This window comes from Hyla sarda, chromosome 1 (genome assembly GCF_029499605.1).
Source record: "Hyla sarda isolate aHylSar1 chromosome 1, aHylSar1.hap1, whole genome shotgun sequence".
In the NCBI taxonomy this organism is placed as follows: Eukaryota; Metazoa; Chordata; class Amphibia; order Anura; family Hylidae; genus Hyla; species Hyla sarda.
Window position 1 is genome coordinate 518,302,230 of NC_079189.1, and position 72,089 is coordinate 518,374,318.

Here is a 72,089-nt window from a genome sequence, read left to right on the forward strand (position 1 = left end):
AGAGGGACACGTCGGCTTCATTTATTAATTCACCGCCACCGGTTCCCAACATGTCCCACTGCTGCCCTGCTCCAAGAAGATGAGGAGCAGGCAGCAGAGGGGGAATAAGCACACTGGGGACAATGAATTATTATAAACACGCTGGGGCCAATGAATTATTATAAACACACTGGGACCAATTAATTATTATAAATATGCATGGTGGCATAAATTTGGGGGACAAAGTAGTAGTTTACAAACCCCACCGGGAGCCCTGAATGGCTGCTCGGTGCTGGCCATACTGGGTTCCCGGCGGGGGATTTCAAAATGAAAGTTTACACAGTAGTATATACATTGTGGGGGAGCAGAGCTTGCTGCTTGCTCCCCTGCTTTATAACTGCTGATCGCATCAGGTCTCAAAAGTGGAAGCCGGAGCGACCAATCCCTATCCCCTATACTACTACCCCCAACATGGAACAAACTTTGTTTCATGATGGGGGCAGTTGTCAACACACTAATCTAGCCTCCCCAGCCGCTGGCAGACTCCCGCAACCAGGGAACTACTACTTCCGCCTCCACACTCACAGGCCATTGGTCCTGTGACAGTGTGTGACTCCGCCTCCTCATCCTCCACCGTGTCCTCAGCCTTCACTGCACGGAGAGGTCTCAGTGCCCCTCCAGCATACCATGTGTGCAGGGCACGGCAGTGTCACAATGTTCTTCACATGATTTGCCTTGGGAAACAGAGTCACATGGCTTACGCCACGAAAACTGGAAATGGGAACCATGGTGACTGTCAATGGAAAGAACATCTTGTCTGTGCTGCGACATAGAAGCCTGAGCCCTGCTCCCTACATGGCACACGTGTTCAATCTGGTTGTCAAGCAGTTCCTGAAGTGTTCCCCCCATCTGCAAGAAATCCTAACAATGGGAAGGAAACTTTGCATGCACTTCAGCCACTCGAACACCGCAAAGCACACCCTTCTTGAGCTGCAGCGTTAGAACGGCATTCCCCAACATAGTCTGATTTGCAATGTTTTCACACATTGGAATTCCCCCCTCCATGTTTTGGACTGACTATACGAACAGAGAAAAGCCATCACCGATTCCTTGATGACCCAAGCAGATAGGGGGACTCCCCTGTGTAACTTCAATGTCATCCAGTTGAAGCTCATACGTGACACATGACGTTTGCTCGGGCCCTTTGAGGAAGCCACATTATTAGTCAGTTGCCAGGATTACAGGATAAATTTCGTCATTGCACTACTTCATTTCCTACAACACGTGTTGGAAACAATGTCTTTCCAGGGCACTGGAGACGTGGCACCTACATCTCACAGCCACATGAGCCCTGTGGGGGCTGAACTGGAAGAGGAGGAGGAGGGGGTAGGGGTATAGTGGAGTACAGTTTAGGTTTTGCGAAATGGGTGATTTTTATAGTCATCTTACAGGAAAGGAGGAGCAAGAGCAGCCAGAGGAGATAGAGGGTTATGAGGAAGGAGAGACAGCGGACCCAGACACACTGTGGCAGCTTGCAGTGGAGATGGAGGCAGGGAGTCCCTCCGAGTTACTTGCACAAATGGCATGATGCATGCTCACTTGCTTGCGTTGTTACCACCAAATTGTCACCATTCAGCAGTGGGATGACTTCTGGCTCTCCACCTTATTGGACCCTCACTACCGGCCCAAAATGGGGGCCTTTTTTACACCCATTGAGAGGGAGGACAAACTGACCTACTACAGAGACATCCTACGTATTCAGTTGGCCGATGCATATCTGCACCATCGTCCATCCTCTTGCAGGTCTGAATCAGGGGCCCACTATGCTCACCTTCCACTGCCATGGTTGCTGGGGATGGGTGGGGTGACAGGAACAGTACCAGCTCCATCAGCAGCAGCCTGAGTCTACAGTCGCTGATGAGTTGCTTTCTTCACCCGCATAGTGAAGCAACTCATCAGCAGCAGGGAGACCTGGAGCCGGACCTGAACCAGCAGGTGGTGGCATACCTTGACATGACCATGTCAATACAGCTTGAAGATCCGCTGGACTTCTGGGCAGCCAAACTTGATTTGTGGCCGCAACTAGCAGAGTTTGCCCTGGAAAAGCTATCCTGCCCGGCCAGCAGTGTGCCATCAGAGCGGGTGTTTAGTGCGGCAGGGTCCAAAGTAACCCCAAGGAGAACTTGTCTGTCCACAAAAAATGTGGAGAGACTGACCATTGTGAAGAGGAATCAGGCATGGATCTGCTAGGATTTACACGCACCAATGCCTGATGCATCAGAGTAGATTGACCATGGTGCCACACCAACACTTCACAAATATGGATAGTGCAAAACATATTTAAGGTGTTGCTCCCCATTTACAGAAATTCCTCCGCATCAGACCACAAGTAAGTATTGAGGATATGCATTATCTAAAACGTAACTTTTCTTAGGATAAAATATATGGACCCCAATTTTTTTTTTATATCTAAGAAAAGGAGGTGCAAAAAACACCATGTGCCACCTACACCACCAAGTATTAATGTGATGCAAAGACCTCTAAAAGAAGGAAGGGAGCAACGTATGGTCCATTGTAAATGGTGGGGTAAAAACTTCCCCTGTAAGGCCCCACTCTTGCACTATTAATTCCCTTAATTCCAAGGCCAAGAAGGGAATTAATAGGGCTAGAGTAGGGCCTTACAGGGGAAGTTTTAACCCCCACCTGCTGTGTAATTCAGTCACTATATGGTCTCCTCATGCTGCTGCCAACTCCAGGCTGTGTCATTCAGCCACTATATGGTCTCCTCCTGTTTCCGCCACCTTCAGGCTGTGTAATTCAGTCAATATATGGTCTCATCCTGCTGCCGCACCTCCAGGCTACTTCATTCAGCCACTATATGGTCTCTTCATGCTGCCCCCACCTCCACGCTGTGTCACTCAGCCACAATATGGTCTTTTTGTAGCTGCCGCCAACTCCAGGCATTGTCATTTAGCCACTATATGGTCTCCTCATGCTGCTGCCACCTCCAGACTTTGTCATTCAGCCACTATATGGTCTCCTCATGCTTCTGCCACCTCCAGGCATTGTCATTCAGCCACTGCATGGACTCCTCATGCTTCCTCCACCTCCAGACTGTGTCATCCAGCCACTATATGGTCTCATTTTTGCTGCCCCCCATCTCCACGCTTTGTCATTCAGCCACTACTGTATACACTCTCCTCTTGCTGCCGCCAACTCCAGGCTGTGTCATTAAACCACTATATGGTCTCCTCTTGCTGCCGCCAACTCCAGTATGTGTCATTCTGCCAGATTATGGTCTCCTCATGCTGCATTCACCTCCAGGCTGTGTCAATGTACTGCCATGTGGTCTCCTCATACTGCTGGCACATTAAATAAAACTTTTTAGGTTCATCTATTTGAAATCTTCAATTTAAATGTTAAAAAATATCTTTAATCTTTTCAATTGTGAGGCCATATGGTCTCGTTAGGCTGTTGCCACCTCAAGGTTCAGTTATTCATCCACTATATGGTCTCCTCATTCTTCCGCCACCATATTGTCTCCTCATACTGATGCCACCTCCAGGCTCAGTCATTGTGCCGCTCTGCGACAGTGATTCTAATAGAAATGCCTGTAATTTGCATGTCATACTTAATAACAGGATAACATTAGTGTAGGGCGCGAATATTCGCATTTCAAATTTTTATTGCGAATATCTCAAATTCACAAATTTGTGAATATTGCGAATATATTCGCTATATATTCGAAATTTTGAATATTCGCTTTTTTCCTGCATATTCGCATATTTGCATATGTGAATATTCGCATATGCACATAAATTCCAGAGGAGCAGCACAACTTTCAAAGCAAAAATGTTAAGCGGTCCATGCTGGTAGTAGACCTTGGTAAATGGCTCACCACTTCTTACCCATGCACAAGAGATCCATGCTCCCATTGGCTGCACATTAGCTGGGAATCATTCGCCCGATTGGGAGACTCCGCGCAGTTGCGCACTGATTCAGTACCCACGCTCCGTACAGTGACATGTGAAATCAGGTGCTCTGTTGGGTGCAGTACTGTATATATGAATTGTAAATGCATAAGAAGTTTAATCAAGCACATCAGCACTATGATTTATCCTCAAAGAAGTAGAAGCGGCACTCCAAAGTCACATCAAATAGTGTTTTATTCACTCATCTGTGAAAGCGACGTTTCGGCTTATCAATAAAGCCTTTCTCAAGCATGCTTGAGAAAGGCTTTATTGATAAGCCGAAACATCGCTTTCACAGATGAGTGAATAAACCACTATTTGATGTGACTTTGTAGTGCCGCTTCTACTTCTTTGAGGATATTTCATTGGGGGTCGGTCTGCCCCTGAAGCTGAGCACCCAGACGGATCTGGAATCCTGCATCACGGGGCTTCTTCCTTCTTTTTCTTAGCACTATGATTTATATGCACTGGCACTGGAAAACACAAATGTGAATCACCGCAATATTACGGCATATCACTATGAAGTATGAACACACGAAGCAGAAATGCTTTATGATTCTGTGAATATTTTTTATTGTTTTCATTGTATACTATTATTTTTACACTGCATACTAATTATATAATTAAGCAATTTTGTAATTTACTGAGCACATTTAAGGCTGCCCTGTGGGTCAGTCAGTTGAGCTTGAAAATGGCGACGAGAGGTCGCAGAAATGTCGCTTCTATGCACACTGGTATGATGTAATAAACCTTCACCAATTTTTGCACTAAGGCCTGTGTGCTGCTGGTTTCTTGTCGGGACATATATTCACACTAAGATGGGCCATAAATTGTCCTGCTATAACAAAACATTTTGCAGTATCTTGTAATACCTTTTTTATTGGACTAACAGAATTTTGTAGAGACAAGCTTTTGAAATTCCTCCCTTTATCAATATTCTGTATTCTGCTTGTGAGCTTAGATTTGCTTTGGACTTGATAAAGGGAGGAATCCCGAAAGCTTCTCTACAAAATTCTGTTAGTCCAATAAAAAAGGTATTACAAGATACTGCAAAATTTTTTGTTATAGCAGGACAATTTATGGCCCATCTTATATATATATATATATATATATATATATATATATATATATATATATATATATACTTTTTTTCCAGTGTTTTGTCACTTTTTATGCATACTAAATAAAATAATATTTCTTAATACTCATCTGCTGCATGTAGGTCTTTTGTAGAATATATAAAGATGTGATGGAGCCTGGAAGGTTTGAAATACTAGCGTAAATGAGTCTTCATAATCGTTTTTGGTGAGTAGAACAGCAAAAGATCTTATTTATGAGTGCTTAGATATATTTCCACTCTTCCAACGGTATGACAATTTTATTTTCCTTATGATATTGGGACCAAAAAGAGTGGGTTATTAAGGGAGGAATTGTTAAATTTTTTGTCCAAAATAAACTTTTATTTTTCACAAAAGGCAAAAAAGTTGTAATTACAGAGGAAGTATGCATAACTGTGCTAGGCATATCAGCAGAAGAAAAAAACAAGAGCAAGCATAGTTCCAAGGGCAAGGGCAGGGGAAGCAATCCTCTATAGGAAAAAAATGGGGAGGGGGAAAAAAGGTGGGGGGGGGGGGGGTGGAAAATTGGGAAAAAGACACCAAGGATATAAATGAATTGTTACATTTTTTTGGGATACTTTTGTTTTTTTGTAAAGGAGTTCTGTGGTGAAAAATAAATAACCGCGATCTCCTGAACGGAGTCCTGGCAGTCTGCTGGAAGGAGGCGTGCCAACCCCTGCATGAAGCGCCAGCCAACATGCCCCCTCTATGTATCCTATAAGGATACATGTAGGGGGTGTGTCAGCCGCAGGGATCGGAATGGCTGCTTACGGCAGAAAGCCAGAGCCCTATTCAGGAGATCACAGGGTTCCTAGTTGTTCGGACCCCCCCCCCCCCCCCCATCTATAACTTATCCCCTATCCTTTTGATAGGGGATACGTTATTTTTCACTGCCCTAGTCCTTTAAAGGGAAAAAAAAAAAACAGGATGGTTCCTTGTGACTTTCCCTGCTCTATGAGCCTTGATTGATACTTTTCCCTATACTGAAACAGGGAGAGATCTATCAAGCCAGGCTAGGAGAGTAGGAAGAAGCCACTGACTTATGCTTTCCATAGCATGCATTTCAATTCCATAGGATTTGTAAAGGCTTTATGAGATCATTGGTTCTTGCTCTATGCTCTCTCTCAGCTTTCTCTCTCCAAAATGGCAGCTGCAATGCAGTGCATGGGACTCTATTAGCCTCTCAAACTCCCTTCTTCTGCGTCCCCTGAGGAAGGCAACGAAACAGCAGCTCCAGGGTAGTGGAGTGAAGCGGTTCCTAGTTAACATGGGTGAGGATAATCTTGGCACTTTATATGCATATGCACTTTTTTGTTATGCAGTACTGTAGCAGGGTGCTATAATAGATTGAGACTTTCAGGTGTGAGTCCTGATATTGCAGGTATAGCCACAGAGCACTAACTGCATTAAATGGTCAAATTGCATATGGCACTTTTTGGGAAACATTTTTGAGAAATAATATTACCTATATAAAATGTTTTGTGTTATAATAGTACTGAATCGCACACTCCAACTATATTATATTGGTGAATCCTGTCTGTAAGAGCTTGATGTTATTTGAATATATGCTTAATAAAATTGGATTTTATTCACTTATCTAAGTGTAAGCTCTACATTTCTTTAGTTTATAATGTGTCCACATTTTGCCTAGGAGCTGTATGATACATAAATGCAAGCAATGATTAGATAGCCTGGGGTCATGTGATCTTGCTGATAGCTGAAAGGTATGCTGGGCAATCCTTATGTCATCTTAGTTTTCCTATCTAGCTGATCAGTGGGGATCTGAACTAGTTGACTTAAGGGGTACCAAGGGGTATTTCCAACTCAGCATGTTCACAGGATAGGGCATAACTTAATAATCAGTGGTGGCCCTGTTTCATAGAATAGGACAAAAAAACATGTGCATTATTGATACATGCACCATGTAAATTTCTGAGCTACATTATCTGTTGTAAATTTTTATGTTTCCCACCCACTAATGATTGTACTTTATGTGCCTCTATTCCACATTGCTTATATTGATGTTTGCACAAAATGGATACCCATGGCAATGCCACAGGGTTGTGCCACAGGGTAGTAGGTACCCTCATAATTGAAAAAAATGTGCCCACATTTACTATGCCTGGTGCACCAAACATTTGGCTCGTATGCACTTTTTATTTTTATTTTTTTTTACAGTGACTCATTTGACTTTTTTTTTTTATTTAACCAAATATTGCATGGCATTTTTTGTATACCATCTTTGCACAATGTCCACTTTTTGAGTTAGGTGAAAAGGTCTCTAAAAGGCAAGATAAATATGTCTAAACTTAACTGCACCAATATACATCACATTTTGCACAAAAGTTAATGAGTTACATCTATTGTTACGCCGAGCACTCCGGGTCCCCGTTCCTCCCCGGAGCGCTCGCCTCATCCTCGTTGCTGCAGCGCCCCGGTCAGATCTCCTGACCGGGTGCGCTGCGGTACCGCCTCCAGCCGGGATGCGATTCGCGATGCGGGTGGCGCCCGCTCGCGATGCGCACCCCGGCTCCCGTACCTGACTCGCTCTCCGTCGGTCCTGTCCCGGCGCGCGCGGCCCCGCTCCCTAGGGCGCGCGCGCGCCGGGTCTCTGCGATTTAAAGGGCCAGTGCACCAATGATGGTGCCTGGTCCAATCTTCCCAATTACCTTGATTAGTGTGTTCACCTGTGCACTCCCTATTTATACCTCACTTCCCCTTCACTCCCTCGCCGGATCTTGTTGCCCTTGTGCCTAGTGAAAGCGTTCCCTTGTTTGTTCCTAGCCCGTGTTCCTGACCTCCTGCCGTTGCCCCTGACTACGATCCTTGCTGCCTGCCCCGACCTTCTGCTACGTCCGACCTTGCTTCTGTCTACTCCCTTGTACCGCGTCTATCTTCAGCAGTCAGAGAGGTTGAGCCGTTGCTAGTGGATACGACCTGGTCACTACCGCCGCAGCAAGACCATCCCGCTTTGCGGCGGGCTCTGGTGAAAACCAGTAGTGACTTAGAACCGATCCACTAGCACGGTCCACGCCAATCCCTCTCTGGCACAGAGGATCCACTACCTGCCAGCCGGCATCGTGACAGTAGATCCGGCCATGGATTCCGCTGAAGTTCCTCTGCCAGTTGTCGCCGACCTTCCCACACTGGTCGCCCAGCAAGCCCGACAGATCACCCAGCAAGCCCAACAGATTGCCCAGCAAGCCCAACAGATTGCCCAGCAAGCCCAACAGATTGCCCAACAAGACCACCAGCTGTCGTACTTGACCACCATGACTCAGCAACTCCAGTCGCAGCAACAGCAGATTCAGTCTCAGCTACAGCAGCAGCAACCATCTCCTCCGCCGGCTCCTGCAACTCCTCCGCAGCAACCGGCCGCTCCTAACCCCTGCTTGTCCCTGCCAGACAAATTTGATGAGGACTCTAGACTCTGCCGTGGTCTCCTTTCTGGAAAGGCCTTGTCTGGGGCCACACCACTCTGGGACCGCAATGATCCTGCCACAGCCACAGTCCAGTCCTTCTTCGCTGAGGTCCGTGGTGTCTTCGAGGAGCCTGCCCGAGCTTCTTCTGCCGAGACTGCCCTGCTGAACCTGGCCCAGGGTGTTTCTTCCGTTGGCGAATACGCCATTCAGTTCCGTGCTCTTGCTTCCGAGTTGTCCTGGAATAGTGAGGCTCTCTGCGCGACCTTTAAAAAAGGCCTATCCAGCAACATTAAAGATGTTCTGGCCGCACGAGAAACTCCTGCTAACCTACATGAACTCATTCATCTTGCCACTCGCATTGACATGCGTTTTTCCGGATGGCGTCTGGAGCTCCGCCTGGATATGGACTTTGTTCGCACGAGGCGTTTTTTCTCCCCGGCTCCTCTCTCCTCTGGTCCTCTGCAAACCGTTCCTGTGCCTCCCGCCGTGGAGGCTATGCAAGTTGACCGGTCTCGCTTGACACCTCAAGAGAGGTCACGACGCCGCATGGAGAATCTTTGCCTGTACTATGCCGGTACCGAACACTTCCTGAAGGATTGTCCTATCCGTCCTCCCCGCCTGGAAAGACGTACGCTGACTCTGCACAAAGGTGATACAGTTCTTGATGTCAACTCTGCTTCTCCACGCCTTACTGTGCCTGTGCGGATATCTGCCTCTACCTTCTCCTTCTCTACTATGGCCTTCTTGGATTCCGGATCTGCAGGAAATTTTTTTTTGGCCTCTCTTATCAACAGGTTCAACGTCCCTGTGACCAGTCTCGCCAGACCCCTCTACAGCAATTGTGTTTACAATGGAAGTTTGGACTGTGCCGTGCGTTACCGCACGGAACCCCTCCTAATGTGCATCGGACCTCTTCACGAAAGAATTGAGTTTTTGTTCCTCAGGTTCTTTGGACCCAAGAAGAGGGGGAGACCCAAGGGGGGGGGTACTGTTACGCCGAGCACTCCGGGTCCCCGTTCCTCCCCGGAGCGCTCGCCTCATCCTCGTTGCTGCAGCGACCCGGTCAGATCTCCTGACCGGGTGCGCTGCGGTACCGCCTCCAGCCGGGATGCGATTCGCGATGCGGGTGGCGCCCGCTCGCGATGCGCACCCCGGCTCCCGTACCTGACTCGCTCTCCGTCGGTCCTGTCCCGGCGCGCGCGGCCCCGCTCCCTAGGGCGCGCGCGCGCCGGGTCTCTGCGATTTAAAGGGCCAGTGCACCAATGATGGTGCCTGGTCCAATCTTCCCAATTACCTTGATTAGTGTGTTCACCTGTGCACTCCCTATTTATACCTCACTTCCCCTTCACTCCCTCGCCGGATCTTGTTGCCCTTGTGCCTAGTGAAAGCGTTCCCTTGTTTGTTCCTAGCCCGTGTTCCTGACCTCCTGCCGTTGCCCCTGACTACGATCCTTGCTGCCTGCCCCGACCTTCTGCTACGTCCGACCTTGCTTCTGTCTACTCCCTTGTACCGCGTCTATCTTCAGCAGTCAGAGAGGTTGAGCCGTTGCTAGTGGATACGACCTGGTCACTACCGCCGCAGCAAGACCATCCCGCTTTGCGGCGGGCTCTGGTGAAAACCAGTAGTGACTTAGAACCGATCCACTAGCACGGTCCACGCCAATCCCTCTCTGGCACAGAGGATCCACTACCTGCCAGCCGGCATCGTGACATCTATGATGCATATCTGTTCCTATACACACTTACAGTCAGATCTGCTGCAGTCTGCATGCTTAATCATGGGCTCCAAAATAGTCAACCACCAAAATAAATTATACTTGAAGGCTCTCTCTTTACAACTAATGCTGCACAGAATGATTTTGTGGAAACTGTTTATGTATCGGATTTCTATAAGAAAAAAAATATTTACTTAAATATTGAAGAGTAATTCTAACAATTATACACTGCAGGTTAACTACTTCAGTTTCTTACAATTCTAGACTAATAAAAGGAGTTCAAGCTCTGATAAAACAGATATTATAATTTACAGAATGTTACCACTTATGATAGAACTTTCATCATTCACATACATTGCTCTCTCTATGCAGCAGTGCACAAAATATAACCAGACAACTTGCTAATGAAATATTTAACAATAGAAAATCACAAACAGCTAAAAGGCTTTTTACAAATATTGACCTAGAACTGGATGACTCAATCTCTTCGATGACTGAGGTCTTTCAGACAGATAGCAGATAAGACATACAGAGATCCACTTAATTCACTCGTACAGCCCCTCAAAGGAAAACAACAGTAACCATGTGTGACGTTTACTTAAAAATACTCAATGGTTTATTAGTTTAAACCTTCAAATAAAAACAAAAGCAATAGTGAGCTAAGAGCAAACGAATTTGTTTCTAAAGTGCAATATGAATTATGCAGAATTATCAGAGGTTTCTCTGATACAAATGAGAAAGATTGGAGTATACGTAATATAGGAAGCTAAGGAGGCTTGAAATGATTATTTGAAATTGTAGAACACAATGTTCCAAAGTACTTTAAAGGGGACCTTTTATCACTTTTTATTAAGTCTTTGGGGTGATCCCTGGTAGGTTGAACTCAGACAGTGATCATCTGTCACCTGTAATGCTGTGTCCAGTTGGTGCACTACAAATTCCAGGAACAGTGGACAAGCTCATAAAAGCTATCCCATTACAATACCTAGCAAACAAAGCAAAACAGTGGGCTGACCCGATTTTAATGCATAATAATGCATCAGTGGGTAAGAAACATAAAATTTATAATATATATTGTAGCCCTGTGTCAATGACACTCATGAGAGTTCTTCCTATTCAATGAAATGGTGGAGGTCCAAGTGGTTGGGCAACCATTGATCATTAAGTTATTCCCTATCCTGTGGACATGTGAGTTGATCCCCCTCAAGTCAGCTAGGTTAGACCCCCCAGTGATCAGCTAGATATCATTTCTTTTTCTTATTTTTTTTTGGTTGTTTGTTTACAGCTTCCAAAGGGGAGGACAACATTGGACTGATAGATTTTTATTTATTAATTTTATATAAAATGGTCAATTGGGATTGCAGAGTGTTTTTATTTCAGTATTGTTTTCTAGTGTTGTGTGCTCTTTTTACTTATTAATGGCTTCAGAAATAAGCAAAACAAATAGTAAAAAGAAGAAAAACATACACACACAACAATAAAAAAAATAATAAAAAGTGTAATGAAACAAAAACACCAACATCACTCATTGACAATTTCATAAAAAAATCCTAAGTGGACTTCCAATCAAGCATAGCCCACGACAATACCTAGTATTTGTAAGGAAAAAGAAAAAAATCTTATTAAAAGGGTAAACAAAAGAAACATGATTTGCATCTTTTTTGAAAAAGCAATAGCTCTGTTTTCTGCTACAGGATTCTGTTGGAAAAAGCAGAAGGCACTATTTTGGTGCACTATTCCCATGGAGCCGGGTCATGGGCCAAAATTTGGTGCTTTTTCTGATTTTTGTTGTGGCATAAGGCAGATATAGGTACCAATCAAGCACTATAAAAGCCACCGCTGTCTTACAGAGTAAGGCAGCATAGATTCCATGCGTCAGGTGCTATGTGTCTGGCCCACATTTATACTGTAGGTACAGTACAGTATGTAGCTCTATTCAAACTGCACACACATGTGTACTGCAGTCAGCATTCAAGATTTTTCACTAGTACACTGTGGCACCAAGATGTCTTGACAGCGTGACTTATTTAACTCTGGCTTAATCTGTATAGCAATGATCTGTTGATAATTTGGGGTGGTGATGCGGGGAGTTTGGACACTTTTGTGAGTTACATTAACACAAATGATTGGTTACTTAGCTTTATGAGAAACATGTCTGACTTTGAAATTTAGTATCTAGATTTTATACTATCACATGCTGGTGAAAGAATTATCACTAGGACCTTCTTCAAATCTTGTCATCAATCAGCTTATCAACTTTTCAGGAGAGTAAGGAAAGGCAGATAAGAAGCCTGTTACAAAACAATTTTCTGGTGGACTTCACATGAGGCCCATTGGACATTGTAAAACAGCATTCTGAAAAAAGAAAAGAAAAAAGACCTATGAATATAGTGTTTTTTTTTTCATACCATAGAAAGTAAAAAGCAAGAATAAAAAAAATCAATTGTGTCCAACATGTGATATGTCAACGTATTTAAATGTGACAGGGACTCTAAATCTCATCACGATAGTGTGCCAGTCTATATAGTCTATTGTCTATATACTCATTATATACTGTTTCCAGCAGAGACTTTCCTACTCTATGTCCTTCAAATTATAAAATATTAACAATGCAATTTATTTACATTTAAGTAAGATGAGGACAAATGGTGATGACTCTGTTCTTGTCAATGTCCCTACACATCCTAACACTCTCCAATCAGTGCTGCTGATATCAGAATAGGTAGGGACATGTCCCATTGACAAAGGGAATGGTAATGCCCATAATTCATACATTTCCAAGAGGCATAACAGAGGAATGGTAGAGAGCAAAGAGTTACCAGGAAAGATGACAGAAAAGCTGTTAGGTCCTCTTTAAATGGGCCAAATCTGGCCAAAAGTGGAGATTTTATTGTAGTAAATTACAATAAAATATAACGTAGAAATAAACATTGGTGGTAAACACTTTCAGAACTGTAAAAACATTTCATAGGAAGGAAAACCGGAAATATTTAGCATTAACCTTTTAATGCTCTAACTATAAGTTTTTGCCGGGCCAACAACACTGAAACACATTGCATTTTGACTGAACTTGGTTAACTTACATGTACTGTCCTTTTTACGATGTACTTTTAAATAATTACTAGCTGAGTACCCGGCGTTGCCCGGTTTTTCCTTCCTAATCCTTGTTGGGAAGGAAAATAAACAAAGGAGGAAGCTTTTGACTTCATATCCCGTCCTCATATATTGTTGTCATGTCCCAACCAACTATCCCGACCTCCTATCCCGTCCTCCTATCCCGTCCTCCTATCTCGACCTCCTATCTCGTCCTCCTATCTCGTCCTATCCCGTCCTCCTATCTCGTCCTCCTATCTCAACCTCCTATCCCGACCTCCTATCCCGTCCTCCTCTCCCGTCCTCCTGTCCCGTCCTCCTATCCCGACCTCCTATCCCGTCCTCCTATCCCGTCCTCCTATCTCGACCTCCTATCTCGTCCTCCTATCCCGTCCTATCCCGTCCTCCTATCTCGCCCTCCTATCTCAACCTCCTATCCCGACCTCCTATCCCGTCCTCCTATCCCGTCCTTCTATCTCAACCTCCTATCCTGATCTCCTATCCCGTCCTCCTTTCACGTCCTTCTATTTTGACCTCCTATCTCGACCTCCTATCCCGACCTCCTATCCCATCCTCCTATTCCGTCCTCCTATCTCGACCTCCTATCCCGACCTTCTATCCCGACTCCTATCCCGTCCTCCTATCCTGTCCTCCTATCTCGACCTCCTATCTCAACATCCTATACCTACCTCCTATCCCGTCCTCCTATCCTTATCTTGACCTCCTATCTCGACCTTCTATCTCGACCTCCTATCCCGACCTCCTATCCCATCCTCCCATCCCATCCTCCTATCTCAACCTCCTATCCCGACCTCCTAGTCTGACCTCCTATCCCGTCCTCCTATCCTGTCCTCCTATCTCGACCTCCTATCTCAACATCCTATACCTACCTCCTATCCCGTCCTCCTATCCTTATCTTGACCTCCTATCTCGACCTCCTATCCCGACCTCCTATCCCGACCTCCTATCTCGACCTCGTATCCAGACCTCCTATCCAGACCTCCTCTCCCGACCTCCAATCCCGACCTCCAATCCATACCTCCTATCCCGTCCTCCTATCCAATCCATCTATCCCAACCTCCTATCTCGACCTCCTATCCTGACCTCCTATCCCATCCTCATATCCCCTGCTCCTATCTCGACCTCCTATCTCGACCCCCTATCCTGACCTCCTATCCCAATCTCCTATTCCGTCCTCCTATCCAGTCCATCTATCCCGACCTCCTATCCCGACCTCCTATCATGACCTTCTATCCCGACCTCCTATCACGACCTCCTATCCCGACCTCCTATCCTGACCTCCTATCCCGTCCTCCTATCCCATCCTCCTATCCCGACCTCCTATCTTGACCTCCTATCCCGACCCGTAATATGTGTACCAGGTATTGACATATCTCCAGCTGTACGGAAGTTATGTGGGAACATAATTTCCGATTGATTTGCATGGGACTTTAAACAAAAGCCCTGACCCTCAAAAATGGAGGTAGTTAAGGGTTAAATTAACTATCCTATATTTTAAGTGAACATATAAGTAACATGTGACCAAGTATTATGGAAATATCTCCAGCTGTTTGGAAGTAGTGCAGTAACATATATTTCCCATTGACTTGTATGGCACTTTAAACATAACATAAACCCCGCCCCTGGCAAATCGGAGTGGGTAAGGGTTAAATCACCTATCCTATGTTTGTTGTTGACATATAAGTAACATGTGTGCCACGTTTCATGTTAATATCTTTAGCCGTTTGGACGTGATGCACGTTGAGTTTTATATATATATAGATTGTTCCTCAAGCGATTTATTCATGGCATTTATTTCTATTATGTGACTTCTCACACTCTAGCTTTACATATTTAATCATGTAGATTATACATTGCTGCTATTCCAATTATTAGAATTCCTCTGTAACAAAGACCTTATTTTCATCCGCTCTTGGAAACACAATAAATAAAAATGTTGTTACATTTTCTTTTGAAACACGAATTGGGCTGTCAAGATTTCTTCCCTACAATAGTAAATATATTTTTTTATGCATTTGAAGTACATTTTACAGTATATAATGTAGCATTTCAATCAATCAATGTGTTACTTGATATTAAAGTTTGTATTAGCAGGCTTAAAATGACATATTTTGAGAAAATAGGCAATTATACATTTTACTGTGGTTTTTCATGATAATGCACCCATTGGTTGGTTGGAAAATCCAATATTAATGTATAAATAATGGGGAGACATAATTTTAAGAAATTACTGGTTTAATATAAACATTCCAAATGACTCACCTGGATAAATTATATATTTGAGAAATGTTTTTGTATGTAAGCGGTCTACCAAACCATGAAGCAACACAGATTATATTGCCATAAATAAGTATAAGCAAATATGATAACACTATGTTCTTCTTTCATAACTAAACTAAACATATTATGATCTTCAAGATGTCCAAGTAAATGACTAAAGATTTCCAGGAAATCTGGAAAAGAGTAAGATAATTTTTAATCCAGCATCATGACGTATAATAAAATGTAAAAAAAATAAAAAATGTCTGTTTGTATAGTAACAATTTCACAATTTGAGCAATGGTACCTTAAAATATAAAATACATTTGTTTTACAGAAATCTTTATATTTATAATTTATAACATTTTTAAAAGTTGCATTTGTTTTGATATTATTTTGTTCAACATGAACACCATTTTAGCGGAACACGAAAGGGAACCTGTTATTAACTGGACCCTAAAATAGACCCTGGGCTGGGAGCTAAACTCACCTAGTCCTGCCTGCTGCACTGTAATCATGCCCCTTTAGCGTGATTGTCAGTCCTTGTCACCGCTCTGCTCCCTAAGCAGACAGAGAAGAGCGATGAAGCAGGCCGTATCCAGGCTGTTAATCACCCCAAGAGGGTGTGATTACAGTGTAGCAGACAGGGCTAGGTGAATATAGCTCTCCGCCCAGGGGCCTACTTATGGGGCAGACGAGGGGCACGTTAGGGCCTACTTATGGGGCAGGCGAGGGGGAACGTTAAGGACCCAGGGCATACAGGTACACCCTGACGTCCTGGGACTTATGGACCCAGGGCGTACCTGTATGCCAGGGGGAATTCCGGTCCCCACCGCACACCGGGCGGGGATGCCTGTTGAAATCATTCAGCACGCTCCCCGTGCAAACCCCTGGGGAGGTCCTGAGTCAATTCAGATCGGCGGTTTGTGGCAATTCCGGGCTGATTGGGTACAGGGTATACTCAAATGGGCGGGTGTTTACAGCGAGTTTCTCACTGCAAGTTTGAGATGCAGTAAATTTTCAGCTGCAGCTGAAAATCCCAGTGGAAAACTCGATGTGAACCCCCCCCCCCCCCCCCTGTGCGAATGTACCCTAAAAGCACTGCACTACACTACACCTACACAAAATAAAAAGTAAAGCACTACAGATACATATACACCTACAGTGGGGATCAAAAGTTTGGGCACCCCAGGTAAAAATTTGTATTAATGTGCATAAAGAAGCCAAGGAAAGATGAAAAAATCTCCATAAGGCATCAAATTACAGATTAGACATTCTTATAATATTTCAACAAAAGTAAGATTTTATTTCCATCATTTACACTTTCAAAATAAAAGAAAAGAAAAAAAATGGTGTCTGCTAAAATTTGGGCACCCTGCTGAATTTATAGCATGCACTGCCCCCTTTGCAAAACTGAGACCTGCCAGTGTCATGGATTGTTCTCAATCATCATCTGGGAAGACCAGGTGATATCAATCTCAAAGGTTTTAAATGCCCAGACTCCTCTGACCTTACCCCAACAATCAGCACCATGGGTTCTTCTAAGCATTTGTCTAGAAATCTGAAACTGAAAATAGTTGACGCTCACAAAGCTGTATAAGGATATAGGAAGATAGCAAAACGTTTTCAGATGTCAATATCCTCTGTTCAGAATGTAATTAAGAAATGGCAGTCATCAGGAACAGTGGAAGTTAAAGCAAGATCTGGAAGACAAAAAAAAATATCAGACAGAACAGCTCGCAGGATTGTGAGAAAAAACTATTCAAAAACCCCCGTTTGACTTCACAATCCCTCCAGAAAGATCTGGCAGACTCTGAAGTTGTGGTACACTATTCCACTATGAAGAGATACTTGTACAAATATGGTCTTCATGGAAGAGTCATCAGAAGAAAAACTCTTCTTCGTCCCCATCACAAAAATCAGCGTTTGAACTTTGCAAATGAACATATAGACAAGCCATGTATTTTGGAAACAAGTTCTGTGGACCGATGAGGTTAAAATTGAACTTTTTGGCCGCAATGAGCAAAGGTATGTTTGGAGAATAAGGGGAATAGAATTTTATGAAAATAACCTCTGTCCATCTGTTAAGCATGGGGGTGGATCAATCATGCTTTGGGGTTGTATTGCAGTCAGTGGCACGGGGAATATCTCACGAGTAGAAGGAAAAATTGATTCAATAAAATGTCAGCAAATTTTGGATGCTAACTTAATGCCTTCTGTGAAAAAGCTGAAGTTAAAGAGAGGATGGTTTCTTAAAATGGATAATCCTAAACACACCTTGAAATCCACGGGGGATTACATCAAGAGGCATACACTGAAGGTTTTGCCATGGCCTTCCCAATCTCCTGACCTCAACATAATTGAAAATCTATGGATAGACCTTAAAAGAGCAGTGTGTGACAGACAGCGCAGCAATCTCAAAGAACTGGAAGACTTTTGTAAGGAAGAATGGGCAAAGATACCTCAAACAAGAATTGAAAGACTCTTGGCTGGCTACAAAAAGCCAGGTGTCTGACAGATTTTTGGAACAGTGGTCCATTAAAATGAAAAATGTAATGGTCCCCGACTTCCATTCCAAACAAGTTCTCTCTCCAAAAGCCCAATGGTGCTCCTTCTCTTCTGAGCATTGTAGTTCGCCCACAGAGCACTTTACATCCACACATAGGGTATTTCCCTATTCAGAAGAAATGGGGTTAAACATTTTGGGAGGCTTTTCCTCCTATTACCCCTTGTAAAAATGAAAAATTTGGGGAACACCAGCATTTGGTGAAAAATATAACATTTTTCATTTTCACGTCCAGCTTTAGCGGAAATTTGTCAAACACCCGTGGGGTGTAAAGGCTCACTGTACCCCTTGTTACGTTCATTGAGGGGTGTTGTTTTCCAAATAATGTGCCATATGGTTTTATTTTTTTACTGTTCTGGCACCATAGAGGCTTCCCAAATGTGATATGCCCCCCAAAAACCATTTCAGCAAAATTTGCTTTCAAAAAGCCAAATGTGGCTCCTTCTCTTCTGAGCATTGTAGTGCACCAGCAGAGCATTTTATGTCCACACAAGGGATATTTATATACTCAGAACTAATGGTGTTACAACTTTTGGTGGCATTTTCTCCTTTTACCGCTTGTAAAAATGGTACATTTTGGGGAAAACATGCATTTAAGTGAAAAATTTTTTTTTACATATCTGACCCTCTCCAAAATCCCACTGTCGCTCCTTTGCTTCTGAGCCCTCTAGTGCACCCACAGAGCACTTTATGTACACATATGAGGTATTTCCTTACTCAAGAGAAATTGGGTTACACATTTTGGGGGGCTTTGACCCCTTGTAAAATTCAAAAACTGGGTCTACAACAAAATGAAGATTTTGAATTGTCTCACTTCACTTTGCTGCTATTTCTGTGAAACACCTAAAGGGTTAACAAACTTTCGGAATGTAATTTTGCATACTTTGAGGGGTGTAGTTTTTATAATGGAGTCATTTATGGGGTATTTCTAATATTAAGGCTCCTCAAATCCACTTCAAAACTGAACTTGTCCTGAAAAATTCTGATTTTGGAAATTGTCTGAAAAATTGGAACATTGCCCTCTGATGTCTTCCAAAAGTAAAAACATGTCAACTTTATGATGCAAACATATAGTAAACATATTGTACATTTGAATCAATACATAATTTATTTGAAATATCCATTTTCCTTATAAGCAGAGAGTTTCAAAGTTTTCATCAAATTTTGGAATTTTTCACCAAGAAATTATGCAAGTATTGACAAAAATGTACCGCTAATATAAATTACAATATGTCACGAAAAAACTATCTCGGAATCAGAATGAAACGTAAAAGCATCCCAGAGTTAATAATGCTTAAAGTGACAGTGGTCAGGTGTGCAAAAAAAATGCTTGAGTCCTTAAGGTGAAAATTGGCTGGGTCCTTAAGGTTAAAGGGGTTATCCAGAAATTGAAAAAAAAATGGATAATTTCTTTCAAAGACTGCTCCCTGTCTGTCTCCAGGTTGGGTGTGGTTCTGCAGCTTTGTTCATTTAAGTGAATGGAGCAAAGTTGTAATTCCACACCCAAAGTGAAGACAGACAGGAAGCGGTCTTTAAAAGAAATTAGGTCTGTTTTTGATACCTGGATAACCCTTTCAAGAAAGCAGATTTTCTGGGTGGAAAGTCTACCTCGAAAAATCTGCAGTGTGCACTGTGCAGTGGAATCCCATTGCCAGCAATGAGAAAAGCCTGCACCAAAATGTCCCAGCGGAATTTTAAATGGAATTCCACTCAGGAAATTCCCTAGAGTGAACCTGGCCTTACAGTCAGAAATTTGACACGTGGGTTCACCAATTGTTTTTATGCATAATGTATGCATAAATGTATGTTTAAATGTATTAAAAGAGTTTTTAAGATGAGCAAAGTTCATCAACATCTTCAAGTAAAATACAATAATGTTGGAGAGTCATGCTTCATAACAAATCCATACAAAACATACAGATCCTACTAGTTCTGGGTTCATTTGGAGGCCTAACAAAAGGGAGGAATTTATTAAAGGTGGTGTGGTTTAGGTGAACAATTTTTCTACACCTTTAATTCGTGTGGTGGTAACAGGTACGTGCGCCAAATTTCTTAAATGAATGCATGGCATGTGATAAATATGGTGCTAGTACACATAAAAAAAAAAAAAACTACACTTCAACACACTACTCTGTATGGTTTCCTCCACTGTGACTTTTTCTGCAACTATTTAACCCATTTCATCAATAACTTTTTAGAATTACTTTCAAAAGCCAGTTTTATAATCCATACCTGGGCCTGTGTAGATTTGCACAGAATTGAGGGCTTTGCAACAAATTATGCAACAAATCCTACATGATAAATTCATGATAACTGCAAAAAGTTAACTCTACTATGGCATGGCTACACATTTTTAGAAAAAGCATCTACATAAAAAGTCTCTAAACATAACATCAGCGGTGACAAATCGTGCTAATGATAAATTGCCCCAAGGAGAGGAGAGTATATTAAGGCCAGGGCTAGACTTTGACTTTTTGTGGCACTAGTAATTGATTTCAAATATTGAGTATAAGCTGCAACCCAGAGATTACTTACAGCTTAATGTATAGCTTCATGATGACTGTAGCTCAATAGTTAAAATCAAATAGTAGTGACAAAAATTTGCATTAAAAAAAATTGCAGTGAAGCCCTAGCCTAAGTATTTGGTCCCATGTGAGATTTCCTTTTTGGGACAGACAGGCTCACAAAATTTCATTTAAATAAAGCAATAACAAATTATAAAGTAATAAAGAATTTAACTGCTTCAGGACCAGGACCATTTTGGCCTTTTGTGCACAGCCAATTAAAACTTTAGCCTTTTTTGTTTTTTCTCCTCTTAGTATTTTAACCATTTAATGATGCAAGGTTTTGGAGTTAAGGACTGGGCCAATTTTCAGTTTTGCGTTTTGGTATTATTCCTCCTGGCCTTTCAAAATCCATTACTCTTTCAGTTTTCCACTTTCAGGGCCTTACTTGGGCTTGCTTTATGCAGGAAAAGTTGCATTTTATAATGAAAATTAGTATGTACCTGCTTGTTACTGCAGTATGTACCTGCTTGCTCCTGCAGTGGAGCAATGCACCCCTCTCTTCCTGTGGTGCCTGAACAACATTGTGTATCTAGACAGCAAAGGTGTCTTTTTGTTGCTAGGTCCTTGGGTTTCTGACCTAAGCTGGATATCCTAACCCTGCTTCTCCCTGATCCCTTGTACCTTCTTGATTCTTCAGTGTATAACCCAGATTGTAGAACATGCCTGAACTCTCATCTAGTCTGCAACATCTGGCTGCATTTTGGTACTGCTATAACACCATTGTAGCTCTTCTACTCTGTACTCTGCTGTGTTACACTAATACCATCTCCAGAATCTGCTAGCCCCCCTCCTGCCTGTATCCTCAGTGCTTAGAACCAGGATTTTCTGGCCAGCTACCACCTATCCAGGACCAACCTATCCAGGTAGCAATCTGGTATGCCTCCTGCAGCAAAAGTACAGTTTCCTCAAAGGGTTAAATCCAAGGTAATACTTAGGTTCCACTCCCAAGTTTTGTCCAAAGCCAAACTAATAGGTGGCAAAGAGGGGCTGCACTCATTGCAAAGGTATGAGCAAAGGTGTCTGCAATAGGCATCGCATTGTACAGTAAAAGCAATCTAATGATTGCATGCAATAGTCCTCTATGGGGACTGAAAAGCTGTACAAAAAATTAATTATATAAAAGTTCCATTGGTTGTGCAAAAAACAAGCCCTCTTAAAAGGCTCTTAAAAGGTGAGGAGGGAAAAACACAAAGACGCAAAAATGGAAATTGGCTGTGTCCTCAAGGCCAAAATGGTCTGTACGAAAGAATATTAGGAAATTGCATAGCATATCAGTTTAAATCTTTTTTTTTTCCACAAACTGGAAACCCCTTTAGCTGCAGAAGAGTACTGTGTATGGATGGTGAGCTAAAAAAAAAAAAAAAACACCTCCAGGGGTTTTATTTATTTTATGTATTATTAAATTTTTGGGGTATATGAAACATAACTGACACTTTCTGAATTCCAAGACCTTTCTCTTGAATGCTGCAGAGTAAACTGGAAAAGGGTCTAATGAGATAATAATGAGGCCCACCGAGTTGGAATGTAATTTGAAGGTCTCACTATTGAGCGGTGTTTATATGCTAGCACCATGGGGCTTTCATCAGAAAGACCAAAAATAGATCCATGATCCAACCAGGATTTGGCAGTCAAATATGTGCTGAGAATCCATCTCTTCATGCACATTCATTGCAAGTTGAAAACAACTTAAGAGGATATTGTAGTAAGAGAATGTGAAAACAGCTTGTTGGACTTCACAGATGAATTATAAAAAGTGCAACTAGTCAGGAATTTCATCATAGTACAAAGCCATATTATTCTCAAAATTAAACCTGAGAGTTACAAAAAAGAAACACAGCTTTGTAATAAATTGCAATGGGCATTTTCTGAGAATTAAATTAAAAAAACTTAAATTATTACATAATTTAACATAGTTGAAACTTTTTGCTAGATCAGTAATGATTAGACGGGGAAGTTATTTTATTAAAGTTAGGTCACATGGTCCATCATTATTTTTGAGGAAAGGATGGTAGTTCTACCCAAGGCCACTTTCATATGGCAGTATTTTGGTTAGTATTTTGTATCAGTATTTATTAACCAAAACTAGAAGTGGAACCTAAAAGAAAGCAGGGCTGGCTGGTCCAGGCATCTTATAGATGCACCTATAGTTAAATGCAGGGCTCGGCTGATTGACAGAGCAAAGAACCATTGGCTCCTCACCCTGTAAATCACTCTTGCGGCCGCCCAAGCTCCAACAAGAGGACCACATTTTTCTAATGTAACATTGGCCTACAGTACTACACCAAACTACAGAATCATACACATCTATTGTGTAAATAATGTTAAATTAACAAGATTTGTATAAAAATCATATGAATCCAACAATCACGGTTAAAATCAAGGGGGTTGCTGGGTGGTAGTTATGTTTTTAAGGTAAAACTCCAGATATTCAAATATTTTTAGATTTATTTGTCTATAAGGTGAGGTTCACACCACATGTATCCTGTTGATTGGAAAGATTGAAGAACTCGATCCAGACAGACCATGTTTTTGTACAACAGTTAATGACAGTATTATGTAACAGAATAGCAACCTTGTTTCAACATGTTTTAATGGTTAATTTTGTTGGTTTTAGTTTTTGTCAATTTTGACACACAAATATATATTTTTTGCTTCATTGTAGATTTTTTTTTATTATTAATTATATCATAACAAAGAACAATTAGTCACGCAGAAAAGAAGCCTGTAGGTACAAAATTGAAATACTTATGGCTATTCAAAGGAAAGGAGGAAAAACAAGCAACAAACAACATTTTTAAGATAACATTCCTGACATGAATCCACACATAGAAGTAAAGTGCTAATGCAAGCTCAATCTTTATGAAATGCACAATAAATCAAAAACATCGGTTTAATTTAGATAGTAGTCCTATAAAATCTACAAATACAAAGAGGCCGCGACAAGCATTTGGGAGACGCTTTTCTAGCGTATTGCATGGGTAGGAATACCATATTTTCTAGCTTATTGCATAGATAGACATATCATAAATACATGTCATTGACTTGAACAGCTGAAAGTATGCCTGGATTTTAAGATATTCCATAGAATGATTCTGAGATTTGATAACATTAGATAGCATTTGTCATGAAACTGTATGCATTGTGGACCTCTCCATTTCCATTTATTGCATGCGTTCATGCACTATTCATTGAAATGATTACATAGTATGATGAAAATTGCTACCAAGCAAATTGCAAGTGATTGATATGCTAATACTCAATATAAAGAAATAAAAAAGTTGATTGTGCTACAGAACAAATAGCGAAACACTGTGAACTTATTTTACAGGTTCAAGTAAAATTACATGGTACATACAAATACTGTAGACATAATTGATTGATGTGATCTGTTTTACTACTTAACATTTTTTTTACTTTTTTCCATATTACACATATATATTCTGAAATTTTAATCATAAAATGAACTGCCCCAGAGTCATCTGAGCTCCGCAATATTGTCAAAACACATGATCTCAGTGGTTTAGGATGTGGTGCCGTAGTGGGAAAAGCATCAGCAAAGCTGTCAAAGGTCTGGTGTCTTCTCCCATTCTAAAAAGATATCCATCCTACAGTTTTCAAAATATATGTATTTATCCTACTGCAAGGGCCCACTTTTACATTCACTATGCCTGCTCAGAAAATTGTGGCAACATTGAAGAGGCAACATATTTATTATTACTTTGCCCCAGAGAGAATAGTAAAATGCAACACACACATTTTTTTTTTTGTTTTCACATTAAGGTTAAGACTGGCCAACTGGGTAACTGGGGACTTCTCTGTTGGACTTGGAGCTAGGGAGGGCCCCAGTGCCAGCGTCAGCAGCGGGAAAAGCTGGTAAAGTGCTGGGGCCTTCTGTTCCTTGTGGCAGTGGGGTAGTATCATAAAGGCAATATGTGGTGGTTTTATTGGTAATATATTAGTAGCAGTATAAAGGTAATATTTCATAACTGTATGATGGTAATATTTGCTCCATAGGCAATAATCTTATATGATAATTATATGTATGTCATTTTTATTTTATTTTTTGGGGTGGGGGAATATTCCTTAGTCTTTTACCCCTGATGTTTGAAGACTCTAGCAATGCCTCTGATGTAAATAGTTTAACACATAGCTCAAAGACCAAAGTGCTCACACTAGGAGCTAGTCTAGAGGTTGTAGAGAGCCCATGTTAAATGAGGGGCCCTAATTGGCTAACTGATCCATAGACACATTTAATCTGACCCTTGGCAGAAGCAGCAGCAATGTAAGCCTTTATAAAGGAGCAACTGGTGTCAGAACCAGTAGGGATAATCTGTACTGATAGTCTTTTGTTTGTCTGGTTGCTGTGGCTACACCTGGCTTTTTGAGCTGGTCAGTTGACCCTGCTGAATTCACCTGTGTAGCTGGCTATATAAACCTGCAGTACGCTCTCAGACCTTGCCAGTGAAAGAGTTATCCTCCTGTAGCTAGCATTATATCATGTGATTCCAGTTATCCTGTTATTTGATCTCGGCTTGGCTTCATTATGATTCTCCTGTATTTCCTTATTTGTACCTTGACAGAGGAATTCGACTGTACCACACCATGCCCCACACACACTTCCTGAGTTTGGTCTCCTGCCAGGCCAGGAGTAGACCAAACTAAACTGGGACCCACCGGGTTTAAAGCATTCTCCGCTCATGAGAACAGTTTAAACCCCGGCAACAGGACCAGGGCATACAGGTATTCTCTTGGTCCTTAAGTACCAGGACACAAGGGCATACCTGTACGCCCTTCATCCTGGACGGGTTAAGGACACTGTCATATCCTTTTGGGCAGGTTTGCAATTTCATGCTGATGATTACCAGCAATACATATCCTACCAGGATATTTCACTGCTTTCCTTAAATACAGTAGTCAGTCTGTCAATTCAGGTGATCAGGCAGGGACTTGTGGCCAGGCCATAGTATGGATCTATTACCTATCAGGCAGGTGTGGGTTTTGACCATATCATCATTTGTATGATTATATTCCAATTCCTAAATGTTAAAAAGTCTTTCAGAGGGATGTAGCACTTTTGAAATTCCTAACATGTTGGAGTGTGATCATAAAATCATCAAATGTTTTGTTGCAGATAGTCAACAGGTTTCTGAGAAACATGTTGAAAAAAAGAAGCACATTAAATGCAAAGATTTGAGAAAAATAAAATGTCAAGCTACTAGGAGCCCATTGTCCTCCAGTGCTGTCATATTGCAGAGCTGTAACCCACCTGGAGTGTCCAGAAGTAGCAGGTGTTTAGTGCTCATGGTCAATGTAAAGAAGGCTGAAACCTGACCACCACTGGACACATGAACTGAAACATCTAAGGATTTCATAGTGAATTTTATGCTGCATCCAATAATTATTTAAAGGATAAAAAGAATATTACAATCCTCTGAGTATGTGTGAACATACCCTAAAGGGGGTTTATAATCATAAATAATAATTTATAATACAGTTGGAATGTTTTTAAAATAAAGAAAAAGACATACTCACCTGCCCAATTCCCCACATCTCAAGGTGCCCACTACTGTCCACTTCTTCCTGCTTCCTGTGATGTATTGTTCCTGCAGAGGCAGAGGCACAGAGGCTGAACAGGCATTTCCTGCACAAATGAAACGTCTTCAAAAGCAGCAGAAAGAGGACAACATTGAGGATCTGGAGATGCCTGTATGGGCGGCAGGGGATTACAGCAACTGAACGGGCAATTTTCAAATATGGCTGAAAATGGGGGAAAAAAAAACCTGTGTAAACAAATATGTCAGTATTTTTTACACAATGTAAACATAGCTTAAGAAACCACATTATCTCCATGCAATATTTGCAGTGAACACTAATATGACCAGAAATCCTGTCTATGCTTTTTTTTAGGGTAGAGGGGATTTATAGGAAGGTTTCTCCTGGCTCATGACCTCTCTCTATGTGTCAGAACAGGAGCTGCTCGTGCTTATCACGGATGTCCATTTATCTGTACGGCTGGCATAACATGTTATATTTCCCCTGTATGTTTACATGCAGCATTCCCTGCTGATAACTGATGATTGGTGTAGTAGCTTCTTTCTAAAAATAAAATAATAATAACAATAATTATTATTATTAATAAATATACTAATAATAATAATAATAATAATAATAATAATAATAGTAATCATAATATAAAATTGTGGGTGTCTTTGTTGGACAACCCATTAAAAGATAAAGCATAGAAACAAACATAAAATTAAATTTTTTTCTGTTTTCTGAGTTAAATCATAATTTGGAATATGGAAACTGAAAGAATAGTGTGAAGTGGACATCTCCTTAGTCCACGTCTTGCGGCTTGATGAAGTACTGTAACTTCAAATGTAATTGAAATGTAACTTAACTAGCACAAAACTATGTATTTAAATTCATTGTGATATAAGGGAGCATTGATTCTTTGTCCTCACTTTTAAATGCCAACAAAAACAAATATTGATATTCAATGGTAACGAACATGAGTTGTGGCAGACGTGACAGCACAGGCCATCATAGCTGGGAAAAGCCAAGGTAAGTTGTATTTCCTCTGCAGATGTTACAACCCTACATTTAATTTTTAAATATATTCAGTCTTAATTGCTCAATTGGAAGGGTTACAATGTCTTTTATATGTATGCAAACATATTTTAGCACTGAAGGTTGTCTTTTCTTGCCTCTGGCCTCTGTCAAGGAGGCTTGCTAACTATGTCCCGTGAGAGAAGAGGCATGCCATGACTATGTCTGCAGAATGGTATACTGGGATTCCCTTCAGTCACAAGTGCTACACACTCCATATACACTGCAGATTATTTATTTCCCATTTCACTTAATTCAAAAGAAGTAACATATGAGTCAAATAAATGGCCACAGAGGAAAACGGAACTGAGGGACGTTGTTATCACAGATGAAATGTTTATTAAAAGTTTATAAACAATCTTTAGTTATTTTTTATTTACACATAGATATGGAAAAGAAAGGTGAATTGATATATATGAGTTAGAAATAGAGATAGATGATAGTTAGATAAATAGATAGTTATGAAGACAGATAGATAGATAGATAGATAGATATGTATTAGATAGATAGATAGATAGATAGGAGATAGATAACATATATATGTGAGAGACGATGGCTGTATAGTGCAAGACACTATACAGATAAAAAAAGAAGCAGACGGCAGCCGCAGCACTCAACTTGATAAGTGAAAAAGTTCCATGAAGAACATGGAATAAACCTGCAGCTGCCTTCTGTTTCTTTTGGATCTAGATAGATGGATAATAAATAGGTGACAGATAGATAATGAATAGGTGACAGATAGATAGATCAATAATTAATAGGGGACAGATAGATAGATAATGAATAGGTGATAGATAGATAGATAGATAGATAGATAGATAGATAGATAGATGTAAAACTCAAATAGAGAAACAGAAACATAGCAGCACATCCACAACTTGTACACTTGGTACCTTTTGGTGGCCTTAAAGGGGTACTCCGGTGAAAAACTTCAACTGGTGCCAGAAAGTTAAAGAGATTTGTAAATTACTTCTATTAAACAATCTTAATCCTTCCTGTACTTATTAGCTGCTGAATACTACAGCGGGAATTCTTTTCTTTTTTAAACACAGAGCTATCTGCTGACATCATGAGCACAGTGCTCTCTGCTGACATCTCTGTCCATTTTAGGACCTGTCCAGAACAGCAAATGTTTGCTATGGGGATTTCCTTTTACTCTGGACAGTTCCTAAAATGGACAGAGATGTCAGCAGAGAGCACTGTGCTCATGATGTCAGCAGACAGCTTTGTGTTTCAAAAGGAAGAGAATTTCCACTGTAGTATTCAGCAGCTAATAAGTACAGGAAGGATTAAGATTTTTTAATAGAAGTAATTTACAAATCTGTTTAACTTTCTGGCACCAGTTGATAAATAAAAAAAAGTTGTTCATTGGAGTACCCCTTTAACGTGGTGAGGGGGCTAGAATATTTTGATCAAAAGGTACACTAACAACATGTTGGTTTTTGAAATTATGCAGAGTAGCAAATAGATCATAGTACAGTAAAATCTCCATTAGCGGACACCTCCCAATAGGGGACACCTCCAAATAGCGGACAGTTTCTTATTCCCATCAGAGTCCCAAAAGACTTAAAGGGGGTACTCTGGTGGAAAACTTATTAAAAATTCTTAATCCTTCCAGTACTTATTAGTGGCTGTATGGTAAGAGAATTTTCTCCTGCTCTGGACAGTTCCTGACATTGACAGAGGTGTCAACAGAGAGCACTGTGGTTGTGACAGAAAAGAAATCCAAAAAGAAAATTAATTCCTCTGTAGTATACAGCCGCTAATAAGTACTGGAAGGATTAAGATGTTTTAAAAGTAGTAATTTACAAATCTGTTTATAAATCTGGTAAAGAGTACCCCTTTAATATATTTGCACCCTCCGAATAGGGGACACTCCCAATAGCGGACTCGGACACATCTTGTAGAGGAAAAAAAACACTCCCAATAGGAGACAAAACACTTACAATAGGGGACAAAACACTCCCAATAGGGGACAACCAGGCTTATGTATTGGCCTTACCTTGTACACAGGGCTGCCGCCAGGAGGGTAGAGGCAACAATACCCCAGTAAGGGGCCTAGGCTCCCATGCAACTTGCTTCTGGACATCCACCGGGTACATCTTTCCCCCCCCCCCCTCTCTCTAATCCCCATGGCCAAATCATCCCCACCCCCTTACTCCATGTGTTACATAATTTCCCTTTAATCCCTCCTGTGCCATTCAATTCCCCTTTTATTACCCTCTGTGCAAATCTTTACCCCCCCCCCCCCCTGATGATTTGGAACAGGGCACAGGGAAAATAAAGTGGCATAGGGCGATAAAGGGGCAAAGAAATGGCACGAGGGTGGGTGAAATGGCATGGGTAATAAAGGGGGAAAGAAATGGCACAGGAGGGGACCAATGAGAAATTATGTGGCACAGGAGTTAAAGGGGGGGGGATGATTTGGCACAGGGGGACTAAAGTGGCAATTGAGGGATCAAGAGGGGGTTATAAAATAGCATGAGCAGGATGATACTGGTACAGGGGGGTGATAAGGGGTGATTAAATGGCACTGGGAGATTCTACTGTTTTATTGCTTTTTATTGTGTTGTATAGGTAATTACACTCAGAAGGAAGTACAGTACAGTATTCAGTCATTTAGAAAGATTTTTGAGCCATTTTTTTCCAATAGGGGAAATCTCTCAATAGCGGACTTTTTTTTTTCTCCCCGTGATTGTCTGCTATAAGGACATTCTACTGCACAAGTGGATGTGCGGCAATGTTCTGTTTTTCTATTTGTGATTTATAGATAGATAGATACCATGTATCCCCCCCTTGCTACATTCTTAGACATATAGCATGATATATAGACAAATAGATAGTAAAGCAAAGAAAGCAGCACTTCCTGGTAATTGGGGGCCTGTTGCTGTTAATCCTGGTCAGGGATCCTTCTTAATATCCATGGAAAGAGCAGTGGTACGCCAGGTTGTGAAAAGTGATCTTTATTCACTTCAAACAGTGTTATGTTTCCGAAACCTCACATTGCCATTGTCAAGCAAAAAGTAACAGCAGTGATGTGGTTTTATGGCCATGCAGGACTAATCAACATGTTTACATCATTAAGTGTACAAGTGCAAAAAAGATGCATAATAAATATACAAATAGTGTACAAAGGGAACCAAAACAAGTATTTCAAACAGTAATATATGATTCCGGGTTCCACCGCACCCCAGGATTGCACTGTGCAGATTGCCTCAGTATCAGAATGCTGTACCCTGACAGGGCAAAACCAGTACATCCTCTTGATCATGACAACACAGCTCTCCTGTATTGAAGTACCGTGCATGTACGTATTACATTGCGTCATGTTGCCTAGCTACGAACATTATGACATGTCATGTGATCTGTGCATTGATGCCACATCTAGTTCTGTATCCGGGTTTCCGAAAGTACCGGACGGCATCTTCTTGTGTTCCATGTCTACATGCTGACTGCCCGGTCAGTGTGATTGCTCCCTCTGCCCACCATTGCACGTAATTATGATTTGTACCTGCATTGTAATATAGCGCTATACTGTAAAGCTTTGAATCTATGCACTGATTTGAGCATCAGAACCCAGAGTCATATATTAATATTCATATGCTTGTTTTGGTTCCCTTTGTACACTATTTGTATATTTATTATGCATCTTTTTTGCACTTGTACACAATAATGTAATCATGTTGATTGGTCCTGCATGGCCATAAAACCACATCATTGCTGTTACCTTTGACAGCACCATTTGAAGTGAATAAAGATCACTTTTTTCACAACCTGGAGTGCCACTTCTCTTTCCATTGATAGACAAATAGATAGATATGACATAGAGAGATTGATAGATAGATAGATAGATGGACTGAAAGCTTTGTATGGCCACCAGCAGAGCTACTGGAGGATTTAGCACGTCTTTTAGAGCAGTTTATTTCATAAGTATTATAACACAAATGGGTCTTCATTTTATTTTATCTTATTTTATTTCAGTTGTTTAATTTTCTTATTTTATTGCAGTGGCGACAGTGTATTACAATGTTCTCCGGGTTGCAGTATACACTATACAGCGGCTGTGAGATGTGGTAGGTACCTGGTGAGTAAACTGACCAATGGTTGGGATCCGTGCACCAATATGCCGCACCGGACACTCTCCATGTTCATTCATGGACAGTGGTCTGGTGTCACCCGTGATCCACATACTGCTTGGCAATATTAGGGGAGCCATGCCAGCTCACACTGCACATACCCATGCTCAAGAACAGAAAACACTCGCCAGCTTTACCTTATCCCATTTTATTTTCACTATATTTTCCTTAATAAAATATTGTCAGCTTTGCCCTTCTTTAAGATGGCCCCCGTCCACCACCAAACAGGGGTGCGCATGCTCACAGTACACACAGCACCTTATGCCTTATTGGCTGAATATCCCGGTGAACGGCGCTTCCGATTGGCCGGCCGGCTTCAGCCGCGCAGTTCCGGGTTCACACGTTCCATTACACACATGTGCAATCCCAGGAAGCTCTGCCGGGTAAGCGCCTACACAACTGTATATAGCTTATATGGTCACATTACTGTTTTCAGGCATATTGCCACACTAGCACGAGTATTGAATTTGTATTGCATTTATGTATAATGCCGTATTATCACTTTTATATACTATAAGCACATGTCTTTGTTTACCTTGTATCTGATAGGTTAATGATGTAACACTGAAGTGTATTTAAACTTCCACATGTGATTCTGCACTTGAGCTTGATAACGGTGACGCGAGGTCACAGAAATGTTGCTCGCAATTTTGTTCACTGGTTCTATGGAATAAACCTTCACCTTTTTGACACGATTTTGTCAGTGTGCTGCTGCTTCTGGGAATTTATGTGAAGTGGATCCTCTAACCCGGGCTCCCATACAGCTTGCACCTTATCTCTATTTTCTATTTTTTTGGAGTGCTGCTCTACTGGATGTGTAGATAGATAGATAGATAGCCATTGAAATATCTCCACAGAACAGTGTAGTGAAAAAAAATGTGTTGTTTATTCGATAGAACAAGTGTCTTTACAAGGCATTTTTTTAGATAAATAGCTGGATAAATAGATACAGTAGACAAATAGATAGATACAAAAAAGAAGGTTGCAGTAGCACTCTTGGTCAAAAAATGGAGGCTCTTAGCGCACTTTTTGATCAAAACGTGTCCCCCATCCAGCATGCAGAGGTGGCTTCATTTCGGATTGGACCCTAACAATTATTCCACTCACCTCTGCTGGGCATATAGCCTCTGACTGTGTGACATGCTGGATCCACTATCAATTAAAAAAAAAAACGTCTGTAAATAGAGAGGGGTGCACAGCTATAGAAACGGCTAAAGAAAAATAGACAGCACAACTACATAGATAGATAGATAGAGTAGAGAAAAAGACAAACAGACAGACTGATAGCTAATCCAACAAAAAGCAAGTTGCTGCAACACTCCTATAGTGAGAAGAAGTATATTCCATCCCAAATTTTTTTTTAAAAATTCAACATGTCAGCTGCCCATGCAGCCTTTTTTTAAGCACAAGTACAAGTGACCAAACCCATGGTATATAACATGTGAAGTTTAATGCATAATTAATTATATTCAATCAAACAAACATTAAACAAACAATTGTGTATGAAAGTATACCAAAGTGAACAATCCATAAATGTGCATTAAGAAGAGAGCATAATATAAAGTGCAGAGTTAGGGATACTGATCTAAAATACCTTATCATACAGTATCATGGTTGTCAAAGGTCATAAATTCTAAAATATGCTCCATACTAGTGCAAGAACAATTAATAACATCAAAGACGGTCAGCAGCGGTGGCAGCAAAGGTTGCACTTACCCCAAAGCCAAATGATGAGGGCGAGATGTATTATTGGCATGGATGATGAGATAGGACCAGCTCTAGATACCATGATTAAGAACTTTGCGAAGAGAAGTAACCCACAAAAACTATTAGTAGACAGTAAGATGAAAGTGATGGCGATGAATCACCATTAACTGATATACACCTCTAAAAAAACATCTACAATTCCTAGATCTACTTTTGTATCCACGTACAATAACTTTTCTGGTCGGATCTCAGGGGTACTCAATAAACATTGGAGACTTCTGAGCACTAGCTTTCTGAGATCCCAGAGTTTAAAAGCCCCCCATTGCTGTCCTACCCAATCTAAGATTAACTGGTTAAGTCGGATGTGTCACTGAAGAGCAATCCACAAACATACCTGATGGTGAAAAATAAGGGGTCATACCCTTGCCAGCAGTGTATAAATTGCTCATACATGATTAAAGGCCCTACCTTCGTACCTCCCGCCACAGGAAAGGAGTACCGACTAAAACACTACTTGACATGTACATCTAGTCACGTTGTCTATGCCTTTAGGTGCCCATGCCACCTCCTTTATGTGGGAGAAACTACGTTGGACGCCAAGACTGAACCAACATCGGTACTCTATTTGAAAAGGCAAACTAGACCTTCCTGTGTCTAGACACTTTGTTGAAGCGAAACATAGTGAGAGAGATTTGGAGTTTATCTTGCTAGACCAGGTCCCACCACCCAAACGGGGAGGTGGCAGAAACAACAAATTAAGACTTGAGTTAAAATGGATATTCAAACTCCAGACATTACAACCCAAAGGGTTGAATGTGGATTTCACGGTAACACCACAAATTTATAGCACCTGAAGGTTTACACATTGTCATGTGTTTTATGTCCCCCAGATATGATAGTATATTTGTGTCCTTTTACAAGTTATTTTGTCCTGATTTTGTTTTCTTTTCTTTCTTTCAGATGGACATGGGTGTACACCACTGCACTTTATCTTCCTCACATCTTGCATTTTTAGCTGACACACATAGAGGGAATCTAACTATTGTCTGCAGGGGATAGGTGATATGTACCAACCGTGAAGTTATCCATATGGCTATTGACAATCCTCTGTCCAGTTTGGTACCCAGATAGCTGTTCTTATCTTGCTTCTTTATCTCATTCTACTTCCTTTTTTGGTTTATAAATAAAAAATATCTTCTTATTATTTGCTTTTTTAGTTCATTATTATTTTTTGTTTGCATTACGCAGCATAATTTACTTCCTTAATATACTTTTGTTGATTTATTGGTAATCCCCTTGACATTTTTAATGATAATTATATTATTCTCCCTCCCGTGTATGCATGAGGATGAGCACATGGTGAGCAGCCTCACATAAAATGTGTGTGCTTGGTCAATGGTGTTCCCCAACCTAGTTGAGAAACCAGAAGTAATTCTAGGTCTCCTCTCCAGGTAACCAACAGATGGACATAGGGGCCATAGCACTGTAGGCTTGGGTGTCCTACCATAACAAGAAATTGGGTTGGGGGTAGAGAGTTTTCCATGATGGTTGCCTATCGCAGTATATGTAGGTGGGGAGTTGGAGTAAATCCACTAGAATTTATTTTTGAGGGGACCCATAATTTAAACTTATTTTACCCTTGAAATTATTTTGCCATGTTTAATATTAATATTTTGTCCTTATTTATATGCTCCTGCGGTGTTGCTATCAGTGTGTGAAGAGTGGGAGAAGAGGGATGCATTGACAATCCAACACAATGAGCAGCACATTGAACACATTTTATAAGTGGTCAGAAACTTGTATATAACTCAGGAAAGAATAAAGTTACGTTAAAACCAAGCACATCATTGTTTTTCTAGTGAAATTCCCAATAAGTTTGATGTGTCACATGACCCTCTTCCTATTGAAAAAACAAAAGTTGGATTCAAAATGGCCGACTTCAAAATGGCTGCCATGGTCACCACCCATATTGAAAAGTTTCCCCCCTCACATATACCAATGTGCCACAAAAAGGAAGCTAATATCACCAACCATTTCCATTTTATTATTTAATATGTGTATCCATATAAATGGCCCACCCTGTACTTTTATACACAATTGTTTGATTGAATGTAATGAATTATGTATTGAACTTCACATGTTATATACCATGGGTTTCGTCACTTGTATTTGTGCTTGAAAAAGGCTGCATGGGCAGCTGAAAAGTTGAATTTTTTCACATTTTTTGAATGGAATAAAAGCTACTTCTTGAATGGAATAAAAGCTACTATAAGTGTGCAGCAGCCACTTGCTTTATTTTGGATTGTGTGGAAACCCCTGACCTTGGCTATTACAGCTTGCACCTGTACAACGGACCTGTGAAGTTCTGTTCCACTCTTGCTTATGTAGATTGATAGATAGATAGATAGAAGCAGATGGAGCAGCACTCAAAAACAAGGTGTGGGGGGGGGGGGGGGGTACAGGCTGTGGTCAGGCCAATATGTCTACTTTATGTTAGCATCATAAAATTGACAAGTTTTTACTTTTGGAAGACACCAGAGGGCTTCAAAGTTCAGCAGCAATTTTTCAATTTTTCACAAAATTTTCAAACTCACTATTTTTCAAGGACCAGTTCAGGTTTGAAGTGGATTTGAAGGGTCTTCATATTAGAAATACCCCATAAATGACCCCATTATAAAAACTACACCCCCCAAAGTATTCAAAATGACATTCAGTAAGTGTGTTAACCTTTTAGGTGTTTCACAGGAATAGCAGCAAAGTGAAGGAGAAAATTCACAATCTTCATTTTTTACACTTGCATGTTCTTGTAGACCCAATTTTAGAATTTTTACAAGCGGTAAAAGGAGAAAATGTGTACTTATATTTGTAGCCCAATTTCTCTCGAGTAAGCACATACCTCATATGTCTATGTAAATTGTTCGGTGGGCGCAGTAGAGGGCTCAGAAGGGAAGGAGCGACAAGGGGATTTTGGAGAGTACGTTTTTCTGAAATGGTTTTTGGGGGGCATGTTTCATTTAGGAAGCCCCTATGGTGCCAGAACAGCAAAAAAAAAACACATGGCATACCATTTTGGAAACTAGACCCCTTGAGGAACGTAACAAGGAATAAAGTGAGCCTTAATGCCCCACAGGGGTTCCACGACTTTTGCATATGTAAAAAAAAAATATTATTTTTTCACAAAAATGTGTGTTTCCCACCAAATTTCACATTTTTGCAAGGGTTAATAGCAGAAAATACCCCCCAAAATTTGTAACCCCATCTCTTCTGAGTATGGAGGTACCCCATAAGTTGACCTGAAGTGCACTAAGGGCGAGCTACAATGCTCAGAAGAGAAGGAGTCATATTTGGCTTTTTGAGAGCAAATTTTGCTCGGGGGGCATGTCACATTTAGGAAGCCCCTATGGTGCCAGAACAGCAAAAAAAAAACACATGGCATACTATTTCGGAAACTACATCCCTCAAGGAACATAACAAGGGGTACAGTGAGTCTTCACACCCCACAGGTGTTTGATAAATATTCATGAAGTGGGATGTGAAAATGAAAAATTTTATTTTTTTACACTAAAATGCTGGGGTTACACCAAATTTTTCATTTTCACAAGTGGTAAAAGGAGAAAATGTCACCGTAAGTTTGTAAATACATTTCTTTGGAGTAGGGACATACCTCAAGTCTGGGCGTAAACAGCTTGCACACTGGTCTGAGAGGAGCAGGTCGCATTCAGGGGCCTTGAGCTTCTGCGTTGCGGCCTATGGAGCCAGAACAGTGGGACCCCCCCCCCTCAAGGGGCATTACATGGGGTAAATAACTGGGGTACACTAAATAACTAAAATGGGCTACAGTGGGACATAAAATTATAAAACAGGTTATGGTCCCAGAATGATGACCCAGAGCATAGCCAAAACTAAAAAAATATGCCCACCCCAAACCCTATGCTCTGAATCATCATTCTGGGAATGTGACGTGTGTGGCCGTCCCTAACCTGTTGCCTCAAATGCACACCCCGCTCAGGTGGAGAATGAGCGCTGCGCATTTGAGGCAACAAAAAAAGTCCCCGATGATAGTGACTCAGTGACCCATGACCCAGAGAAAAAAATACCCCCAGAGGTCTCATCAGTTTTTTGTTTTTTTTTAGATGAGTTTTTTTGGGCAATTCAGTGGTTTTATGGTGTTAAAATTTGGAATGTACTCTGGACATGGTACAAATTATGGAAAATTAAAATGAAAAGGGAAAATTTAGTACTGCATGGAAGTGTGATACTCCCTGAAGCAGTTTTTAATGGAGAGGCCCGGATGATCGGGGCAAGTGTCACACTGAGTGGTGGTGTCCTTCCGAACACCCATATATCCCCCATCTCCCCCCATATACCGATTGTAGTCCAGAATACAATCGGGCTTGAGGACCGGTGTTGTGGAACCTCGCACATGGACAGGTGAGCTGCCGTTACCATGAATAGTGGTCAGCATAAGGACATCCCTCTTATCCTTATACCTGACCAACAACAGGTTTTCATGGGTAAGTGCACGGGTCTCACCCTTGGGCATAGGTGTCTGCAGAAAATTTAGAGGGAGGCCTCTCTGGTTTTTCCGCACGGTCCCACAAGCGGACGTGGATCTGGCGGCAAGGGATGTGAAGAGAGGGATGCTGGTATAAAAGTTGTCCACGTACACCTGGTAACCCTTATCCAGCAAAGGGTGCACAAGCTCCCAAACGATTTTCCCGCTAACACCCAGAGTGGGGGAACAATCTGGGGGTTCAATACGGGAATCTCGTCCCTCATACACTCTAAACTTGAGAGTGTACCCGAAGGTACTCTCACAAAGTTTATAGAGCTTCACGTCATACCGCGCCCGCTTCGAGGGAATATACTGGCGGAAGACGAGTCTCCCCTTAAAACTGATAAGAGACACATCAACAGAGAGCTCCCTGAGGGGTACGTAGGCCTCCAAAAATTTGGCCCCAAAGTGATCGATGACCGGCCTCACTTTGTAAAGCCGGTCATGGGCGGGATCACCTCGGGGTGGACATGCCGCATTATCTGCATAATGCAGGCATTTCCGAATGGCCTCGAACCACCTCCGTGCCATGACCATACTGTAAAGCGGGGTCTGGTAGAAGATGTCCCCGCTCCAGTACTGTCTGACACTTGGTTTTTTGACCAGGCCCATATGCAGCAAGAGGCCCCAAAATGTCCTCATCTCTGCTGCATCAATGACGTACCATTCATTGGGCCTGACCAAAACAGAATCAGGGTGGTGGGCGATGAACAGCCTGGCGTACAGATTCGTCTGCTCCACCATTAGATTGACAAAACTGTCACTGACAAAATAACTGAAATAGTCAATTTCAGTGAATCCAGAATTGTCAATCCAGATTCCGGAGTCGCCAACAAACTCCGGAACCTGAGGCTGATAAGCCTCTGGGGGTCTCCAGACAGGTTCACCGGAAGGGGGCTCTGTTAAAATTATCTGGGGGGGTCGGACTCCTAGTACGAGCAGCATCACCACTCGCACTAGTGCCGGCCACTGGACCACTATCATGGGGGGTGCATGGCCTCGCCTGGCGGCGTCTCCGCCGCCGTATAGGTGACTCATCATCAGTACTAGATGATGAGGAGGACGATGAAGAACACAGGAATGTTGGATCTTCATCGTCCTCACTGACAGATTCGGAGTCGGAGGCAAGAAAAGCATATGCCTCCGCTGCCGAAAATGCCTGGCGAGCCATTGCCTTTTTTCTATGGTAGTGGGGGGGGGGGGTTGGTGGCGGGTGTGTGTGTGTATGTATGTGTATGTAGTGTGTGTGATTGGTGTAACTAACTGTATGGGGGGGAAAAAGCGCTCCAACAAAAAAAAAATGGCCAAATGCAGCGCCCTGAATCCCTAATAGGGCCCGGGTCACACAAAAAAATTTGTTGCGGACCCTTTAGGTCCTATTAGGGGGTCAGGGGGGGGGGGGAAATTTTGTAACTTTTTTTTACACTTTTTTTTTACGCTACTTTTTACTTTTTTTACTGGTTAACCCTACCTGTCCCTGGTGCAGTACTCTCTCCCTGCTCTAAGGGGGGTCTTCCTCTGTGAGGGGCTCCGATCTTCACAGAGGGGGGGTCCCTGGCTCCTTCTCGCAGCTCTGGCCGCTGAATGAATTCAGGGAGCAAGTAGAGCCGCGAGAAGGGGCCGTTAACCCCTCCCCTGCCGGCTGCTATTGTCCGGCCAATAGCAGCGATCCTGGGGGGGTGACGACATCGCCACCTCCCCATAGATACAGAGGGTGATAGGGGGTGTATCCTACACCCCCGATCACCTTGTATCTAAGGGTCAGCGGGTCACACGTGACCCGCATCACCGCAATAGCCGAAAATCGCAAGTGTGAATCGCCTACATGGGGGGGTCTGATATCAGCAGTCACCCCGGTCCACAGGTACGTCCTTGGTCCTTAAGTACCAGGGAGCAAAGGCGTACCTGTACGCCCTTGGACCTTAAGGGGTTAAACATGGTGGAACACAGTGACCTCACATCCTATGGTCATTAATTACATTTACATATGTACAGATAAGATTGCAGTAGTGGTACTCCACAAAACATTCATTTTAAGGAGACCTACAATGCTGCAAATTAAGTGCAAAAAACATACACACAGCAAAAGAGTGATACACCAAAAAATGTATATGTGACGTTACATGATGTGCAAATATAGGTATTCAGTATAGATCAATCTATACCTTCAGGTCAGGGCAGGAAATCTGAGCGCTGGGATCCCGTCTACTTGCTTGCTAGATAGATAGATAGATAGATGGATAGTTAGATAGATTTCCTAACAAGCTGTGGTAAAGTGAAAGCTGAGCTGTGATTGGTTGTTATGGAAAAATTTCTTCAGTTTTTCTCCCATACATTTTGTTAAATCAGGGCCAATGGGGGAGATTCAACCAATCAGATTGCTTCTTTTATTTTTGAAAAGGCCTCAGCAACTTTTCCTCTGGACAGGTTTTGATAAATCTCCCCCAATATGTCTAGATAGTGTTGTTGCACCCCCTCCCCCCCCCCCCCCCCCCCGTTATAGTGCCCTTTGGTGTTATAAATCAAATAAATGTGATGTAATGTGTTTTATTCCTTTTAGCTGTAGTGTACTTTTAAGGCGTTTTAAACAGTTTCTGAGTACTACTAGGTAAGATTAAGGTAAGATTTAGAAAATGATGTTGAATTTCTCAGTTTCTTCTCATTCTTTGCATTATTTTTTTTTTTTAACTGTTTACTTTATTTTTGCAAGAGAAAAAAAATAAAATAACATACAATATTAACAGTACATAGGACATAGAAAATTGTCATAAAGACACAGCTGTCATCAATCAAGGTCTGTAGAAGAATATACAAAACAGTTCAATCAGTATTTTTGATGGCGTCAAAGAGAGAGAAAGCATTCAACTAGATCATTAATCCAACAAAAAGGCATACCGTCTTCCTTTTGATATGTAGGTATGCAATGGCAGGAAACCAAATTCAATTGTAATACACTATACTAGTGAACCTAAATACAGGCAGCAAGTTAAGGTAAGAGGCTTACACAGTATTTACGGTTCTGACTGAAAAGCATGGAGTTAGGTAAAAACAGACCTAGGTCATAATGCAGAGGAGGGTAACTTTAAGTCAGGCCTCCCTGCAGTTAAAGAGCAAGACACTAAATTTATTAAGGAGAATAAGTAAGAGAAGAAGAAAAGAATAACAAAAATAATTAGAATGGTAAATGATCAGAGAAAAAGGACAAAGAATGTTACACGTCCGCAAGGTCATGGATTATGAGGTTTGAGAGAAGGAGGAGTCAGTGTCCATCACCTCCCAAGGATGCCATGTTTACTGATAATTAAGTAGCGTATTTTCCATAACTGCAGTTAGATATTCCATGCACTTAGTTTCTCTTATTTTATCAAGTAGCACCGGGAGAGGGGGGACCTCCGAACGCAGCCACCTCTGTGCTATGAGAGATTTGGCCGCAGTCAGTATATGGAGAGTCAATTTTTTCTGAAATTTAGTAAGACTAACAGGTAGTAGGTTAAGTAGATACATGCTGGGTTCAAGAGGCAAAAGTACTGTTAGAGTCCTTCGTATTATGCGTTGAACCTCCAACCAATAACGTTTTAGGCGATGGCAGTCCCAGAAAATATGAGACAAAGTACCAATTGCAGTCTTACAACGCCAGCATGCATCAGGGATGTGGGGATAGAATTTATGAAGAACTTCTGGGGTATGGTACCATCGCAGTAATATATTATATTGATTTTCTCTTAAAGAAACACACAAGGCAGATCCTGCTGCATTAGACCAGATAACGCGCCATTTTTCAAAAGGAATGCTACGTCCCAAATAGCCCTCCCATTTGTGCATATATGAGTGTAGATTTGATGAGAGATCAGTCGGCGTAGAGAGTATCGTGTATATCCGAGAGATAAGGCCTTTGGAAGAGACCGTCCCTTTACATAATCCCTCAAATGAGGTAGATGGGGGAAGCGGGCTAGTAGTCTGGGATGAGAAAAAGTGTTCAACAATTCTACTATATAATGTTATAGAAGAGTCAGGGAGATTATATTTATCACGTAATTCAGCGAAAGGCAGAACACTGTGTCTCAAAGGATCTACAATATTGTGGAGATTCTTTGCATTATTAAATACATGATGCTCTGTTTATCTGATATTAGGCATCCATTAGCAACTGTCTTTTAGCAATGCATTTTTAAGTTTGTTCTTCTCCTAATAACCACATCCACTTCCTTTTTTTGTGGATTCATTTTATTGTCTCATGTGGAAGTACAACGAATAATATGAAACTGGTAAACAGGTAACCACGAGTCAAATACCAAGCAAAATATTACTTGAACAAAAGTGTACAACAAATGGAAAAACTGTGTGCCAAACAAGAGAAGTCTGTAAGTTGTACATAACTTTCCATGCCCCATTATCATTGGTGGAGAGAGCTGCTGCACTGTGCTCTGGTGGCCACATGACGTCACTGACATCAGGCTACATCATATTATTTGACCCTTAACGTTGGTTAGGTGACCAGGTGAAATTGTGAGTATTTAAGTGACCTGCTGCTTCCACAATAAGTAATGTAATGCTGCCTTTCGTTTACTGCAATAGGGCCATCGCCTACCCATTGTGTAAAATCTAACTATTGCACCAAATGCAAGGTCACATTACATTGGTTATCCTGTACTGATCCTGAATTACATCCTGTATTATATTCCAGAGCTGTTATCCCTATTCTGCTGGTGGGGATCACTGGGTACATTACATTACTCACTACAATTAAACCTGAATATGGATGATTTGTTTTTAGATGAACACATCATATAGATGTCTGAATTATGAAAGTACTTCTGTCTCAGAAGAAAAATGGAATTCACAGAGTATGGGACAGGCTTAAGTCCCGAGCCCTCCCCTTCCCCTCTTTAGGCCTCAAAGAGTACTTATACGGGAAAGGGAACTAAAAACCAATTGGCTGTTTTTTCTACCATAAAGTTAGATCAGTACAGGCCTATGGTATTGTCTGGTAAGACTTGGATTTACAAAGAGTATTTTGGTCAGCATTTAGTCAATATTTTGTTCAGTCTTTTCAGCCAAAACCAGGAGTGGGACCAACACAGAGAAAAAATGTAATGGAAAGAAAAATACTGACTAAAATACTACATGTGAATCCAGCTTCACTAATACTGTTATATTTCAGAGAACTGCAGTGTAGGAACTCTGCATAATACGCTAAAGGATGCAACAACATCCATTGTACAATGTACAAATACTGAGGAAGTGACACTAGAAGGGAAACAGAAGTGAGCCAGCTACCTGTATCGGTAAAATTATATACAAAGTGTATATAAACAGAGTGAATCTACCAGCCTCTATGGTTCTATGTTAGCATAACTAGGGGCTATTGAGGTGGAAACAGAGACCGCATTATTTATATATATATATATATATATATATATATATATAGTGCAACGTTTCTGAGGTCTCTCACCTCCTTTCTCAAGCATCATGCTTGAGAAAGGAGGTGAGAGACCTCAGAAACATCGCACTTCATGTTGTAAGGATACTATAAAATACTGCTTTTTATTTTGGAGATTACGTGTGCTGCGGTCCTTTCTATGGATTGATGTTTGATTCCCTGACCAGGAACCCGGCGGATCCGGCACATCCGACCAGGCGGATGTGCTGCTTGTTAAGACACAGCTCAGCCTCTCGCCCTCACCATGACACGGACAGGACCGGACCCCAGTCAAGGAAAATGGACAGAACGAAGAAAAGTCCAGCGCGTTTTTTTCAAGCAATGCAGATGGATTTATTCAGCAATCAGCCAACATAGATGACAGGTGACGCGTTTCAGCCACGGTGTGCAGCCTTAGACTGAGGCTGCACACTGAGGCCGAAACGAGTCACCTGTCACCTATGTTGGCTGATTGCTGAATAAATCCATCTGCATTGCTTGAAAAAGCCACGCTGGACTTTTCTTTGTTTTATATATATATATATATATATATATATATATATATATATATATATATATATATATAGCAACAGAATACAGCAGCACACTGCTAGCACAAAGATATAGATAAAACATGAGTATATAGATAGAACATGAAAAGCTTTACAGCTATAGTGCAATAAATGAAAATATGAAACCATGAAATTATGAGGTACTTAGCTTGCGAATTTGGCGGACAAATAGCGTGGACCGTCCCACCACCTTGCACCTGTAAGCCAGGTCTATACAATAGTTTGGAATCAAATAGTGCTGGCCAACTTATTCTTTGGTTTTATATATATATATATATATATATATATATATATATATATATACATAGAACTTCCTCCGCAAGGAAACAGCACCCAACACCAGGTCCAGGTATAGTGCAAGCTACAGGGTCTTTATTGCATCAAGAGAGACAATGCGACGTTTTGGCTAACAAGCCTTTTTCAAGCATGCTTGAAAAAGGCTTGTTAGCCGAAACGTTGCATTGTCTCTCTTGATGCAATAAAGACCCTGTAGCTTGCACTTTAGCTGGACCTGGTGTTGGGTGCTGTTTCCTTGCGGAGGAAGTTCTATGTGGATCCAGTGTGACACACTGGGGGTTACACTGCACCACACCTGAGCAATTCTGTGCTGGAGTTCCCATAGTGATTACTATATATATATATATATATATATATATATATATATATATATATATATATAGTAATAATGACGATAATTGATAAATGACATTCTGAGTGCAAAATTGGTTTTGTCATGATTTGTAAAAACAAGGGATTACAGTATTTTCTGGAGAATTGTTGACGCACTTATATTATTTGCCTTAGAACTGTCAAATTTCATCCTCATGTAACATCGCTCCCTTATTAGGATTTGAAGGAGCTAATACAAGACCTAATTATGAAGAACCAACCCAAGACTTCACAGAATAATGTAGATGGGTTTAATAGATTTCGACAAGCTAGCTAGAGGCATTATATTTTTCCAACTTTTAAACAAAATTTATTATTTCAAAATATTTTAACATTGTAAAAGTTTTTAGTTTTTATTTCTTTAATGCATTTTACATGCTTAAATGTGAATAGCTTTTAACTGGCTGATGACATTTACAATTGTCTATAAAGGGGCTGGACCACACAAAGATAAGGGGGAATTATCATAGGTTTTAAAATTCATTTTGGTGTATATTTTTTGCATAATTTTTCACATGGGACGATTTGTGCATACTTTTTGAAATCACTAACCTCCACCATGATTTCTACAAAACAGACTAGCTATATGTTTTTCTCCAAATGTATTTACAATGATTGGGAATTTTTCAACTGCAAATTTCATGAAATTGCGCAAAAATCACACAAATGAAGATCACTCCCTGAGGGAATACTGTAATCTATGCCATGTTAATTACTTTGCAATCAAAACAATATTAAAAGGGGTACTCTGGAAGCTGGCATTCGGAACATAATGTGCAGAATGCCAGGGTGCCGGCCTGTAGATCGAGCAGGGTCCGGACGCTAGATAGGGGATAATATATCTAGGGGCATAGTATGTAATGATAGAAATAATACTGTTGTGATATACATTTTAAGCCAAACAATATAAAAAAATAAAAAGTGACCCACTATTTATTAAACTTATTTTACAAGATCAGTGTAGCACTTCTCAAGCTTTATAGGCACCATTGTTATGAAAAGACAATACTGGACTTCAAAGGGCCTCGTGGTGTCTTGTTATGAACGTTACAGAGTGAACATGCATTTTTAAATGTGTTAAGTGTGTTTCATGCAACAAGAGGATGAGAGGTCATTTCCCATTCATTCAGGAGCAGCAATGTCTATCATCCACATGTCCACCAAACACCATTTTTATGGTAGGATCAATGGTGCTGCAAACATTCAAACAATGCAGGGACTGTAAGTGCCCTATTTTTTTAACGAGGGACAAAGAATACAAGGTGACGGCAACTAACCGCTGCTTCTCGATCTTCTTTAATGTAGCAAAATACTCACATACATTTAACTGACGGGGAGGGACACATAGCGGGAGGTTAAGTGGTAGACGACAGTAGCCCTACCACTTACCCCCCCCCCCCCGCTATGTGTCCCTCTCCGTCAGTTACATGTATGTGAGTACTTTGCCACATTGAAGAAGATCGAGAAGCAGCGATGAGTTGCCGGCACCTTTTATTCTTTGTCTCTCGTATTGATCAGCTTGCCACGCCAGAAAACCTCCGTATCTCATAAAGTGAATAGCACTCCCCTACACCCAATAAGTGACGTTCTACATTCACAGAATAAGCAGTGCCGGTCCTACTTGTGTTTCGCCCTATTTTTTTATTTGGATGGCAAAGGGCAGCACAATATGTGTGGTGCTGATTTTAGTTAGCAATGAATAATGTTGCTGTTGCTGCTGTGGATAAACCCCTTTGTTACCAATCCCCTTCTGTTTGTTACTGCAGACACTTTTGGCCATTGCCTACTATCACCAAATTATACGAGCGGAAAAAGGTGAAATCATTTTGCTCTTTCACATTTCATATTGGAAATAGTGTAGTAAAGTAATTAATAAAGAGTAGGGCTACATGAGTGAAATTTATCACATCCCGTGCAACTTTTTTAAAATCATGCTCATGTACACCAAAACAACCATATATAAAAAGACATCAAAAGCCTACTACATACAAAAACCTTTGATAAATCTCCTCCAGGGTCTCTGGAAAAATTACATAAAATGTCAGTGACCAGACATATATATTTTTCATGCAGCAGAGAGAAAATAAGTAGGCTGGGTCCTCCACAGGCAAAATGTTTTTTTTTTTTGCCAGCAGTTCTCCAAATTCAGATGTGCATGTGCATTTCCATGCGCAGTACCGGCGTGATCTTCTTCCACAAATTGTTACTCTACTCTATGCGAAGTTTCCTGCAAAGTTTCCTGTGAGGTTTCCTGTGACTGAGCAAACATGGTTGGGAGCAAATTTACCAAGAAGGAGGAAAAACTCTTGATCAGTGTATTTTCACATTACACTAGTGTATTTGATTACACTTCACATGCATGTTAGATCAATCTCTTTATATGCCGATAGAGTGTTAAAATATATTCACACATGCGAAAATCAGCATGTGAAAATCGGCATGTGAAAATGATTTTGTAGTAGATACAACTTCCCTATTTATCAGTTCTAAGTAGATATTACTGATTAGTGCGCTAAGTATTAAGTCTTTGAAGGGGAAATATTAGATTTAAAATAACAGTTATAAGATCAGAATGTATTGCGGTTGTATGTGTGTAGGGTCTGAGCAATCGTATATTTTTTAGCTGAGAAAGGATAGAACATATAGTGGCAGAATGACACAGGCATGAGGTTGCAGCAGCATGAGTAGTCCATATAGTGGCAGAATGACACAAGCTTGAGGTGGCAACAGCATGAATAGTCTATATAGTGGCAGAATGACACAGGCTGGAGGTGGTAACAGCATTAGGAGAGCATATAGTTGCAGAATCACTCAGCCTGGAGGGGGTAACAGCATGAGTATACCATATATTGGCAGAATGACACAGGATTGAAGTAGCAGCAGCATGAGTAGACGATATAGTGGCAGAATCACACAGGCTTGACGTGGCAGCAGCATGAGTAGACTATATAGTGGCAGAATGACACAGGCTTGAGGTGGCAGCAGCATGAGCAGACTATATAGTGGCAGAATGACACAGGCTTGAGGTGGCAATAGCATTAGGAGACCATATAGTGGCTGAATGACTCAGCCTGGAGGTTACAGCAGCATTAGGAGACCATATAGTGGCAGAATGACACAGGCTTGAGGTGGCAGCAGCATTAGGAGACCACACAGTGGCTGAATGATTCAGACTGGAGGTGACAGCAGCATTAGGAGACCATATAATGGCAGAATGACACAGGCTTAAGGTGGCAGCAGCATTAGAAGACCATATAGTGGCTGAATGACTCAGCCTGGAGGTCACAGCAGCGTAAGGAAACCATATAGTGGCACAATTACACAGGCTTCAGGTGGCAGCAGCATGAGTAGACCATATATTTGCATAATGACACAGGCTCAAGGTGGCAGTAGCATTAGGAGACCATTTAATAGCTGAATGACTCAGCCTGGAGATGGCAGCAGCATTAGGAGACAATATAATGGCAGAATGACACAGGCTTGAGGTGGCAGCAGCATTAGAAGACCATATAGTGGCTGAATGACTCAGCCTGGAGGGGAGTGCAGCATTTGGAGACTGTATAGTGGCAGAATGACACAGGCTTGAGGTGGCAGCAGCATGAGTAGACCATATAGTGGCAGAATGACACAGACTTGATGTGGCAGCAGCATTAGGAGACCATATAGTGGCAGAATCACTAAGCCTGGAGGTGGCAGCAGCATGAGGGGAATTTTAGTGGCAGAATGACACAGGCTTGAGGTGCAGCAGCATTAGGAGACCATATAATGGCAGAATGATTCAGACTGGAGGTGACAGCAGCGATAGGAGACCATATAGTGGCAGAATGACACAGGCTTGAGGTGGCAGCAGCATGAGTAGACCATATAGTAGCAGATTGACACAGGCTTGAGGTGGCAGCAGCATTAGGAGACCATATAGTGGCAGAATGACACAGGCTTGAGGCGGCAGCAGCATGAGTAGTCCATATAGTGATAGAATGACACAGGCTTGAGGTGGCAGCAGCATTAGGAGACCATATAGTGGCTGAATGACTCAGCTTGGAGTTGACAGCAGCATGAGTAGACCATATAGTGGCAGAATGACACAGGCTTGAGGTATTTATGGGCTTTAACAATAGTGTTGAGTGTGAATATTCAAATATAGCACTATATATTCGTAATTATGAATATTCGTAAGTTTTTTCCCCCCACTGAACACATCACAGTGATCTCATCCCTCCCTGCTTCCAGCTTGTGGTCTAAAGAAGGCTCCTATACTATTTACTGTATTAGACTGGAGAGTGAATATTCGCAAATATGAGAATATGCGAACATGACAATATCCTCATATTCTGTATAGCCCAAGAAGAGACCACAAATTAGGAGATAGATGGATGGATGGATGGATATATAGATAGATAGATAGATAATATAGATAGATAATACAGATATAATGTACAAGTGTGGGAGCTCTACGTAAAATATAAAAGAGCTAAACCGAGGATACTGTGTTGCACAGACCCATGTGCCAAATATGTACTAATTTAAAAAATGGAAAAATAGCAGTACTACTAGGCTAAGAAGAAAATTTAGAATAAGGCAGAATAAATAAAGATAAATAAAAAAGAAAGAATGGATGTGTCTCATAATAAGATAATAAGATATAAAATATAATTACATTTATTGAATAATACTTTTATTTCTGAGGCTAGGCCCTTGCCGCAGACAGCTCACTAAAATAGAATGGTAAAAGTTAGTTATAAACATTTAAGACATGATGTTAAAATAGTATTGCACTTAAACGGTGGGACAATGGTGGGGTTTTTTAGATTTATATATTGGACTATAAACCCCCACCATTGTCCCACCGTTTAAGTGCAATACTATTTTAACGTCATGTTTTAAATGTTTATAACTAACTTTTACCATTCTATTTTAGTGAGCTGTCTGCGGCAAGGGCCCTCCCCCAGACCTCACAGTATTATTCAATAAATGTAAGTATATTGTATATCTTATTATCTGTCACTTCTTTTCTTTCTTTTTTATTTATCTCTATTTATTCTGCCTTATTCAAAATGTTCTTCTTAGCCAAGTAGGACTCTATTTTTCCATTTTTTAAATCACATAATACAGATAGACAGGTAGATAGTTATCCGCATGCGCATAAGCATATGCGCATACGTGCATGTGCACTTACGCAAAGCGAACATTACCGCAAATATGTAGAATTTTAGAATTTTGCGAATATAGGACAAATATTCGTCCATATATTTGTGAAATATCGCAAATTTGAATATGGCATATGCCGCTCAACACATTTTAACAATAACTGTCCCCTATGACTTTCACAGAAAAAAATGTAAAAGCGCTAACTTAGATTAGATAAATTAAACAAAAAAAACGAAACCTCAAAGACCTCACCAGAGTTACTGGTGCATGATTGTGGTATGATAATAAAATATATAAAATATGTGGAGCCTGTGTTTCAAATTTTGAATAGCATTTATTTATAATAATAATTTATAATAACTGAAAAATGTGGATACACACTATTACTGCAATTATAATGTATATTATAGGCATAAAATATATATGCTAGATCAAGGTGGTAGATTAAAGTTCCTGTTGAATATCAGTTAATCCGACATCTACTACTCCGGCACAGGTGGCAGGAGATAGTTAAAAGCCCATGGCTATCGGCCTAAATGCTTCCCAGTCTCTGAAACAAGATACGTGTTTAAATAATGGTATATAGAAGTGCTTATTGATAGTTTCAACAAATACATTGTGGATGTCCTGTATAGGGCCAGCTCTGACAGCGAGAGGACGTCTGGCACCGTCTGCAACGGGCCGTATGATGGATTACAACACACCGTCTAAACCAGTGGTCTCAAACTCAAATTATTTGGGGGCCACTGATGGTAGCGGCTGTGTGAGGCTGGGCCACATGCGCCCCTCACATATAATGCCCCCATCATGAGCCCCTCACTTTTAATCCCCCCCTCATGCACCCCTCATCATCCACCAACAACACTCCACACCAGCAGTAGCACCCTCATCATCCACCAGCAACACACCCACCATCAGCAGCACCCCCATCATCCACCAGCAACAATCCCCCCCCCATTCCTCCCTGTGGTAATAGCATGAGCTGACGGATGATGGGGGTGCTACTGCTGGTGGGGGGGGGGGAGAATTAGGTAGGCAGCAGTTTCCCCACATTAGGTAGCATAGTTTCCCACATTAGGTAGCATATATTCTTATTAGGTAGCATAAATTCCCCACATTAGGTAGCATAGATTCCCCACAATACACAAGTAGAAAATATGAGTGGTGCACTGTGATGAACTTTTAAAAAGTCTGAGGGTGCTCAGCCCTCAAGACCAGACCACGGTCAGCAATATAAGTAAGGTAGAATTAGAAGACGGCACTCCAATGCAGGAATAGTGAAGGCAAAAAAGGTTCATTCACCCATCAAAATACAGTACAGTACAGTACAAAAATGATGCAACATTTCAACTTCACCATGAAGTCTTTTTCAAGCACAGTGTAACAAGTGTTCAACACACATTTTATAAGGACATTATAAAGTTGACATGTTTTTACTTTTGGAAGACATCAGAGGGCTTCAAAGTATAGCAGCAATTTTCCAATTCTTCAGGGACCAGTTCACTTTTGGAGTGGATTTGAAGGGCCTTCTTATTAGAAATACCCCATAAATGACCCCATTATAAAAACTGCACCCCTCAAAGTAATCAAAATGACTGTGTTTCACAGGAATAGCAGCAAATTGGAGGAGAAAATTCAAAATCATCATTTTTACACTCGCATGTTCTTGTAGACCCAGTTTTTGAATTTTTACAAGGGGTAAAAGGAGAGAAATGTTCCTAAAATGTGTAACCCACGGAAATACCTCATATGTGTATGTCAAGTGCTCTGTGGGTGCACTAGAGGGCTCAGAAGAGAAGGAGCGACAGTGGGATTTTGGAGAGAGAGTTTTTCTGAAATGGTTTTTGGGGGGCATGTCGCATTTAGGAAGCCCCTAATGTGCTAGAACAGAAAAACAAAAACACATGGCATACTATTTTGGAAACTACACCCCTCAAGGAACATAACAAGGGGTACAGTGAGCCTTAACACCCCACAGGTGTTTTACGACTTTTCGTTAAAGTTGGATGTGCAAATTATAAGTTTTTTTTCACTAAAATGCTAGTTTTCCCCAAATGTAAAATTTTTGAAAGGGGTAATAGGAGAAAATTACCCCCCCCCCCAAAATTGTAACCCCATCTCTTCTGAGTATGGAAACACCCCATATGTGTACGTTAAGTGCACTGCGAGTGCCCTACAATGCTCAGAAGAGAAGGAGTCACATTTGGCTTTTGCAAAGCAAATTTTGCTGAAATGGTTTTTGGGGGCATGTCCCATTTAGGAAGCCGCTATGGTGCCAGGACAGCAACAAAAAAAAAAAACACATTGCATACTATTTTGCAAACTACACCCCTCAAGGAATGAAACAAGGGGTACTGTGAGCGTTAACAACCCACAGGTGTTTGACAACTTTGGATGTGTAACTTATTATTATTTTTTTTTCACTAAAATGCTAGTTTTTGCCCAAATTTTACATTTTTACAAGGGGTTATAGGAGAAATGTCCCCCAAAATGTGTAACCCCATCTTTTCTGAGTATGGAAATACCCCATGTGTGTACCTCAAGTGCACTGCGGGCTCACTGCAATGCTCAGAAGAGGAGTCACATTTGCAAATTTTGCTTAAATGTCACATTTAGGAAGCCCCTATGGTGCCAGAACAGTAAACTAAACCCCTCAAGGCACGTAACAAGGGGTACAGTGAGCCTTAACACCCCACAGGTGTTTGATTAATGTTCATTAAGTGGGATGTGAAAAGGAAAAATGTGATTTCTTTACACTAAAATGCTGGGTTTACCGCTAATTTTTCATTTTCACAAGTGGTAAAAGGAGAAAATGTCACTGTAAATTTGTAAGTACATTTTTTTGGAGTAAGGACATACCTCATGTCTGGACGTTAGGAGAGTGCACACTGGTCTCTGATGTGCAGGAGTGCAGTCAGGGTCTTGAGCATCTCCATTTCTCCTATGGAGCCAGAACAGTGGGACCCCCCCTCAAGGGGCATTACATGGAGTAAATAACTGGGGTACACTAAATAACTAAAATGGGGTACAGTGGGATGTAAAATCATAAAAAAAAGGTTATGTTCCCAGAATGATGACTCGGAGCATAGCCAAAACTAAAAAATATGCCCACCCCAAACCCTATGCTCTTAATCATCATTCTGGGAATGTGATGTGTGTTGGAGAGAAAGAACTGCGCATTTGAGGGGACAAAAAAAGTTCCCGATGATAATGATTCAGTGACCCATGACCGATTTTTTTAAAAAGATACCCCCAGATGTCTTATCAGTTTTTTTTTTTTTTTTAATGAAACATTTTTGTGGGCAATTTAGTGGTTTTATGGGGTTAAAACTTTGAATGTACTCTGGACTACATTGGGGTCAAATTATGGAAAATTAAAATGAAGAGGGGAAATTTAGTACTCCATGGAAGTGTGATACTCCCTGAAGCAATCCTTATTGTAGAGGCCCGGATGATCGGGGCAAGTGTCATATTGAGTGGTGGTATCCTTCCGAATCCCCCTCTTGTAACACACTCTGCATCTTTTCTGGGCTCGTCCCTTCTTTCCAGTGTGGGGGATCTCACCTGGAAAGTGTTGGCCTGGGACGATCCTGGCACCTATAACTTCAGTTCCTTGGGAAGTCCGGCCTGCTCTTTCCCAGTCGCCAAATATCAGGGCCTTTAGGACTTCTTCTTGGAACTGAAGGTATGTCCCTGTGTTGCAAGCATTCTGGTACAGTACAAAAGAGTTGTACATGGTAACCTGTACCATGTAGACTGCAACTTTTTTGTACCATATACGTGTTTTCCGCATGGCCATGTATGGCTTGAGGACTTGATCAGAAAGATCAACTCCCCCCATATACTGATTGTAGTCCAGAATACAATCGGGCTTGAGGACCGTTGTTGTGGTGCCTCGCACAGGGATAGGTGAGCTGCCATTACCATGAATAGTGGTCAGCATAAGGACATCCCTCTTATCCTTATACTTGAACAGCAACAGGTTTTCATGGGTAAGGGCACGGGACTCACCCTTGGGAATAGGTGTCTGGAGGGAGGCCTCTCTGGTTTTTCCGCACGGTCCCACAAGAGGACGTGGATCTGGCGGCAAGGGATGTGAACAGAGGGATGCTGGTATAAAAGTTGTCCACGTACACCTGGTAACCCTTATCCATCAATGGGTACACAAGGTCCCAAACGATTTTCCCGCTAACACCCAGAGTGGGGGAACAATCTGGGGGTTCAATACGGGAATCTCGTCCCTCATACACTCTAAACTTGTAAGTACTCTCACAAAGTTTATAGAGCTTCAGGCCATACCGCGCCCGCTTCGAGGGAATATACTGGCGGAATATGAGTCTCCCCTTAAAATTGATAAGAGACTCATCTACCGAGAGCTCCCTGAGCGGTACGTAGGCCTCCAAAAATTTGGCCCCACAGTGATCGATGAACGGCCTCACTTTGTAAAGCCGGTCATAGGCGGGATCACTTCGGGGTGGACATGCCTCATTATCAGTGTAATGGAGGCATTTCCAAATGGCCTCGAACCGCTTCCGTGTCATGACCATACTGTAAAGCGGGGTCTGGTAGAGGATGTCCCCACTCCAGTACTGTCTGACACTTGGCTTTTTGACCAGGCCCATAAGCAGCAAGAGGCCCCAAAATGTCCTCATTTCTGCTGCATTAATGGCGCACCATTCATTGGACCTGGCCAAAAAAGAATCAGGGTGGTGGGCAATGAACTGCTGGGCATACAGATTTGTCTGCTCCACCATGTAATTGACAAAGCTGTCACTGAAAAAATAACTGAAATAGTAAATTTCAGTGAATCCAGAATTGTCAATCCGGATTCCGGAGTCACCAACAAACTACGGAACCCATGGCTGATAAGCCTCTGGGGGTCTCCAGACAGGTTCACCGAAATGGGGCGCTGGTACACTTGTCTGGGGGGGTCGTACTCCTAATACGAGTGGCATGGACGCTCGTACTAGTGTCAGCCATTGGGCCACTATCATGGGGGTTGCATGGTCTGCCTGCTGGCATCTCCACCGCCGTACTGGGGGCTCATCATCACTGCTAGATGATGAGGAGGACGAGGAAGAACACAGGAATGTATGATCTTCCTCATCCTCACTGGCAGATTCGGAGTCGGAGGCATGTAAGGCGCATGCCTCCGCTGCCGAAAATGCCCGGCGAGCCATCGCCTTTTTTCTACGGTGGCAAGGGGGTCGGTGTCGGGGGGGGGGGTGTGGGGGGGGCAGGGGAGTATGTAGTGTGTGTTTGGTGTGACTGTATTATATAATGGTGTTATATGGGGAGAAAAAAAATGCTGCGCCCTGAACCCCTAATAGCGCCCAAGTCACGCCGAAAAATTGGGGCGGACCCTTGGGGACCTATTAGGGGGTCGGGGGGGGGGTTCTTTTCTTTTTATTCCTACCTTTCCCTGGGTTTTTAGTCTGTCCCTGCTCTATGGGGGCTTATTTTCTTCTGAGGGGGCTCTGATCTTGGCAGAGGCTTGCTCCAGCAGCTCTGACCGCTGACTGAACTCAGCCAGCAACGGGAGCTGCGGGAAGATGCTGTTAACCCCTCCCCTGCTGGCTGCTATTGGCTGGATTGTCCAGCCAATAGCAGCGCTCCTGGGGGGGGGGAAGAAATCGCCACCTCCTCATAGATACAGTGGGTGATTGGGGGTGTATCCTACACTCCCGATCACCATGTATTTCTGGGACAGCGGGTCACACGTGACCCACATCACTGGAATAGCAGAAAGTCGCATGTGTGAATTCACATGCGATTTGCGGCGATCGCCGACATGACCCCCCTGGGCACTTGCACGGGATGCCTGCTGAATTGCTCATGACGTACCCAGGGTGTCATGACGTAATGTTACGTCATTGGTCCTGTAGGGGTTAATAGCTATTAGCCCAGGGTCCCGGCTTTCATTAGCCGCTGGGACCGACCCGGTAGGACGCAGCGTGACCCGGTTTATATACCAGGACCGGGTGCAGGGTGTACAGGTACACCCTGCGTCCTTAAGAGGTTAAACACAATGCAAACGTCTTAGAGGGCACCTTGTGTTGTAAATTTCTGGTGGAGGGCCAAACCTTTTTGCACAAGTTTGTCTCAAGGTGGAATTTTTTGAGTGATTTTCAGGTTCTGTTGAGCTTGTGCACAGTGCTGGAACAGTAGAATCCACCACAGGATTGTTAGCTTCATTCTTAGAACAGGAAGCAAACCTGGGATGAGAACCATTGGTACAGTAGAATGGAGACATACCAGTAGACAAATGTTCATGATTATTAAGGGGGAAGTCAGCCAATGGCTAAAAAGAAACTCACTCATATTGCTTCTCTGAGGTATAACACTGTAAATATTGTTTCCCATTTTGATTCATCTATCCTGTTTGTCCATTGCACTGCACCTGACACATTTGTCATTCTTATGTCCAGCAAGTGTAATTTTGCTACAGCTTATCCTAAAGTTGTGACCTTAGTTTAAAACACCAAAAGTCACTGCCCATGATATGTTAACCCCTATGAGTGCATTGAAACATAAGTAAAGGAATTTTAACCGGAAAACTGAGATGAAGTAAATGGAAGAAAAAAAAATGTATGTGGTCCACATACGGCAAAAGATGGCTAGGTCTGTAAAGTGGTTAAAATGTGTTTTGATATGTTTGGAGGTAATATAATTTAAAAACAAGGAAAAAGATATAACCAGTGGGTTGATTTGCTCTGTTGTGTTCCTCTCCTAGTACAGTACTATGATATATACTCCTTTGCCACTTTATTAGGTACACCTTGCTAGTTCTGGGTCAGACCCCCTTTTGCTTTCAGAACTGCCTTCATTCTTTATGGAATACTTTCTGGAAACATTCCTCAAAAATTCTGGTCCAAATAGACATGATGACATCACAAGGTTGTTGCTGATTTCTTAGCTTCACATACGTGATGAGAATTTCACTTTTCACCACATTTCGGCTGTGATCTATTGGATGGAGATCTGGTGACTGTAGAAGCCCTTGGAGTCCAGTGACCTCATTGTCATGTATGAGATGATGTAAGCTGTGTGGCATGGTGCATTATTCTGCTGGATGTAGCCATCAGAATATAGATACACTGTGGTGATAAGGGATGGACATGGTCAGCAACAATACTCAGGTAGGCTGTCAAAAATGTGCTAAGAAAATGCCCCACACACCATTACACCTTCATCAGCCTGAACCGCTGATACAAGGCAGGATGGATCCATGCTTTCATGTTGTTTACGCCAAATTCTGAATTTGCTACCTGAATATCACAGCTGGAATTGAGCCTTATCAGACCAGGCAATGAATGACATGATAATATATGGATAGAGTATTATTGAAATAAATGTTGTTTTTGGAAAATATAATTAAAACACATTAACATTTTTGCAAAAAAGGACATTAATAATAAGATTCCCATGTTGATTTTTAGTAATATGGTCAGTACTCAAGCAGCAGATGGAGCCTTTTCATGTCTAAAGGGTGTTCAGTCTCTGAACAGTTGCTTAATGCATATGCTGCAATTTTTCCCTCCTCATTTTTTTTTTTTTTTTTTTTGCAGACTGTGAAAATTAAAGTGGACTTAAAATATTCAAAACCTATAGAGATGATATTTATATTGTTTTTAAGATTAATTATTATGGATAGCAATTAACACTGGAAGAAGAAAAATACAACAATGACCAAAATGCTGTTTTGTTGTGCTTTTAAACATAAACAAACATGCTAAATATTTATAACAGGTATATTAGTGTTTATAAAATAAATTAACCACTTGTTTTCTGCCTATAGACCAATGTTTCCCAACCAGAGTGCCTTCAGCTGTTGCCAAAGTTCAGACACTCAAAGGCTGTCCAGGCATGCTGGAAGTTGTAGTATTCAGACAGATCATCAACACAAAATAGAAGTTAACAAAGGTAATGGGGTGAACCAGAGTTACAGCACTTGATGAAGCAAGGATAGTACAGGTGAGTATAACATCTTTTGGTATGATAGGTGCAACAGGTGCGGCACAGCTCACTCGGTCGCCCCTCCCGCTCCCGGACAGGACCGGACCTCAGTCCATATAATAATAGAAAGAAATGATTTCAAACCAATATGTAAAATAATTGAGAAATACCTACCGATGGTAGTTAATGATAGCCAATACATAAAAACCTTTGAACATGGGTATAAATTTGTGTCACGGAGGGCCAAAACCATCGGCCAATGTGTTTCCCCTAGTTTGTTCAGTTCTGGTGTGATTAAGAAACCCACCTGGCTCAATACCAAGGGTAACTTTAAATGTAGACATTTAAAGTGTATTTGTTGCAAAGTTATGAAGAATTCTAAAACTTTTATGTCCACAGTTACTGGAGAAACATTTGGTATGTCAGAATACATTAACTGAAACACGAGCCATGTGGTCTTTTTGATGACATGTAACATCTGCCAATTACAGTATGTGGGGTGCACCTCCAATCCCCTGAAGGCTAGGACCAGAAAACACCTGTCAGACATTCCACATTTTCAGTCTCAACATCTTTCCATGGTTAGTAAGCATTTTGCCGAAAAGCATGAGGGAGATTTTTCTGGCCTAAGCCTTCAGGGGATTGAAAGGGTTACCAATAATATTAGAGGAGGTAATATTAAACAAAAACTATTGGACAGAGAAGTCTTCTGGATCATTAAACTTCAAACCAGGTGTCCCCTTGGTTTAAATTTAAGACAAGATGTCATCCTCCATTATTGATTCATTGTTCCCTTACAGTATGATATTTTTCACTGGTTTTTCTTGGAGTGGGCGAGGAAATTCACTTTTATATTCTTTCTTAAAATTGTTTCTCCCACATATAATAAATAACAAATAGTATATATATATAATAGATTATTGAATAATAGATATATATATATATATATATATATATATATATATATATATATATATATATATATTATATGTGGGCCTTCTGAGACAATTAAATTGTTCCATATAAGTTCATATGTCTATGTGCGATCCTATTATATAATTGCAATATATTTTTTGATGTCTTATGAAAGTATATACAACCACATTGGTTATTAAAATTTAGTCTGTCATGTATGACACGATATTAGGTCAAATATATGTAGATCATTCTAAATTTTTTGCTATCAGATCACACATGTATATATGTAATTTGACATTTTATAATTGGCTTCTGTATTTTTAGTAGCAACGAATGTCTTTTTCCATATTATCGCTTGTGAATCAAGTGTTTTAATATTTTGACCATTGTTCACATTATATGTGCGTTTTTACTATATATGCTAGATGGAGGCGAATAATGGGTTAAGCCCTGGGAAGGTTCCCACTGGGGCGGATCCCAGTTTTCTCCTCCATAAAAGCAATTCACTTGCACTATTGTTTTGTATGACTAAGGCCGCTGAGTGTGGCTGAAACGCGTCACCCTGTCATCACCTACTGTTACCGCTGAATAAAAATCGCATTGCTTGACATCCTGCGCTGGACAATTCCATTTCTTTCCATCTTTTGGTATGCTATCACCCCAGCATATTTTTTTGGTAACATTGGAAAAAAAATAATAAAATCGAATCGAATCTGACGAATCCGAATTCATTACGGATTTCATGAAAAAATCGCTTAACAATGAATCCGAATATTGCCTCGATTCGTTTGCATGAATCGCTTAATTAAACTCCTTTTAATGCAGTACAGGCTCCAGGGCATCTAAGATGGCGTCTCCACATGTCAGGACATGGGGCAAGTAACGCTGGGAAGGCGGGAACATAGGTAGGCGGGATGACCATGAATCACATGCAGCATGTAGCCAGCAGCCAGCCACCCCTGTGATGTCACAGCCCTATGTAATCGCCAGCCATTTTGCCATCACTTCAACGTTCTATTGCAGAGACAGAGGGACAGAGAGCAGTGTGTTGCACAGAAAAGCACACTTACTGCAGCAATTCACCTCAAGCTTAAATCCAGCCTAGAAGCACAGATAGGGAAGGGAAAGAGATTAAAAGAGAAAGTGCAGTTTTGGGTGTATTACAGCAGCAATTCAGCTCAAGGCCAAATCCAGCCTAGAAGCACTGATAGGGAAGGGAGAGAGATTGAGAGAGAAAGTGCAATTTTGGGTGTAGTACACAGCGACTGTGTGCTGCAGCATTGGTGTGAACAACAACTGTAAACCTAATAGTAACAAGCCAGATATGGTGAGCAGAGCACTAAAAGTCATAATAACCTGCTATTAATATCTAATACAGGTTGCGTAGTGGAGCGTATTGTCCTCTATTAAGTGTAACCTGTGCGTACATAGGTGGTGTAACATTTTGTTCCTGTTAAAGTTTTAAGGGCCTATTTACTCCGAAAGGCCAGTCAAAAGTACACACCTGCTGCTGTTCTAGACAAATACTGCTTTAAGCGTAGTGGAGCATATTGTACTCCCCTCATAAGTGAATACCACGTACATGCATTTATGTGGCATACCCTTTTCTTCCTGTTATAGTCCTAAGGGCCTAGTTACTGTGAAAGGCCTTCAGCCTCTCGTACACCGCAAAGCACACCCTTCTTGAGCTGCAGCGTCAGAACGGTATCCCCCAACATAGTCTGACTTGCAACATTTCCATACGTTGGAATTCCACCCTCCATATGTTTGACCAACTATACAAATGGAGAAAAGCCATCAACGATTTATTGATGATCCAAGCAGAAAGGGGACTTCCCTGTGTAACTTCAATGTCAACCAGTGGCAGCTCATAAGTGACACCTGCCGTTTGCTCAGGCCCTTTGAGGAAGCCACATTATTAGTCAGTCGCCAGGATTACGGGATGAAAGACGTCATATCACTACTTCATTTCCTACAACACTTGCTGTAAACAATGACTGGTCAGGCCACTGGAGACATGACGCCTACATCTCATGGCCACATGAGCCCTGTGGGTGCTGAACTGGAAGAGGAGGAGGAGGGGGACATTGGGGCACAGTTTAGGTTTTCGTGAAATGGGTGGTTTTTATAGTCATCGGACCGGAGCAGGAGCAGCCAGAGGAGCTAGAGGGTGATGAGGAAGATGAGACAGAAGACCCAGACACACCGTGGCAGTATGCAGTGGAGATGGAGCCCCTTTGAGTCACTTGCACAAATGGCACGATGCATGCTCACTTACTTGTGTAGTGACTGCCGAATTGTCACCATTTGAAAGCGGGATGACTTCTGGCTCTCCTAATTATTGGACACTCGCTACTGGCACAAAATGGGGGCCTTTTTTACACCCACTGAGAGGGAGGACAAACTGACCCACTACAGAGACATCCTACATAGTCAGTTGGCCGATGCCTATCTGCGCCATCGTCCATCCTTTCACAGGTCTGACTCAGGGGACCCTCTGCGTTCCCCTTCCACTGCCATGGCTGCTTGGGAGGGGTGGGTGGCAGGAACAGTACCAGCTCCATCAGCAGCAGTCTTAGTCTACAGTCACTGATGAGTAGCTTTCTTCACCAGCATAGTGAAGCAACTCATCAGCAGCAGGTAGAACTGGAGCAGGACCTGAACCAGCAGTTGGTGGCATACTTTGACATGACCATGCCAACAACCTTGAAGATCCGGTGGAATTCTGGGCAGCCAAACCTGAGTTGTGGCCGCAACTAGCAGTTTGCCCTGGAAAAGCTCTCCTGCCCGGACAGTAATGTGCCATCAGAGGGGGTCTTTAGTGTGGTGAGGGCCTTAGTCACCCCAAGGAGAACTAGTCTGTCCACAAAAAATTTGGAGAGACTGACCTTTGTGAAGATGAATCAGGCATGGATCTGCAAGGATTTCCACCCACCAATGTCTGATGCATCAGAGTAGATTGACCATGGTGCCACACCAACAATTCACAAATATGGATAGTGCAAAACATATTTAAGGTGCTGCTCCCCAGTTACAGAAATGCCTCTGCATCCGACCACAAGTAAGTACTGAGAACATGCATTAGCTAAAACTTAACTTTTCTTAGGTTAAAATATCTAAGAAAAGGAAAGGTGTGCAAATAACAACATGTGCTACCTACACCACCAAGTATTGATGTGATGCAAAGACTTCTAAAAGGTGGAAGGGAACAATGTATGGTCCATTGTAACAGGTGGGGATAAAAACTTCCCCTGTAAGGCACTACTCTCGCATTATTAATTCCCTTCTTGGCAAGTGTTACTTGCCCTTAAAAGGGCAGCCCCACACAGGAACCTCTGTCTATTTCCACCTATAAACACTGCCATTTCCCAGTGTTTTTAGGTGGAAATAGGGAGAGTTTCTTGTGTGGGGCTGCCCTTTTTAGGCCGAGTAACACTTGCCAAGAAGGGAATTAATAGGATGAGAGTAGGGCCTTAGAGGGGAAGTTTTTACCCCACCGGCTACAATGGACAATATGTTGTTCCTTTCCACCTTTTCAAGAAAAGTGCTACTCGTCTTTACAGTGCGGCCCCACACAAGAACCAATCCCTATTTCCACCTAAAAATGGCAGTGTTTTTAGGTGGAAATAGGGAGAGGTTTCTGTGTGGGGCTGCCCTTTTTAGGGCGAGTAACACTTGCCAAGAAGGGAATTCGATAGGGCCTTACAGGGGAAGTTTTTACCTCCAAAGGTTACAAATGTACCATACATTGTGCCCTTCCACCTTTTTGAGGTCTTTGCATCACATCAATTCTTGGTGTTGTAGGTGGCACATGGTGTTTTTGCACACCTTTCCTTTTGTTTGATTAAAAAAAAAATGGGTACATTTGGGTTAAATGAAATCTGTCATCAGAATCACCCGCACTAAACCTGTTACACAGGCTTGTAGTGCGGGTGATCCTGATTAAAACGCTCCTTACCTGGTTAAAAATGGTTCAGCGCTTCTTAAGATATCTTTATTTTTAGTTTTCTGTTATTCCCTGGCTTGGGACTCAGTGGGAGGTGTTATCATCTGGGACTCGGCCACACGTCATTCTAGCTGTGCACACGTCATTCTAGATGAACTTATCCTCCTGGTCTAATTCTTCTTTCTCGGTCTGTTTGTGAATAAATACACCCTCCGTCCCTCCCTTCCTCCCAGCCCCGGCTTTTCACTCATGCAGCCCGTCTTCTTACTTGTATAGGGCCGCAGCTTGAGTGAAGCCGGGGGGAGAGAACGCCGCTTCCGAGTGTACGGAACGCAGCGCATGCGCGGCCCTCCACACCAGACCGAGAAAGAAGAATTAGACCAGGAGGATAAGTTCATGAATATTCATGAGCCGGGCGGCAGCCGGGTGCTAATCAACGGCCGGGACCCGCAGCTAATACCACAAATCGCCGATCGCGGCTATGTGCGGTATTAACCCTTTAGAAGCGGCGGTCAAAGCTGACCGCCGCTTCTAAAGTGAAACTGAAAGTATCCCGGCTGCTCAGTCGGGCTGTTCGGGACCGCCGCGGTGAAATCGCGGTGTCCCGAACAGCTGATCGGACACCGGGAGGGCTCTTACCTGCCTCCTCGGTGTCCGATCGACGAATGACTGCTCCGTGCCTGAGATTCAGGCAGGAGCAGTCAAGCGCCGATAATGCTGATCACAGGCGTGTTAATACACACCTGTGATCAGGATGAGAGATCAGTGTGTGCAGTGTTATAGGTCCCTATGGGACCTATAACACTGCAAAAAAAAAGTAAAAAAAAAGTGTTGATAAACGTCATTTAACCCCTTCCCTAATAAAAGTTTGAATCACCCCTCTTTTCCCATAAAAAAAATAAAACAGTGTAAAAAAAAATAAAAATAAAGATATGTGGTATCGCCGCGTGCGTAAATGTCCGAACTATAAAAATATATCATTAATTAAACCGCACGGTCAATGGCGTACGCGCAAAAAAATTCCAAAGTCCAAAAAAGCGTATTTTGGTAACTTTTTATAACATTAAAAAATGATTAAAAAGTGATCAAAAAGTCAGATCAAAACAAAAATCATACCAATAAAAACTTCAGATCACGGCACAAAAAATGAGTCCTCATACCGCCCTGTACGTGGAAAAATAAAAAAGTTATAGGGGTCAGAAGATGACATTTTTAAACGTATAAATTTTCCTGCATGTAGTTATGATTTTTTCCAGAAGTGCGACAAAATCAAACCTATATAAGTAGGGCATCATTTTAACCGTGTGGACCTACAGAATAATGATAAGGTGTTATTTTTACCGAAATATGCACTGCGTAGAAACGGAAGCCCCCAAAAGTTACAAAATGGCGTTTTTTTTTTCGATTTTGTCGCACAATGATTTTTTTTCTGTTTCGCCGTGCATTTTTGGGTAAAATGACTAATGTCACTGCAAAGTAGAATTGGCGACGCAAAAAATAACCCATAATATGGATTTTTAGGTGGAAAATTGAAAGGGTTATGATTTTTAAAAGGTAAGGAGGAAAAAACGAAAGTGCAAAAACGGAAAAACCCTGAGTCCTTAAGGGGTTAATTGCCTATTGCCTAATATACTGCTATAAAGGAATTACATATTATGTAGTTCCCTAATACAATATACCAAAGCAACACTTTTAAACTGTATTGAAAGGGTATTACCCTATCTTGTGTTATCCTGTGTTATTCATAGGATAGAGGATAAGAACAGAGAGGAGTTTGTACTGGAAATGAATAAAGTACACTGACAGGCCAGGGCTCCATTCATTTATGGGACATTTGAGAATTGTTTACCTCAGTGCTCGGCAATAAGTGGAAGCACCATTGACAATGAATAGAGTGCTGGCTGTGCATTTGTGGTGTACTTTGTTCCTTCCTAGGGACATTTCACCTCTTTTCTATAGATTGTTGGGGGTCCCAGTGCTCAGTTCCCCACCAATCAGCCTATCATCCCCTATACTGTGCCTAGGAGATAGCATACTGTAAAGGGAATACTCATTTTAGCTGTTCATACACATATAAAAGATGGTTGATATGCTAATAAAATACAGTATGTATTTGAAGGCCTTATGGCTCTGCAGAACATTTTGTTTTGGTAGAGGTTTCTGACAATTATATAATTCCTTCTCTGTACTGATCAATTCATGTATGCTTAGTCAAGCCAAGTTTTAAAGGGGTATTCCAGGATTTTTTTTATTTGACTATGCTACAGGGACTGTAAAGTTGGTGTAGTTCATAATATAGTGTCTGTACCTGTGTGTGATGGCTTTCTAACAATTCTTCTGTTATTTTAACCCCAATATTTATTTTTAACAGCTTACAAAATGACTGTTGTCTCAGATTTTCCCAGGTTGCAATGCGGCCGAGACCTGACTCACTAGTCATCTGATGACAGGGAGCCTGTCTGCTACAATGGGTGGAGAGATCACTTGGTGGGAGAGAGATCAATCTGCAACTAATGCAACAGCTATAGGTACCCTGATTGAAAACCACAGGTCTTTTGAATGGATGCAGCTCATTTCAATGGGTGGGGGGGGGGGGCTGATGTGTGGGAGGGAGAAAAATTGAATTATGGGATTTGTAGGTAAAGAAGGAAATTCAAAAAGGAAATACCAGTTCACAAAAATCTAGCCACAGTGTTATGGTAATCTCACAACATAGCCATTTAGCCCCAAGACAAGTGCAGATCCTTCCTAAGCATGTCCATTACTGTCTGCCAGGTATGTACTAAATTCACCTTATGGTGGATAACCCATTTAATGTTTGAAGTGGCTTCAGATTAAATGGCCTTATGAGTATTTGCTCATTAGTTATGTCATATGTATTATCATGTTCCTTTAAGATCAAGGTTATCTGAGAGTCAGACTATTAGGTCTGAAAAGATCTTGAAGAAAAGATCTTGAAGACAATTGTACACAGTCAAAAATGGCTGGAAGTGATACAGAAACTAAGATACATTTAAGTAAACTCTATTTTTTAAAAAGATTAATTACAAAAAGTTTGTCTTAAGTCCTTCCATATACTTTTCTTCTGTTTTGGATCCGTTCCTGTACTGTGGACCTGGTCTATAATGTCTCACCCACTTTACATGATCTGCTACAATTTCACTTTCACAGCTTTTAAAAACATCCATGGCTCACGACTGCATCTTACAACATGAAACTGACTTTTCCATTCATCAAGCAAAAATATAAAAATACGTCGGTGACGGACAGAATAATCGAATGTTACTTAAAAAAAATCAAAACAATTCTCTGTGACTGCAAATAACAATGCAACTAAGCTGTTCTCTATGCTTTAGGTTTAATTTTAATTTCTATCCTTTGCTATCTAGAAACAGAAAGAGAAATTTGCCCTGTCACTGAAGTAAGGAGATTACTACTCATTAGCAGGGCATGAAAAAAAGTCAGAATGAAGGTGCCTATGGGTTATGCTAGCTCTGATTTAGAGACTGACAACTGGAAATGATGAAGAATAACATTAACACAAAAGAAAGCCTGCAGGCAAATTGAGCAAAGACCTCAGTGTTTGGGTGAAGGTGACAGCCTTATTGTTCACTTATCACCTTCCTCTGGCCATCTTCCCACACTGGGTTTGACATCTGATTTCCCTAGAGGTTTGTGCACCCTATCCAAAATGCACACCAGTAATTTAGCCTGGAAACACGTGAACATGGAAAACATATAGGTATTTATATACATAGAAAAAGGAGAATCGAAAGCGAAGGAAAAGAGAATAGGTAAAAAGGCTCAAATTAATTTCCTCTTAAATTGTATCATTTCCATTGATTTTACTTCCCCATAGCCATATTCGAAACTATTTATTTATTAATATATAAGAACGTGAACTTTGAGTTCTTTAGAAATGTCATCATGCGTATATAGTCACGTCATCATTCATAAAAATATTAAAATTGTTTAAGCATGTGAAACAGAAGTTAGTATTGTGCTATGCTATGTTCTTCTTATTTTATAAATTTTATTTGCACCAGGTTGTCAATAAGGCAAAAGCATTACATTTGAACATTGAACATACTCAATTTATACATTTATGGATTTATTTTATGGCAGCATTTTATATAATAACTCGATGTTACTAGTATTTTTCACATTTTCTATGCTATCTAAGTAGCTGCTTCAAAACATCCATCATCTTCAGGGCTTGATTGTGTCAACAGATCTGTAACAATTCTACCCAGTGGTGTAGCTACAGGGGTAGAAAGGTTGCACATACACCAGGACCCAGTGCCTGAGGGGTCGCAAAAGTCCATCTGACACATAAAAGGACAGTAGTATTATAAATGGTCAGTACAGAATTACATGATAATTGCACAGTACTGCAACAACTGAAAACAGAGCTAGTGTATATTATTTTTAAAAACAAATGTTATGCCTGTATTCTTTTGTAAAATATATGGAATAACTTCTACAGTAATTTCATGTGATGACTTGAAGGACGGGCTCAGATATAGATTTTGCATAAGAGCCAAGGAGCTTTATGCTATGATCCCAACTACCAGTATACCACTATTTTCTGTTAATTACAATATATAATTTAGAATGTCATGCAGTAGTTTTAAAGATCCCACCAGGGATGTTTGGTTTTGGTTCATATCAGAGCTCTGACTGGGCCACTCAAGGACATTCACAGAGTTGTCACTAAGCCATTCGTGTGTTGTCTTGGCTGTATACAGTACATAGGGTCATTGTCTTTTTGAAAAGTGAACCTTCAGCCCAATTTGAGGTCCAGAGCACAGAGAATATATTTGTACTTTTTGATCAAAAATGTATACTAACAACCTGTTAGTTTTTGATATTATGCTGAGAAGCAATCAGATCATTATACAAGATTGTAGATGTGCACCATGTCTGTTTTCTACCCGAATTCATATTTGTACTTTCCCTGTTCAAACCTCTGAAAAATACAGTAGGTGTTTTTTTTTTTTTTTGCAAACTCTAGGCAGGCTTTCATGTGTCTTTTACTGAGGAGAGGCTTTGTTCTGGCCATTTTCCGTTGGTGGAGTGCTCAAGTTATGGTTGTACTTTTGGAATTTTTTCCTGCCTATATACAGGATATGTGGAGCTTAGCCAGAGTGACCAACTTATTCTTGATAATCTCTCTTATTAAGGCCATTCTCCTCTGATTATTCAGTTTGTTAGGGTGGCCATCTCTAGAGGAACAGTACAGCAAACATTTTTTTTTTGTATTATCCTTTAGATCTGTGTATCCAATCATGTCTCTGATCTCTACAGGCAGTTATTTCTACCTCATGACTTGGCTTTTGCTGTGATATGCATTGTCAGCTGTGAGACCTTATACAGTCAGGGCCTTTACAAATCATGTCCAATCACTTGAAATTAACCAGAGGTGACTCGTTTCAAGGTGCAAAAAATACATCTCTAAGATGACAAAAAGAAATTGGAGGCCCCCAGGAGCTGAATATTGCACAGGATCTGAATACTTACATTCATGCAAACATTTTTGAATGCAATAGTTTAATGAATTAGCAAAAATTATATTTTTTTATTCTGTATTCACATTGTCATTATAGGGTACTGTGTGCAGAATTATGGAGTTTTATTTATTTAAGGCTGCAATATAACAAAATGTAAAGAAAAGAAAATGGTATTAAGTCTTTCCGAATGCATTCTAAAAGGCCCCTACAACACCACAAAGCAAATAATATGAAGTCCATGGAGACTCCAAACAGGTCAAAGACAAAGCTGTGTGGACATATAAATGAGGTTTAGGTTATTAAACATGTCTGGAGCTTTGATCATACCATGGATCACCATTACATTTTTTAAAACAAATTGAAAAAATAAGGCCACAATCCAGAAAGGAGTAGACCGCCCATAAAACTTCACAGACCGGGAACAAAGAGCATTAACCAGAGATTTCACAATAACAATAGTAGTAGTTCCAAATATGTACAGCGGAAATGTAATACCTATCCATATGGCATTGACCACTAAATGTCAATAAAGTACTAATAGAAAAGTGATACAAAGACAAACAGCAGTAAACATTACAGAGACTGTGGTCCTCCCACAAACATTTTAGCTACTTCCAATAGCTGATCAGTGGTCCTGCAGGTAGTTGGAACCCCTGCAATCTAGAAACAATGACCTATCCAGAAGATTATTATTTTTTAAATAAATGGTACATCCCTACCGCCAAATTCCAATTTATTTCAAGGTTTAAATGCAAAAGATCACAAAAAACAATAAGAGATGGGGGCTGAATACTTTTGAAAGGCACTGAAAGTTTTCTGTCTTTTACTGTTCCTGATCAATACTGTACTCTGTTGTATATTATACAGTAGGATAACAGTATATAGACCAACTGTGTAGAAAAAGAAAAAAATGTGATCGGTTGCTATGGGCAACTGTAATCTCCTCTATGTTATATTGGTGTCCTTGACTGAAAAATTCCTTGTTTCTATATTACACTTTTATTTATATTGTGTGTTGATGATGTTGGTTACATATCAAATCCAAAAAAGAAATGCATTTCCTCTGATGTCATGACCACAGTGCTCTCTGCTGACTTCTGCCTCTACCTTGCCTCTAAAAATCCTAATGCTTTTATATTTTCATCCACAGATTAGTGAGAGGGCTTGTTTTTTGCGCGACCGGTTGTCCTTTGTAATGACATCACTCAACATGACATCAAAACCACAATTTTGCTAATTATGGAAGGTTTTGTTTTCATGCTGTACACTTTATGGTAAAATAGATAAAGTACAGACCAAAAGTTTGGAAACACCTCATTCAGAGTTTTCTTCATTTTCATGACTATGAAAATTGTAGATTCACACTGAAGGCCTCAAAACTATGAATTAACACATGTGGAATTATATACATAACAAAAAAGTGTGAAAATATGTCATATTCTAGGTTCTAGCCACCTTTTGCTTTGATTACTGCTTTGCACACTCTTGGCATTCTCTTGATGAGCTTCAAGAGGTAGTCACCTGAAATGGTCTTCCAACAGTCTTGAAGGAGTTCCCAGAGATGCTTAGCACTTGTTGGCCCTTTTTGCCTTCACTCTGCAGTCCAGCTCACCCCAAACCATATCGATTGGGTTCCGGTCCGGTGACTGTGGAGGCCAGGTCATCTGGCACAGCACCCCATTACTCTCCTTCTTGGTCAAATAGCCCTTACACAGCCTGGAGGTGTGTTTGGGGTCATTGTCCTGTTGAAAAATAAATGATGGTCCAACTAAACGCAAACCGGATGGAATAGCATGCCGCTGCAAGATGGTGTGGTAGCCATGCTGGTTCAGTATGCCCTCAGTTTTGAATTAATCCCCAACAGTGTCACCAGCAAAGCACCCCCACACCATCACACCTCCTCATCGACACCAGCACACCTGTGAAGTGAAAACCATTTCAGGTGACTACCTCTTGAATCTCAACAAGAGAATGCCAAAAGTGTGTAAAGCAGTAATCAAAGCAAAAGGTGGCTACTTTGAAGAACCTAGAATATTACATATTTTCAGTTGTTTCACATTTTTTGTTATGTATATAATTCCATATGTGTTAATTCATAGTTTTGATGCCTTCAATGTGAATCTACAATTTTCATAGTCATGAAAATAAAGAAAACTCTGAATGAAAAGGTGTGTCCAAACTTTTGGTCTGTACTGTATTTTTTCTTTATTTTGTGGGTCTATACAATTAAAATGATACCCATGATTACATACTTTTCTATTATTTTACCACTTAAAAAAATCGCAAACTTTTTAACCAAATTAGTGCGTTTAAAATCCCTCTATTTTGCTGACCTATAACTAATTTTTCTGTATAAGCAGTGGTATAAGGACACATTTTTTGTGCCTTGATCTGTATTTTTTTTTGATACAACATTTGCATATATAAAACTTTTAATACATTTTTTTAATCAACTTTATTTGGAATAAAATGTTATAAAAAAATAGCATTCATTTAGTTTTTTTACTCTCACGCCATTCACCATATGGGATAATTAACATTATATATTAATAGTTTGGATATTTATGCACGTGGCGATACCAAATATGTTTATTAAACATTTTTTTAAACTCTTTTTGGGGGTAAAATGGGGGGGAAACGGACAATTTAAATTTTTATTGGGGGAGGGGATTTTTAAATTTTTTTTAAACTTTTAAATTTTTTTTTATACTTTAATAGTCCTAATAGGGGACTATTTATAGCAATCATTAGATTGCTAATACTGTTCAGTGCTATGCACTGATCAGTATTATCGGACATTTTCTGCTCTGGTCTACTCGATCTCAGACCAGAGCAGAAGACCCATGGAAGGCAATGGAGGCAGGTGAGGGGACCTCCCTCTCCCATTCTGGATGATCTTATCTCCACGGCAGCGCTGCAGATGCCATGATCTGTATTGATCATGTCATCTGAGGTGTTAATGGCGGACATCCACGCAATCGCGGATGTCGGCCATTACCGGCGGGTCCCTGTCTGCTATCAGCAGCCGGGACTTGCTGGGCATGACCTGAGCATTGCTCCGATACTCACGGTCATGTATAGGGCATAAATGTACTTCCTGGTGCGTTAAGGGGTTAAGGGTGTGCTGAGTCATGACAAGCAAAAACAAAATGGCCATGGGGGTACGTGGCGCACAACTATTTTTTATTCTCCACTCTAAAATGTAGCTCTAAGGCTACACTGCAACTTCTTATAGCATTTTCGATTGATCTTAACCATTGAGTGACAGTTGTAGTCACAAAGATTGCATATAACTCTATGCACTGCTTTGGACGGCAGCTGGGTCTCAATAGTTAAACTCAGTTTGAAGAATTTTTTTTTTAGTATTGCAGTGAAAGTTTATTATTGGCTTATCCGTTGTTATGATATTTTTTTTAATCTGATTCCCGGCATTAACCCTCAACAATCAAAGTTGATACCAGATTCTAAAACAAAAGTAAAAGTATCCCGGCAGCACAGCAGAGCTGATAAAGACCATCATGGTGAAACCGCGATGTCCTGATCAGCTGATCGGTCACCTAATGCTCCAGCCAGGCTCTGCAGGCTGGAGCAGCAGAGCACCGATAACACTGATCAATGCTATGCTATGGCGCAAAAAAAGTTAATAAAAGTTAATAAACCCCTTCTTAATAAAAGTTTGTATCCTCCCTTTTCCAAATGTTTTTAGATAAAAAAAATAATATACAAAATAAAAATAATCATATGTGGTACTGCCACATGTGTAAATGTCCGAAATATTAATATATAATGGTATCTAAACCGCATGGTCAATGGCGTACATGTAAAAAATACCAAAGTCCAAAATTGTGCATTTTTTGTCTTTATATACCATAAAAAAATTATAAATAGGATCAAAAAGTCTCATCAAAACAAAAATGGTACTGATAAAATCTACAGAACACAACGTAAAAAAATTAGCAAAAAATTTCCTCTGTAGTATACAGCCGCTAATAAGTACTGGAAGGATTAAGATTTTTTAATAGAAGTAATTTACAAATCTGTTTAAATGTCTGGCACCAGTTGATAAAAAAAAAAAAAAAAGTTTTCCACTGGAGTACCCCTTTAAGGTAAGGTAATGTGCTTCCTCCTTAAGGGGTTAAAAATGAAAAAAGCTATCTGATTGGTTGCCATGGGCCACTGCACCACTCTTCCTCTGCACAGTTTTTGATAAATCTTCCCCATATGCTCTATAACC